The sequence below is a fragment of the Heptranchias perlo genome, chromosome X, assembly GCF_035084215.1.
Source record: "Heptranchias perlo isolate sHepPer1 chromosome X, sHepPer1.hap1, whole genome shotgun sequence".
Lineage (NCBI taxonomy): Eukaryota > Metazoa > Chordata > Chondrichthyes > Hexanchiformes > Hexanchidae > Heptranchias > Heptranchias perlo.
This window is the reverse complement of record NC_090370.1, coordinates 23,632,467-23,693,414: the sequence shown is the minus strand read 5'-3', so window position 1 is coordinate 23,693,414 and position 60,948 is coordinate 23,632,467. Positions and strand designations below refer to the sequence as shown.

The 60,948-nt window shown below is 45.2% G+C and overlaps 3 protein-coding genes, 1 long non-coding RNA gene, 2 other non-coding genes and 1 pseudogene across 6 annotated transcripts; 4 read left to right on the top strand and 3 right to left on the bottom strand.

Annotated features, from left to right (window-relative positions):
• Positions 1 to 2,484: 2,484 nt before the first annotated feature.
• trnar-ucu (transfer RNA arginine (anticodon UCU)) lies at positions 2,485 to 2,556 on the bottom strand. Its single transcript has one exon. It is a non-coding gene; the product is annotated as a tRNA-Arg (tRNA).
• A 3,219-nt stretch (positions 2,557 to 5,775) lies between these two features.
• On the top strand, positions 5,776 to 16,525 carry LOC137307078 (uncharacterized). Its single transcript, XR_010959019.1, has 4 exons — positions 5,776 to 6,234; positions 6,611 to 6,696; positions 12,757 to 12,847; positions 16,265 to 16,525. It is a non-coding gene; the product is annotated as an uncharacterized lncRNA (long non-coding RNA).
• Positions 16,526 to 18,813: 2,288 nt separating this feature from the next.
• LOC137307085 (histone H2A.J-like) lies at positions 18,814 to 19,414 on the top strand. The gene has a single exon (XM_067976418.1). It carries the CDS (start codon positions 18,814 to 18,816, stop codon positions 19,201 to 19,203), a length of 390 nt encoding a protein of 129 aa, XP_067832519.1. The 3' UTR covers positions 19,204 to 19,414.
• Positions 19,415 to 27,437: 8,023 nt separating this feature from the next.
• On the top strand, positions 27,438 to 28,117 carry LOC137306972 (histone H1-like). The gene has a single exon (XM_067976340.1). The coding sequence runs from the start codon at positions 27,438 to 27,440 to the stop codon at positions 28,080 to 28,082; it is 645 nt and encodes a 214-aa protein (XP_067832441.1). The 3' UTR covers positions 28,083 to 28,117.
• A 902-nt stretch (positions 28,118 to 29,019) lies between these two features.
• On the top strand, positions 29,020 to 29,361 carry LOC137307074 (histone H4). Its single transcript, XM_067976411.1, has one exon. The coding sequence runs from the start codon at positions 29,020 to 29,022 to the stop codon at positions 29,329 to 29,331; it is 312 nt and encodes a 103-aa protein (XP_067832512.1). The 3' UTR covers positions 29,332 to 29,361.
• Positions 29,362 to 32,063: 2,702 nt separating this feature from the next.
• On the bottom strand, positions 32,064 to 32,503 carry LOC137307073 (histone H2A.J-like; annotated as a pseudogene).
• A 23,730-nt stretch (positions 32,504 to 56,233) lies between these two features.
• On the bottom strand, positions 56,234 to 56,323 carry trnar-ucg (transfer RNA arginine (anticodon UCG)). Its single transcript is given in 2 exon segments — positions 56,234 to 56,269; positions 56,287 to 56,323. It is a non-coding gene; the product is annotated as a tRNA-Arg (tRNA).
• Between the last annotated feature and the right edge of the window lie 4,625 nt (positions 56,324 to 60,948).

Genomic DNA, 60,948 nt, shown 5'->3' with positions numbered 1-60,948 from the left:
GACCAATACGTCGGGGAACCAACCAGGGAACAGGCCATCTTGGATTTGGTAATGGGGAACGAAACAGGATTAATTAATGATCTCAAAGTGAAGGATCCCTTGGGAAGCTGTGATCATAACATGATCGAATTTCACATCCAGTTTGACAACGAGAATCTTGGGATTGAAACTACTGTATAAAAGTTAAATAAGGGCAATTATAAAGGAATGAGGGCGGAATTGGCTAAAGTGGATTGGTGAACAGATTAGATGGTATGATGATGGATAAGCAGTGGCAAACATTTAAAAATATATTTTATGACTCGCAACAAAAATGTATCCCTGTGAGGAGGAAAGACCCCACAAAAAGGGTGAACCAACCATGGCTAACGAAGGAAGTCAAGGATGGTATCAGGTTAAAAGAAAAAGCATACAACATGGCAAAGATTACTGGTAAGCCCGAAGATTGGGCACTGTTTCACATCCGGCCAACCTGTAACATGCAATATTAATGCACACTGGACCTCATCTGGTCAATGAGAAACATTTAATAATAATGAACAATTGACATTGGGCCACATTTGGTCCATCTGAAACATTTACTAATAATTCACATTGGAGACTTGCGCATAACTGGCCTCAGTGAAACATTTAGTAATAATGCACACTGGTCACTGGGGCATATCTGGTCAACGGAAACATTTAATAATAATGCACATTGAACACTGGGTCTGATATGGAAAACCTATAACATTTAATAATAATGCACACTGGGCACTGGGTTACATCTGGTTGACCTGTAACATTTAGTAATATTGTACACTGGACACTGGGTCACATCTTGTCAATGTGAAACATTTAATAATAATGCACAGTGGACAATGGGCCATATCTGGTCAATGAGAAACGTTTATTAATAATCTGCACTTGACTCTGGGCTACATATGGACAATCTGATGCACTCTGGAGACTGGGGCATATATCGCCATTGTAATACACTTAATAATAATGCACACTAGACACTGGGGTACAACGGGTCAATGTGAAACATGTAATTCTAATGTACACTGGAAATTGGGTCACATCTGGCCAATTTGAAACATTTAATAACAGTGCACACGGGACTCTCAACCACATCTGGTCAATGAGAAACATGTAATAATAATGCACACTGGCCGCTCGGTCACATCTGGTCACTGTCAATCATTTAACAACAATGTACAATGTACACTAGCCCACATCTGGTCAATGTGAAACATTCATTAATAATGCAGATTGGACACTGCCACATCTCGTCAACGTGTAACATTTAATAATAATGCACACTGGACCCTGGACCACATCTGGTCAATGAGATACATTTATTAATAATGATACACATTGGACACTGCAATGTCAATATGAAGCATTTAGTAATAATGCACATTAAACACTGGGCCAACTATGGTCAATGTGAAACATCGAATCTTAATGCACACCGGACACTGCATCACATCGTGTAACATTTAATAATGCACACTGGATACTGGGTCACATCTGAACAATGTGAAGCACTTAGGAGTAATGCACACTGGACAATGGGGCACATCATCGCAGACACGGACCAGCTTTCAGATGTACGCTGACAAAACCACCGCCTCCCTTGATCCTTCCAGGTCTTTGTTTTATCAGACCGACATCGTTTTTCAGATGAGCCACAATTTCCTCTGGTTACAATTGGAGAGTCTTTGGTCCCACAACTTCCACATCATTGCCACTGATTCCAACCCCATGCCTGGCTTTCGTCTGAGGCTGATCCTGACTGTTGATAACTGCGAAGCTTCTGACCCCATACCCGCTCCATACCAAAGACCGCCTACTTCTACATCCGTAACGTCCCACCTGCCGAGCCCATCTGCAACTAAAACCCTCAGCCATGGGTTTGAAACGTCTCTGGCCTTTGTTCTCCTCTCCGGCCTCTCCACAAACTTCAGCTCATCCAAAACTCTGCTGTCCGTATCCTATCCCGCACTAAGTCCCTCACCAATCACCCAAGTCCTCATTGACCTGCAATGGCTTCCTGTCTCCTGAGCCTGCAGTTTAATTTTTCTTTCTTGTATAAGAACACAAGTAATAGGAGCAGGAAGAGGCCATGAAGCCCCTCGAGCTGCTCCCGTATTCAATAAGATCATGGCTTATCGTCGTCCTTACCCTCCCTATCTCTGTAATCTCCTCCTGCTCCACAGCCCTTCCCTCTGCTCCTCCGCCTTTGGCCGCTGTTTGACCAATGTTTCCTTTAGCTGCCCTCTTCCTTTTTATATACTTGTGGAAGCTTTTACTGTCAGTTTTTATATTTCTTGCTAGTTTACTCTCATAATTTATTGTGTCTCTCTTTATTATTCTTTTAGTCATTCTATGCTGGTTTTTAAAGTTTTTCCAATCTTCGGGCTGACAGAGCTGAACTGCAACAAATTCGGCTGCAAACTTAGAGTTTCTGAAGAAAGCAGATGAATGTAAACATTGAATTGCGATGGCCGGGGATCAAACCCGGGTCAACTGCTTAGAAGGCAGCTATACTCACCACTATACCACCATCGCTGGAAATAATCATCAATAAAATAGTTTTTACCCATTAGATCCTGAACACACATTTTGTTCTTACTTTAAACTGGTTTCTGACGGATCCTTTCTCGCTCTGCTGCAGTTCCCGTTTCCGTCCAGTCGATGTTGCCAAGCCCCAATCAATGGAAATTACACAACAGCCAGTAATTGTTCACCTGATATCGGACTGAAGAGATCGTCGATCCCTGCAATACTTGACCAGTGGAAATACACTTTGCCGCAACACATATCAGCCATCGAGTAAAGTTAAATAATTCATGAAATCATTACTGAGACCTGACTACCAACTGGGCACAAATGGCAGCTTAATATTCAAGTCTATAAGATCTTTAGAAAGGACAGAGAAGCAGGGAAAGGAGGAGGAGTAGCAATATTGCTAAAGGACAATATTACAGCAGTTGAAAGATAGAATATCAGTGAGGGTGGGGGGGCAGTGTAAACACTTTGAGAGAGACCCATCAAAAGTGGCCCTCACTGCAATCCTCCAGAAGGTAGAAGGGCGAGCTCTGGAGGATTTCTTCATTCTTTGTGACAGTGTTTGTGAGATTGTGGAAATGTCTGGAAGAGGAAAATCCGGTGGTAAAACTCGGGCCAAGGCCAAGTCTCGCTCATCCCGGACCGGACTGCAGTTACCTGTGGGCCGTGTTCACAGGTCCTGAGAAAGGGGAACTCTGCTGAATGTGTGGGTTCCGGAGCTCCGGTCTGTCAGGCTGCTGTGCTCAAGTATCTGACGGCTGAAATCCTCGAACTGGTCGGTAATGCGGCCCGCGACAACAAGAAGACCCGCATCATTCCCAGACACCTGCAACTCGCCGTCCGCAACGACGAGGAGCTCAACAAACTGCTGGGAGGGGTGACCATCGCTCAGGGCGGGGTGCTGCCTAATATCCAGGCCGTGCTGCTCCCGAAGAAAAGCGCTGGGAGCATCAAGAACAAGTGAAGCGGCCAAGATTTAATCCAATAACAGGGCAAGGACACGAACAAACTTATTAAATCATTTGAGGAAGGAACAGAAAGACAAGGTTCATGTAGTAGATGTGATAGATTTGGATTTTCCGAAGGCCTTCGATAATGTACCGCATTGTAGACTCATGGCTGAGTTCAGAGCACGTGGAGTCAGTGGACAGGTGGTGGAATGGATCGGAAGCTGGCGACAAAACAGAAAACCGAGAATAGAGGTCCAGGGTCGGTACTCAGATTGGCAAAAGTTGGGAAGTGGAATTCCACAGGGATCGGTGCTGGGACCACTGTTTTTCACAATTTACAATAATGATTTGGATTCCGGAATCGGATGTACAATTTCAAAATTTGCCGATGACATCAAATTGGGGGATGTCTTTAATACAAAGGAAGAATGTGTCAAAATTCAAGAGGACATTAATAAACTTGCAGAATGAAGAATAAGGAGATCACATACTGTTTGGATAATAAGAGTCTAAACGGGATAGAGGAGCAAAGGCATCTCGTGGTGCAGATGAACAAATTACTGAAAGTAGCGACGCTGGTGAAAAGACAAGGCTGATTTTAAGATAATGATAGGGTTTCTTAGGATAGCTGAGGCCAATAGCATAGATGCATTTAAGGGGAAGATAGATCAGCACATGAGAGAGAAAGGAATGGAAGGATATGCCGATAGGGTTAGATGAAGTAAGGAAGGAGGAGGCGCGTGAGCAGCAGAAACGCCGGCATAGACCAATTGGGCCGAATGGCCTGTTTCTGTGCCGTAGTTTCGATGTAACTCGATGGAAAGGCTCTTTTCAGAGCCACCCACTGTATCTGTGAAAGGACTGGTTACTGTCTGAAGGGAGACGCTGATATCATGCTACCAGTGCTGCTTTGAGCTGCTTTTGTCTCGGTGTGGACGAGATGAGGTATTAATGGGACTGGATTCGGGGCACCGACCACAGTCCGGTACTTTAAACGGTAACTTATGGACCCCATGCTGGTCTCGTAAAGCATCACCAGAACTGCTCGACTAACCTTTCTACATCTGCGGGATTCAGCGCTTCACTCCGTTTCTGTTCTATTTTGTTGGATTATTTACATAACGCATCAAACTCACTGGGGAATCACTGAAATGTAACTCTGCACAGAAACAAATAACAGTGAACGGCCTGGTGCCCAGGAGATCAGAAATATTACTCGCCTTTCGCCTTGTTGACTGGTAAACCGTGTTTCGAGTCCACCAACCCGCGTTGGTTCCATATGGGGATCATGTCCAGCACTAGAGAGAGAGACAGAGCCTGTCAGTCTTACACTTCCTATCAGTGTGTTCATATCACGCTCAATATCTGTATCCAACCTTCATATCCAGCATCAGAGAGTGAGAGAGAAAGGAAGACAAATACGGTGACAGAGCGAGCGGCGAGGCACAGTGCCACAGTATCAGTTCCAGACTGACCTGTGAGCTTGCGCTTTATCCAGAAAATCCCGTTGGAGAGACAGAAGATGCATTCTTATCTCTCACTGATATACCAGAGACGGACACACTATTAATCCCACACTCAGAGACAGTGCAGAGAGTGACAAAAACAATGTGGGCCGAATTTAACCCTCTCTTGCCTGTTGTACTATATTCGGTTTTGCAGACCAGTTCCGTTCGCTATTACTCTCAGTGTCCGTGAGTTTCACTCTGATTACATTAATCTGGGACTGTTGCAGTCTGATGTTAATCCCACACGGTCCCAGCAAATACACCGACTCCCATTTTTCTCCCATGTTTCTCCAGGATTGGTTTGAGAAATCCTGCCTTCAGTTTCGGAGTCACACGTTACTAAATTAGTAAAGGGGCCAAGAATGAACAGAACCCATTGGCTCATTTCAAAACGTCGCACTTTATCTGTGAAAGCCCCTTTACCATCAAAATATACCGAGAGAAACAGCAGGGATGGAAACATCTCGTTTAACAGTTGGAGATTGTAAAGTCAGTCTGGATTCCAGCGTTAGGCACTGGTGGAATCCCATCTGTTTCCCATTCTGGTGCCTGTTCCTGCACTGCCTGTGGACCCCATTCCCTCTGACCTTTCCCCCACTTCCTTTGCTCAGACTCTGAAAAATTCCAATTGGGGAAAGTTTCCATCGATTTTTGGATTGGGAATTAAACCAGATATCTGCGCATGCGTGACTCAGCCCCGCCCCCAGCGCTGCTTGCTGGTGAGCAGAAGAGCGCATGCGCGCTCCCCCCCCCGCCCCCCAGCTCGGCCTGTGGGCGCCATTCCCTCAGTGAGCGGAAGAAGATGGTTTAAAACAGCCGGGAATGGAGAGATCACGGCCCCCGGGGGAAGGGAGCAAAGAGCAGCCTCGTTACAGCAGCTCATCGCTTCGGGACCGTGTCCGCAGATGGGCTCAGAGATCGGCATTGAGTCCGGGGGCTGTTTGTAAGAGGCGGAGTGGATCAGGAACTGGTCCCGGAACATGGAGTGAGAGGGGGAAGGGAGAGGTCATTCTCGGGCTGTGTGTGTCCAGGGTGGGTCCAGGGTGAGGGAGAGAGAATGGGAAGAACCTGCTATTAAAATCATTGCTGCTTTCTCTCCCCAAACCAGGAGTGAATGGATCTGGTTCAGTTCCAGTCTCACTCTGTTTATTGTTATTGGACAGTGAAGAGTGGAAACAGATGTGGGGAGTGAAACAAAGAGCATCAATTGCAGGCAACAGGTGAGAAGTGTGAAGGACACATTTTGAACAGCGGCTGTTTGCTTTCAGTTGAACGGTTTGTCCCATGGGAGAGGGGATTATAAACCTGACCTGTACAAAGCTCCCTGCCCCATCGGGTAGTCCCATTCATGCATCAGTGCAGGGGTTGGGTTGTGTCTGGATGTTACTAAATTATTTTAAAACCGCCCAACACACCTGGTGTACAGAAGCTGAGAGCTGCAGTACTGCAGTGGAGTTAGACACTGACACCCTTTCTATCACTGGAAATCATTTGTGAACATTAAAAATAATTATTAACAGAGATATTAAACTGATCACTTTTGCATTTTCTACCTCACTTGTTCTTGAGTTACAAGAGATACGTTTCTTTCTACAGGCAAATATTTGAAGGATCCAGAATGAATGTGAAGTTTCCTCCACCCGAGGCAAAGGAACAGTGCAGCCAGCTCCTTCTCACACACAGTAGGTATATTGTCACTCACAGAGCACAGAGACACAGACAGGTCATCAGGTCCACAGTCTCAGACAGCAGAAGCGGTCAGTCCCACACTGATCCCAGGTTCCAGAGACACATTTTCAATCCAACAGTCAAACAGAGCAGGTGAGGCAGACGCTGTTTCCATTTCCCCCGAACTCAGTCCTGCTGACAGGAAGATACAAAAATCCCAGTTCAAAGTCACGCTTTCAGGATGTCAATTTCACAAAAGGGCAACATTAGCCATGGATTAAATACCAGATACCCCGAGATTATCATCGAAGTTACAACATGGAAACAGGCCCTTCGGCCCAACATGTCCATGTCGCCCAGTTTATACCACTAAGCTAGACCCAATTGCCTGCACTTGGCCCATATCCCTCTATACCCATCTTACCCATGTAACTCTCCAAATGCTTTTTAAAAGACAAAATTGTACCCGCCTCTACTACTGCCTCTGGCAGCTCGTTCCAGACAATCACCACCCTTTGAGTGAAAAAATTGCCCCTCTGGACCCTTTTGTATCTCTCCCCTCTCACCTTAAATCTATGTCCTCTCGTTATAGACTCCCCTACCTTTGGGAAAAGATTTTGACTATCTACCTTATCTATGCCCCTCATTATTTTATGGACTTCTATAAGATCACCCCTAGAACTCCTACTCTCCAGGGAAAAAAGTCTCAGTCTATCTAACCTCTCCCTATAAGTCAAACCATCAAGTCCCGGTAGCATCCAAGTAAATCTTTTCTGCACTCTTTCTAGTTTAATAATATCCTTTCTATAATAGGGTGACCAGAACTGTACACAGTATTCCAAGTGTGGCCTTACTAATGTCTTGTACAACTTCAACAAGACATCCCAACTCCTGTATTCAATGTTCTGACCAATGAAACCAAGCATGCTGAATGCCGTCTTCACCACCCTATCCACCTGTGACTCCACTTTCAAGGAGCTATGAACCTGTACTCCTAGATCTCTTTGTTCTATAACTCTCCCCAACGCCCTACCATTAACGGAGTAGGTCCTGGCCCGATTCGATCCACCAAAATGTATCACCTCACATTTATCTAAATTAAACTCGATCTGCCTTTCATCGGCCCACTGGCCCAATTTATCAAGATCCCGTTGCAATCCTAGATAACCTTCTTCACTGTCCACAATGCCACCAATCTTGGTGTCATCTGCAAACTTACTAACCATGCCTCCTAAATTCTCATCCAAATCATTAATATAAATAACAAATAACAGCGGACCCAGCACCGATCCCTGAGGCACACCGCTGGTCACAGGCCTCCAGTTTGAAAAACAACCCTCCACAACCACCCTCTGTCTTCTGTCGCCAAGCCAATTTTGTATCCAATTGGCTACCTCACCTTGGATCCCGTGAAATTTAACTTTATTTAACAACCGACCAAATTGAATACCAGCCCAGAACTCTCACACACACGTGAGTTTAATTAATGCAGTATCCATTTGAATAGCGTATCAAGAGATACAAATTGCAAGTCAAAGCTCATGTACATTATCAGATTGAGAAATGCTGTGACAGTGTAACCTGAGAAACAAAATCGATACCAGTTTATAATACACTCATAGTATGAGATTTAAAGATACAGTATCAATTCTATTAGCACAGACTGAGATACACATTACAAATGAGTCCAAATATATTATCAAATAAAATTTAGAGATGCAGTATCAATTCCTTTCGTGCAGACAGATCTTCACATTATATACCAATTCCAAAATGTCACCATATCATTTTGAAAGATACATTATCATTCACAATATTACTCACAGAGATACAGGTTTAATAGTAGTTCAAAAAGCACACAAATTATCAGATTAAAAGCTCCAGCATCAAATTCTAAAGTGTGTCCATATTTACCAATTAAATAATGAGAAAAACTATTTAAGCATTAAGGTACTAATCCTACAATATTGAACACAATAATGTAATCTGAGAGAATAACTATATACAGATACAGAATGAATCTCTCACACAGATACAGTACAGAGACACACAGACACAGAATGAATCCCACACTCACATACCGTACCAGAGACAGACAGATTCAGAATGAATCCCAAAGTCACATACAGTACGAGAGGTTGCCAGACACAGAGTAAGTACCACACTCAAATATGGTACCAGACATGATAGGTACAGAATGAATCCCACACAGGCATACAGCACCAAGGACTGACAGGTACTGAGTTCATCCCACAATCTCATAAAGCACTAGAGACTGAGAGGTAAAGTATGAATCCCACACTCACACACAGCACCAGAGACAGACAGTTGCAGAATGAATCCCACACTCACACACAGTAACAGAGACGAACAGATACAGAATGAATCCCACACTCACACACAGTACCAGAGACTGACAGATACAGAATGAATCCCACACTCACAAACAGTACCAGAGACTGACAGATACAGAATGAATCCCACACTCACACACAGTAACAGAGACTAACAGATACAGAATGAATCCCACACTCACACACAGCACCAGAGACTGACAGATACAGAATGAATCCCACACTCACACACAGCACCAGAGACAGACAGATACAGGATGAATCCCACACTCACTCACAGTACCTGAGAATGACAGATACTGAATGAATCCCACACTCACACACAGTACCTGAGACTGACAGATACTGAATGAATCCCACGCTCACACACAGTACCAGAGACTGACAGATACAGAATGAATCCCATACTAACATACAGTATGAGAAACTGCATATATGGATGTAATTCAACACCCACACACAGTACTAGAGAATGTATATACTGAATGAATCCCACAGTTAAATAGAGTACCAGGGAGTGACAGATGCAGAATGAATCCCACACTCACACGCAGTACCAGAGACTGAGAGATACAAAGTGAATCTCATAGTCACCTCCATTAGTGCAGGCTGAGTTACAAATTACGTACCAGAGCAAAAATCTCATTGTGTCAGATTGAAAGATACAGTATCAAATCCATTAGTGCAGACTGAGCTACATATTAGATATATTGGTAAATACTCATAGAGTATTATACTGAAATAAACAGTATCAATACCATTGATACAGACTGAGCTACACATTACATACTCGTTCAAAAACCTCAAATGTTCAGACTGGAAGATACTGAATTAAAGAATGAATCCCACACTGAGATAAAGTACCAGAGACTGACAGACACAGAATGAATCCCACACTCACACACAGTATCAGAGACTGACAGATACAGAATGAATCCATCACTGATATATCGTACCCCTGAGACTGAGAGATGCAGAATATACCCCATGCTCACAGCCAGTACCAGAGACTGACAGATATAGAATGAATCCTACACTCACATACAGTACCAGGAACAGAATGAATCTCACTCATGCACAGTACCAGAGACTGACAGATACAGAATGAATCCCACACTCACAAACAGTACCAGAGTCTGACAGTTGTAGAATGAATCTCACACTCACACACGGCATCAGAGACTGACAGATACAGAATGAATCCCACACTCACACACAGTTCCAGAGTCTGACAGTTGTAGAATGAATCTCACACTCACGCAAAGTACCAGAGTCTGACAGATACAGAATGAATCTCACACTCGCATTACTGCGGACTGAGCTACACATTACATACCAGTCCAAAAATCTCATAGGGTCAGATTGAAAGATACAGTATCAATTCCATTGGTGCAGACTGAGCTACATATTCGATATATTGGTAAATACTCGTGTTATACTGAAATAAACATTATCAATACCATTGGTACAGACTGAGCTACACATTGCATACGAGTCCAAAAATCAAATAGATGATCAGACTGGAAGATATCGTTTAAATTCTATTAGCTTAACATTATATAACAGTCCAACAATCTCATAAACTTTTAGGCTGAAAGATACCGTATCGATTCTATTAGTGCAGACTGAGCCACACATTATAGAGCAGTCCAACAATCTCATACAATATCAGACTCAAAGATACAATATCGATTCCATTAGCACAGACTGAGCTATATGTTACTCACCAGTCCAAATATCTCATACAGTGTTTGACTCAGATGCAGAATTAATCCCATTATTGCAGTTTGAACAACACATTATATACCAGTCCAGTAATTTCAACATGAACAGATTGAAAGGTACATTATCATTCACAATAGAGTTCAGAGATTAAGATGTAACACTGAGCCAAAACTCACACATGGTGCTTGATTAAAGAAAATCGAAAAGTGTATCTATATTAACAAATTAAATACTCGACGAAGAACTGTATCTACTTTGAAGTGGTAAAGATACAGTTTCAAATACGATACTGTAAACTGAAATAAGAACCCAAAATGAATCCAGACTTGCACATTGTCTCAGAGACTGAATTACAGAATGAAACCCTCACTGAGATAAAGTAGCAGAGAATGGCAGATACAGAATGTATCCCCCCCACACACAGACAGTACCAGAGACTGACAGATACAGAATTATTCCCAAACTCACATAAAGCACTTGAGACTGACAGATACAGAACGAATCCATCACTTATATTTCGTACCTGAGAGTGACAGATGCAGAATATACCCCATGCTCACACTCAGCACCAGAGACTGACAGATACAGAAAGAATCCCAAACTCACGCACAGTACCAGAGACAGACAGATACACAATAAACCCCACTCTCATATACAGTACCTGAGACTGACCTCTAATGGACGTAAGCGAGAACTGTAAAAGAGCGGATCAAATTCACATTATCTGTCGTGGTGAGAGAAACAGGACAATGTGCATTGTGAGGAAAGTTTCTGTCTGTAACTTTTACTCTCGAATTTTTGCACTTTTTGACAGTGAAAAATGAAGACAATTTATTCATAATAAAGTTTTTGTTCCACTCGTTCAATAGTTGTGAATTTGCCACATTATATTTCACTGTACGTTGCGCAGTATTTCTCTCTGATTTCTCAGGACACGATTTACATTGTTCCTCTATCCCATTTAGACTGTAATTTTTCAAGCAGTATGTGGCCTCCTTATTCCCTCCAGCGAAATGCAGCACCGCAAACCTTTCGATATTGAAATTCACTGGCCATTTACACAGCCGTTCTGCAAGTTTATTTTGCCGCTGTCTTCCTCAGTATTGTAAACAATTTTACAACACCAAGTTATATTCCAGCAATTTTATTTTAAATTCACAAGCTTTCGGAGGCTTCCTCCTTCGTCAGGTGAAAGATGTGAAAACGATTCCTCAGTATTGACAATACCTCCTAAATCAATTACAAGAATTTAACACTGCGTTACAACTAATGTTTGGTCCAACAAAATGTACTTGCAGCTCGCCTCCATTCCCAATTTTTCTAAATCCCACTCGTGCAATATAATGTGAAGAATTAGTTTCTGTTCTGTCCCTCTCTCATCTTCAAACTTCACTGTCCCGGGGTTTGGGGACATCTACTGGCCGGAAGCAGAACTGGTCGGAACAAATTGCTGAAACCGGACAATGTGCAGTGTGAGCGTGTTTTTGATTGGTGGCAGGTACTAAATCTGATTTTTTAAACCTGCCCATTAACCTGTAGTGTTTGTTTCTGAAAAGTAAACAGAGCCGGACAGTAAGGATATGGGGAGTTATACAAAGAGCATCTATGGCAGACATCAGGTGAGAAGGTTGAAGGACACATTTTAAACAGCGTCTGTTTTGTTTCGGTTCAATGGTTTGTCCCAAGGGAGTGGGAAACAGAAATCTGATATGATCAAAGGTCCCCGCCCCATCGGGTAGTCCCATTCATGGATCAGTGCAGGGGTTGGGTTGTGTCTGGATGTCACTAAATTGTTGTAAAACTGCCCAACACACCTGGTGTGCAGAAGCTGAGAGCTGCAGTACTGCAGTGGAGTCAGACACTGACACTGTTTGTATCGCTGGTTTTCATTTGTGGTTATTACAATGATTATTAACAGAGAGATTCAATTGATCACTTTTGTATTTTCTCGTTCACCTGTTCTTGAATTACAAGAGATAATTTTTCTTCCGACAGTCAAATCCTTGAAGGACCCAGAATCAGTGTGATGTTTACTCCACCCGAGGCACAAGGAGCAGTCAGTGCAGCCAGCTCCTTCTCACACACAGTAAGTACATTATCACTCACAGAGCACAGAGACACAGACAGGTCATCAGTCCCACAGTCTCAGACAGCGGAAATAGTCAGTCCCACACTGATCCCAATCCAACAGTGAAACAGAGCAGGAGAGACAGATGTAATTTCCATTTCACAACGATTCATTACAGCTGACCGGCAGATAAATAATTCCCATTCCAAAATCACACCCAGTATCAGATTGAAAGGCACTCTGTCAGTCTCACATTAGTTCAGCCTTAGCTACAAATTAAATACCAGATAGAACTGACACATTGGACTGATTGATAGGTACAGAATGAATCACAATCATGCACCCCAAGATTCAAATTAAATACCAGCCCACAACTCACACTCATTATAAGTTTAAAGATGCAGTATTCATGCCACTATTGTACACTGAGATACAAATTAGATACCAGTTCAGATGTTACCCATATTTGACTCACATATATGTCCAAAAACCTCATAGTGTCAGAATGAAATGTACAGTTTCAATTCATTCACTGCAGACTGAGGTACACATTAGATACCAGTCCAAAATTCTCATACAGTATAAGACTGAAAGACACAGTATCAACCCCAATTGTGCAGACTGAGCAACACATCACATACCAGTCCAAAAATCACAGTGCCAAGTTGAATGATACAGTATAACTTCCATAAGTACAGATTGAGCTACACATTATATACAAGACCAATATTCACATAAATTATTGTACTGGAAGATACAGTATCAATCCCATTCATGCAGACTGAGGTACACATTAGTTACCTGTCCAAAAATCACATTGTGTCAAACTGAAAGTACAGTATCAATTCCTTTACTGCATACAGACGTTCACATCAGATACCTGTCCAAAAATCGGGTACAATATCAGACTGAAAGATATGGTATCGATGTGATTAGTACAGACTGACCTACATGTTACATACCAGTATAGAAATCTCACACAGTATCAGACTGTAAGATACAGTATCAATCCCATTAGTGCAGACTGAGGTATACATTAGATACCAGTCCAAAAGTCACATTCAGTAACAAATTGAAAGATACAGTATTAATTCCATTAGTGCAGACTGAACTACACCTTACTGTGTAATATATTTAGGCTGGTTTGTATCAGATTGAAAGGGACAGTATGAATTCCATTAGTGCAGACTGAGCTACACATTCTATACCGTCCAAAAATCTGATACTTTATCAAACTGAAACATGCAGCATCAATCCTATTAATGTAGGCTAAGCTACACATTACAAACGAGACCAAAAATCTCTTGCAGTGTCTGACTGAAAGTTGGAATGTCAATTCCATTCGTGCAGACTGAACCACACATTACACACCAGTCCAAAAATCTCATACAGTGTCAGACTGAAAGAAAGAGTGTCAATTCCATGAGTACAGAGTGAGCTGCACCTTACACACGAGTCCAAATATCTCATACCGTGTCAGACTGAAAGAAAGAGTGTCAATTCCATTAGTACTGACTGAGCTACACCATAAATACCAGTCCAATAATTTCACAGTAAAAGATTGAAGTGTACATTATCTTCACAGAGATTAAGATTTAATCCGACAAAAAAACTCCCACACGTTGTTTGATTGAAACAAAATCCAAAAGTGTATCCATATTTACAAATTAATGCTACACAAAAGATTTGCATAAATTAGTGAATTAAAGATACAGTTTCAAGCACCATACTGCAGCCTGAAATAAGAATACAGAACGAATCCAGACTTGCACTTTGCCCAGAGACTGAGGTACAGAATGAATCCTACACTGAGATAAAATACCAGAGATTGACAGAGACAGAATGAATCCCACACTCACAGACTGAACTGGCGACTGACGGATACAGAATGAATATCACGCTCACATACAGTATCAGAGACTGACAGACAGAGAATTAATCTCACACTCACATACAATCTGACACCTACTGGCCATAAGTGAGAACTGTAACAAAGTGGAATAAATTCACATTATCTGTCGTTGTTTCAGATTCAGGACAATGTGCAATGTGAGGAAATAGTTTCTCTCTGTAACTTCTACTCTCATATTTTTTCATATTTTGTCAGTGAAAAATGAGACAATTGATTCATAATAAAGTTTTGTTTTGCTCATTCGAAAGTTGCCCCATTATATTTCACTCTACATTGCGCAATATTTCTGTCTGATTTCTCAGGACACGATTTATATTAATTCAAATAAACCAAACTGAAGCACAAATAAAAACTGAGCGCAAATCTGGAAGGTTCAACGGCGACCGTCAAAAGTGAAAGGGACAAAATACAGAAAAAAATAAAACCGAAAATGCTGGAAAGACTCAGCAGGTCCGGCAGCACCTGTGGAGAAGGGAGGCTCGGGTTAACGGTTCAGGACGATGACCCTTCAATAGATCAGAAAGGTTAATCAGACATAATTTAAATAAGGAAAAGGAATCATCCGAGGAAAAACTTCCGAAAATCAATTAATTTCACTGAATCCGAGCAATTGTGTCTCGTATCCACCGTACAGATCAGGGCAAATAATAATACAAAGGAACAGAGTTAAATTCAACATTATGCGGGAAATAAATGAATTTTAAAAGTATTTTTAATATAAATTAAACCCGTTTGTGTTTTGTAAACACTGTCCCTCTGAACATCATCAAATTCAGTTCCAGTCTTGGTGTTTCTGAATTCAGCGTGCTGGGATTCAAACCTGTTGGAATTAACTGCTTGGAAGGCAGCTATACTCACCATTATAGCGCCTTATTTCACCAGGAGGGAGAAGTGGAGTGTTTCTGTGGAGTTTCGGACTGAATTGCTCCCTTTGGGTTTCTGGCACTTTAATCAGAGACAATAAATAGTTCCCAAACATCAGCCCCTGAACAGACACAACAAGCTGGTGGAATTTCTCATTTATAGATATTAAATAAGAGGATGGCAAAAGCGAATAGGAAGAGGTTCGGAAGAAGTCACAAAAACAATTAGGGAAGCAAACAGGAACCAGGAAATCAAATTATCAAGGAATATAAAAAGAAATAGTAAATTATTCCACTGACACAAAAATAACAAAAGGAAAATCAGAATTGATTGAGTGCCACTAAGTGATGCACAAGATAAACTCACAGGTAACGTCAGCGAAATGGCAGAAATGTTGAATTGTTACTTTGCCTCAGTATTTCCCCGGGAGATTAACAGGGTGAATATATTAGAGGAAGAGGTCAATAAAGATATCAAGGCATTTATGTTCGAAAGTGTGGTTAAACTCCTGGTCCAGATAGATTGCATCTGTGCAGATTAAATGAAGCAAGGGAAGAGATAGCAGAGGCATTGTTACATGCATCGGAAAAAATCATCAAAAAAGGAATAGTGCCAGAGGACTGGATGACAGCTAATGTGATTCTTATATTTTAAAACAGGATGTAGAACAAGTCCAGGGAACATAAGACCAGTTAACTAAAGGTCGGTGGTAGGATTGATCATGGAATCCTTTACCCAATGAAGCAACAGAAAAACATCAAGAAACCGAAAATATAATAAAGAATACTCAGCACAGATTTCAGAAAAGGAAAGCTCAACAGTTTGGCCAAAGGCTTGACAGTTTAAATTACAGTTCGACAGAACTTACCTGCTTTACAATTCTATTCCTCTGGAAATAAACCTCTGTGTTTGCTTTTTTATGGCCTTATCATCCTGTGCTGCTACTTTTAATCATTTATCAATCTGTACCCCGAAATCCCTTTGTTCTTCCACCCCATTTAGACTCTTATTTCCCAAGCAGTATGTGGCCTCCTTATTTCTCCGAGCAAAATGCACCACCTCACACCTTTTTATATGGAAATTCAATGGCCATTTAGACCGCCTTTCAGCAAGCTTATTAAAGTCTTCATGTATTTTGTTGCATTCTTCCTCAGTATCGGCTATAACCCCGAAATTAATTACAAGCATTTAATACAGCATTACAAACAATAATTTGTCTGACAAAATGTTCTCCATTCCCAGTTTTTCTAAATCCCACTCGTGCAATATAATGTGAAGAATTAGTTTCTGTTCTGTCCCTCTCTCATCTGCAAACTTCACTGTCCCGGGGTTTGGGGACATCTACTGGCCGGAAGCAGAACTGCAACAGTTCGGAACAAATTGCTGAAACCGGACAATGTGCAGTGTGAGCGTGTTTGTGATTGGTGGCAGATACTAAATCTGATTGGTTTCTTCAGATATCCAATCAGATAATGAAAATAATAGACGACGTTGCATCACTCCCAATGACCCAATCACAATCATTAGCTTCCCCCATCCCTCATTACCATAGGGCTGTGGGGCTGCCGATTTAATCCGAGCTCGGAGCGGATTTGGGTCATTTCTGGGTCTGAAATTGAGTTTGAAAATGCCTGAGGACAAGAAAGCAGCTCCCAAGAAGGGCGCCAAGAAAACCTTGAATAAAGCACCGGGCAAGGGCGGCAAGAAGCGGAGAAAGTCGAGGAAGGAGAGTTACTCCATCTACATCTACAAAGTGATGAAGCAGGTTCACCCCGACACCGGCATCTCCTCCAAGGCCATGAGCATCATGAACTCCTTTGTGAACGATATTTTCGAGCGCATCGCGGGAGAGGCTTCCCGCCTGGCCCATTACAACAAGCGGGCGACTATCAGCTCCCGGGAGATCCAGACCGCCGTGCGCCTGCTGCTGCCCGGGGAACTGGCCAAGCACGCCGTTTCAGAAGGGACAAAGGCAGTGACCAAATACACCAGCTCCAAGTAAAACTCCACAATGAACTGAAAAATTTTTAAACACAAAGGCTCTTTTAAGAGCCACCCACAGTCTCTCTGAAGACGCTGTACCGACACCTCTGTATGGAATCATTTTACTGTAGATAGTTTGATACTAACTGTCTCTATAACGGCAATTGATACCAGCTCAAATGCTAAATTTAAATCAGATAGATAGCTTTTTGGCAACGAAAGGTATGAAGGGATATGGGCCAATGGCAGGTGTATGGAGTTAGATCACAGATCAGCCATGATCTTATCAAATGGCGGAGCAGGAAAGAGGGGCTGAATGGCCGACTCCCTGTTCCTATGTTCTTGTGCTTTTGAAATTTCTCTTGAAATCTGTAAGATTCTCTCAATCACTGCCCGGAATAATCAGTGGATCGCTTTTTTAATCAGTCCCAATAACTAAAAACGTGTCCTTGATCCTCTCATTCCCGCTCATATTCCGCCCCTTCCCCCGCATCTGCCCCGTCAGAGCGGTTTTAAGGCGGTGGATTACACTTCAGTCATTTCTTTCTCCTTGTCACCTTTGTTTGCTCATTATTCGGGAATATCACTTACAGAACCGCAATCCTTTGTGAAGCAGCAATCCAGAAAGGGTGTTCACACCGAGTACAGAACAGTCTAAAGACTCTGTCACTGTTCGACTTCTTACACCAGGAGTCTCGGCTCCGGTTTCGATCGCGCTGCAGCTCCTGTGAACAGGGATCAATCCACAATCTGTGGTTTGTTACTTTTACAAAGATTGAGCTGGAATCTGTCCCGTTACAAAATGGGGCTTTATTCCCGCCCGATTGAAAGCGAAAGGTGAATGAAGCCGGATTTTAACCGGATTGTAAAAGATTCTGGAAGTTGTGACGGGAAATGTGGAATAACAGAGTAAAAGGAGAGAGATTTTTAAATCTTTGTCTTTACGCGACATTATTTACTAAATCCGCTTCTTGTGTTGGAAATATATTGGCGGGCTTTTCAAATTTCATAAACTGTTCAGTTCGGTATTTTCCGCCCTTTTCTCATTGCCGGCTATTGATTGGTGAATAAAGCAGCTCTCTGATTGGTTCAACGAACAGCCCAATGAGATTGCGAATAGTTGGACCAATCACAAGTGCCCCCACTGTATTCCTCCAGAAGATATAAAAAGGGCGAGTTCGGGAGGATTTCTTCATTCTTTGTGAAAGTGTTTGAGATTGTGAAAATGTCTGGAAGAGGAAAAACCGGCGGTAAAGCTCGGGCCAAGGCCAAGTCTCGCTCATCCCGGGCCGGACTGCAGTTCCCTGTGGGCCGTGTTCACAGGCACCTGCGAAAGGGGAACTACGCTGAACGTGTGGGTGCCGGAGCCCCGGTCTATCTGGCTGCTGTGCTCGAGTATCTGACGGCTGAAATCCTCGAGTTGGCCGGCAACGCGGCCCGGGACAACAAGAAGACCCGCATCATCCCCAGACACCTGCAACTCGCCATCCGCAACGACGAGGAGCTCAACAAGCTCCTGGGACGGGTGACCATCGCTCAGGGCGGGGTGCTGCCTAATATCCAGGCCGTGCTGCTGCCGAAGAAAACCAGCAATGTGAGCACCAAGAGCAAGTAAAGCGGCCAAGATTTAATCTGATAACCCAAAGGCTCTTTTAAGAGCCACCCACTGTATCTTTGAAAGGGCTGGTTACTGACTGAAGAGAGTCAGGGATCAATTTAATAAGGACTTGATTCCGATTCGAGAACTAACAATAACTTGTTGATTACAAATGATCCAGATCGGTCTGTTGAAGTACTCGCTTCCGGACAGCAGATGTCGCCAACCTCCAATAGATTGATATTTGCAGTTTGTGTGGTGAATGAGACAAAATATCAAAATTGTCATTAAACTGGGCGGGTGTGATACAGAAATACCAGGGACGTTTGATCATCGGCGTCAAGAGGCATTCTGTTGTGTTCCACCCAATATTATTCACAGTCTTATCCTCCGACAACACTTGCTCGGTCTGTATTATTTTACCCAGATTTGTATAGCAGAAGCTGACTGATGTGTTGATTATTGTGTCAGCGATTACTGAATCAGTGAATGACATTTGTCTGTTATTGGATGTGAGCGAGGGAATTATTCTGTTCCTGTGTCAGTTACGACTTCTTGCCGCCGTTGGCTGGTGCTTTCCTGAAGGATTTCTTGGTGCCTTTCTTGGGAGCTGTTTTCTTGTCCTCAGGCATGTTCAAACTCAATTTCTGACCCAGAAATGACCCAAATCCGCTCCGAGCTCGGATGAAATAGGAAGCCCCACAGCCCTATGCTAATGAGGGATGGGTGAAGGCAATGATTGTGATTGGACGGATGGGAGTGATGCCACCTGACATCGAAAATATGAGTCAGAGTCGGCCATTCCGGCCTTCGGGTCTGCTCTGCCATTCAAAATGATCATGGCTGATCGTCGAACTCAGTACCCTGTTCCCGCTTTTTCCCCATATAAAAACATAGGAACTGGAGTAGGCCATTCAGCCCCTCCTGCCTGCTCTGCCATTTGATAAGATCATGGCTGATCTGTGTTCCAACTCCATGTACTCGCCTTTGGCCCATATCCCTTAATACCTTTGGTTGCCAAAAAGCTATCCATCTCAGATTTAAATTTAGCAATTGAGCTAGTATCAATTGCCGTTTGCGGAAGAGAGTTCCAAACTTTTACCACCCTTTGTGTGGAGAAATGTTTTCTAATCTCGCTCCTGAAAGGTCTGGCTCTAATATCCCTTGATCCCTTTAGCAGTATGAAATATATCTATCTCATTCTTGAACACATCTAATGACTTGGCCTCCACTGCCTTCTGTGGTAGAGAATTCCACAGGTTCACCACACTCTGAGTGAAGAATTTTCTCCTCATCTCGGTTCCAAATTGCATACTCCGTATCCTGAGACTCTGACCCCTGGTTCTGGACTCCCCAGCCATCGGGAACATCCTCCCTGCATTTGGTCTGTCTAGTCCTGTTAGAATTTGATATGTTTTGAAGAGATCACCTCTCATTCTTTTAACTCGAGTGAATACTGGCCGAGTCGACCCAATCTCTCCTCATACGTCAGTTCTGCCATCCCAGGAATCAGTCTGGTAAACCTTCGTTGCACTCCCTCCATGGCAAGGACATCCTTCCTCAGATAAGGAGACTAAAACTGCACACAATACTCCAGATGTGGTCTCACCAAGACCTGTATAACAGCAGGAAGACATCCCCAAAGACATCCCTGTTTCTTTCACTCTCTGATTGATTTCTTGAGATATCCAATCAGATTTAGTACCTGCCACCAATCACAAACACGCTCACATGAACATTGTCCGGTTTCAGCAATTTGTTCCGAACTGTTGCAGTTCTGCTTCCGACCAGTAGATGTCCCCAAACCCCGGGACAGTGAAGTTTGCAGATGAGAGAGGGACAGAACAGAAACTAATTCTTCACATTATATTGCACGAGTGGGATTTAGAAAAACTGGGAATGGAGACGAGCTGCAAGTACATTTTGTTAGACCAAACATTAGTTGTAATGCTGTGTTACATTCTTATAATTGATTTAGGGGGTTATAGTCAATCCTGAGGAAGACTGCAACAAAGTAAGTTTGCAGAACGGCCGTGTTCATGACCATTGAATTTCAATATAGAAAGTGTGAGCTGGTGCATTTTGCAAGGGGAACAAGTTGGCCGCATACTGCTTGGAAAATAAGAGTCTAAACGGGGTAGAGGAGCAAAGTAAATCGACCTGAGAAATCAGAGAGAAATACTGCGCAATGTACAGTGAAATATAATGGGGAAAATTCACAACTATTGAATGAGTAAAACAAAACTTTAATGAATAAATTGTCCTCATTTTTCACGATCAAAATGTGCAAAAATACGAGAGTAGAAGTTACAGACAGAAACTTTCCTCACATTGCACATTGTCCTGTTTCTGCAACCACGACAGACAAAGTGAATTTGTTCCACTCGTATACAGTTCTCGCTATCGTCCATTGGAGGCCAGTTTCTGGTACTGAAGATGAGAGTGGGGTTTATTCTGTATCTGTCTGTCTCCGATACTGTACATGAGTTTGGGGTTTATTCTGTATCTGTCTGTCTCCGATACTGTACATGAGTTTGGGGTTTATTCTGTATTTGTTGTTATCTGGTACTGTACATGAGTGTGGGATTTATTCTTTATCTGTCTGTCTCATTTACTGTGTGTGAGTGTGGGTTTTATAATGTATCTGTCTGTCTCTGATACTGTACATGAGTTTGGGGTTTATTCTGTATCTGTCTGTCTCTGGCACTTAACATGATTGTGGGGTGTACTCTGCATCTGTCTGCATCTGGTACTGTGTGTGAGTGTGGGGTTTACTCTGTATCTGTCTGTCTCGGGTACTGCATATGAGTGTGGGGTTTATTCTGTCTCTCTCAGTCTCTAGTACTGTCTTTGAGTGTGGGATTCATTCTGTATCTGTCAGTCTCTGGTACTGTGTGTGAGTGTGGGATTCATTCTGTATCTGTCAGTCTCTGGTACTGTGTGTGAGTGTGGGATTAATTCTGTGCCTGTCAGTCTCTGGTACTGAAGATAAGTGTGGGGTTTATACTGTATCTGTCTGTCTCTGGTACTGTGTGTGATTGTGGGATTTATTCTGTATCTCCCTGTCTCTGGTACTGTATATGAGTGTGGGGCTTATTCTGTATCTGTCTGTCTCTGGTGCTGTGTGTGATTTATTCTGTATCTCATGTCTCTTGTACAGTATATGAGCGTGGGGTTTATTCTGTATTTGTCTGTCTCTGGTACTTTACATGAGTGTGGGATTTATTCTGTATCTGTCAGTCTCTGGTGCTGTCTATGAATGTGGGGTTTATTCTGTATCTGACAGTCTCTGGTACTGCATGCGAGTGTGAGGTTTATTCTGTGCCTGTCAGTCTCTGATACTATAAATGTGTGTGGGGTTTATTCTGTATCTGTCAGTCTCGGGTACTCTATGCGAATGTGGGATTTATTCTGTATCTATCTGTCTCTGGTACTGTGTGTGCGTGTGGGGTTTATTCTGTATCTCCCTGTCTCTGGTACTGTATATGAATGTGGGGTTTATTCTGTATCTGTCTGTCTCTGGTACTGTGTGTGAGTGTGGGATTCATTCTGTGCCTGTCAGTCTCTCGTACTGTACATGTTTGTGGGGTTTATTCTGTATCTTTCACTCTCTGGTACTGTAAGCCAGTGTGGGCTTTATTCTGAATCTGTCTGTCTCCGGTGCTGTGTGCGAGTGTGGGGTTTATTCTGTATTTGTCACTCTCTGATACTGTATATGAGTGTGGGTTTTATTCTGTATCTGTCAGTCTCTGATACGATATATGAGTGTGGGACTAATTCTGTAACTGACATTCTCTGGTACTGTCTGTGAGTATGGGATTCATTCTGTATCTGTCATTCTCTGGTTCTGGCTGTGAGTGTGGAATTCATTCTGTATCAGCCATTCTCTGCTGCTTTATCTCAGTGTGGCATTATTTCTGCAATTCAGTCTCTGAGGCAATGTGCAAGTCTGGATTCACTCTGTATTCTTATTTCAGTTTACATTATTGTATTTGAAACTATATCTTTAATACTTTAAAGTACATGCTTTTTTGTCGAGTGTTTAATTTGTAAATATTGAGACACTTATGGATTTTCTTCAATCAAACAATGTGTGAGAGTTTTGGAGTAGTGTTACATCTTAATCTCTGAACTTTATTGTGAATGACAATGTACCTTTCAATCTGTTCACGGTGAAATTATTGGACTGGAATATAATGTGTAACTCAGTCTATAATAATGGAATTAATTCTGTATCTCAGTCTGATACTGTATGAGATTTTTGGACTGGTGTGTAACATATAGCTCAGTGCATGCTAATGGAATTGATGTTGTATCTTTGAGTCTGATATGGTATGAAATTGTTCGACTGCTATGTAACGTTTTGCTCAGTCTGCACTAATCGAATTCAAACATTATCTTTCGATATGACACTAAGATTTTTGGACTGGCTTGTTATGTGTAACTCAGTCTGCAATAATGTGACTGTGAGATTCATTCTGTATCTGTCAACCTGTGGTACTGTGTGTGAGTGTGGGATTCATTCTATTTCGGTCAGTCCCTGGTACTGTATGCAAGTGAGATTCATTCTGTATCTGTCTGACTGTGGTCCTTGTGATTCTCTCTGTTCCTGTCAGTCTCTGGCACTGTGTGTGAATTTGGGATTCATTCCATATCTGTCAGTCTCTGATGCTGTATGTGATTGAGACATTCATTCTGTTTCCATCAATCTCTGATACTGTCTATGAGTGATATAAATTCTGTATCTGTCAGTCTGTGCTACTGTATGTGAGTGTGGGATTTGTTCTGTATCTATCAATCACTGGTACATTGTGTGAGTGTGAGAATCATTCCATATGTCAGTCTCTGGCACTGGATCTGAGTATGAGATTCATTCTTTATCTGTATCTAATTTGTATCTCAGTTCAGAATATGGCGTTCAAAACTGTATCTTTCATACCTAAATGTATAAATAATTTTTCCCAGTATTTAAGTGGGCCTGACCACTTCTGCAGTCTGAGACTGTGGACCTGATGACGTGTCTGTGTCTCTGTGCTCTGTGAATGATAATATACCTACTGTTTGTGAGAAGGAGCTGGCCGCACTGTTCCTTCTGACTCAGGTGGAGGAAACATCACATTTATTCTGGGTCCTTCAAGGATTTGCCTGTGGAAAGAAAATTATATCTTGTTGCTCAGGAACAGGTGAGGTAGAAAATACAAAAGTGATCAATTTAATATCTCTGTTAATGATCATTTTGAATATCCACAAATGAAAACCAGTGATACAAAGAGTGTCAGTGTCTGACTCCACTGCAGTACTGCAGCTCTCAGCTTCTGCATACCAGGTGTGTTGGGCGATTTTAAAACAATTTAGTGACATCCAGACACAACCCAACCCCTGCACTGATCCATGAATGGGACGACCCGATGTGGCAGGGACCTTTGCACCGGTCAGGTTTCTAATCCCCTCTCCAATGGGACTAACCGTTCAACCGAAACCAAACAGCCTCTTTTTAAATCGTGTCCTTCACACTTCTCACCTGGTGCCGGCAGTAGATGCTCTTTGTTTCACTCCCCACACCCTAACTGTCCGGCTCTGTTTCCACTGTTCACTGTCCAATCACAATAAACAGGGTGAGACTGAAACTAAACCAGGAACAATTCACGACTGGTTTGGGGAGAGAAAGCAGCAATGATTTTTAATAGCAGGTTCTTCCCATTCAGTCTCCCTTCCCCTGGACACACCCTGGACACACACAGTCCGAGAATGCCCTCTCCCTTCCCCCTCTCACTCCATGTTCCGGGACCAGTTCCTGATCCACTCCGCCTCTTACAAATAGCCCCCGGACTCAATGCCGATCTCTGAGCCCATCTGCGGACACGGTCCCGAAGCGATGAGCTGCTGTAACGAGGCTGCTCTTTGCTCCCTTCCCCCGGGGGCCGTGATCTCTCCATTCCCGGCTGTTTTAAACCATCTTCTTCCGCTCACTGAGGGAATGGCGCCCACAGGCCGAGCTGGCGGGGGGGGGGGGGGGGGGAGCGCGCATGCGCTCTTCTGCTCACCAGCGCTGAGGGCGGGGCTGAATCACGCATGCGCAGATATCTGGTTTAATTCCCAATACAAAAATCGGTGGAAATTTTTCCCAATTGGAATTTTTCAGAGTCTGAGCAAAGGAAGTGGGGGAAAGGTCAGAGGGAATGGGGTCCTCAGGCAGTGCAGGAACAGGCACCAGAATGGGAAACAGATGGGATTCCACCAGTGCCGAACGCTGGAATCCAGACTGACTTTACAATCTCCAACTGTTAAACTGGATGTTTCCATCCCTGCTGTTTCTCTCGGTATCTTTTGATGGTAAAGGGTCTAACAGAGATAACTTGGGCGGCTGTGGAATGAGCCAATGTGTTCTGTTCATTCTTGGTTCCTCGACTGATAAAGTAACGCGTTAACCCGAAACTGGAGGGAGGATTTCTCAAACCAATCATGGAGAAACATGGGAGGAAAGTGGGACTCGGTGTATTTGCTGGGACTGTGCAGGATGAATATCTGACGGCCACAGTCCCAGTTTATTTCAATCGGAGTGAAACTCTCGGTCACTGAGAGTAATACTGAACGGCCCTCTGCTGCAAGATTGCAGAGAGTACAATCTGCAAGAGAGGATTAAATGTGTGACACTGTCCCTGAGAGTGGGATTAATAACGTGTCTGTCTCTGGAATAAGATCAGTTACAGATGAGACTGCATCTTCTGTCATTCAACCTTGGAATAGCAATTGGAATGGAATGATTCCCTATTTGGTACTGGGTGAAAACCGCTCATTACAGCTCAGTTTCTCTGTCTCTCTTGTACTTTATATGGAGGTGCGATACTGTTATTGAGCATGATACAGACACATTGATGGGAAGTGTGAGACTGATACTGTGCCTGTCTGTATCTCTCTCTCTCGAGCGCTGTACATGAAGCTGCGATAATGTTTACTGAGCGTGAAACGGACACATTGATGGGATGTGTGAGACTGATTCTGCGTCTGTCTGACTGTGTCTCTGTGCGTTTATCAGCCGGTCCGTCTCTCTCTCTCTCTCGCTTAATTTCTGCACATGAATGCGGGACACTGTTACTGAGCGTAATATAGACCCACTGATGGAATGTGAAAGACTGATTCTGTGTCTGTGTGCTGTTGGTGAGACGATTACTCTCCCTTCTACTGTATATGAGCCGGTCTGACGGTGCATTTATCCGCCGAAAAGTAAAGGTGGCGAGAAACAGCCTGTAACAGTCTGACTCCGGACTGTCTGTGAGTGTTGAATTTATTCAGTAACGAGCCGTCTCTGTGTGTTGAGAATGGGATGGATCAGACACCAGTTACTATTGCCTGTCAGTCAGTTTAGCAGGAGAAGGAAACACAGAGAGACTGGAGGAGCCCAGAGCGGATAATTTGAATTTTCAACTAAACCAAACATATTTCTGTGTGCGAACAATACAATAATGTAAAAGCAGATATGGATTATCACAGCCAGAGCTGTGATTGGCTCCTGTCCCTGAATCTGGAGACCAGAGACTGTGAGGAGCGCCGGCCTCAGAGTGTTTAACAGTTCCTGAGCTGGGAAACGACAACCAACCCCCGAGAATCCGCAGCACAGGCCGAGCGGGGAGGAAAGCTTGTCCCGGGAATTGTCAATCTGGAGAACAGTTTGTCCTGTGAATGTACAGATGTGAACATTGTGTCAGAGAGAGTGTGTGAAATGGGCGGGCAGGTTACATTAATGCCACTGTGTTTGTGTGGCCGGTCTCATCGCCAGATGTCCCAGTCCCTTTTGAGTATTTTTTTAAAAATCCCTGTCAAAGGATCGCCCTCCTCCCCTGCCGAGACCCGAAGTGAAAATTAAAGGTACGGTTTTTGTCCAATTCAAGATTTCAGCCGAAAAACAGAAATCATGTCAGCGATCGGGTGAGAGAGCGCGATCAGTGCAGCAATGAAACGGGTTTAAATCGAAACTGGTGCTTTTAATTCCGGTGAAAGTTTTTCGACAGCAAACATTCCGGTGTTGGAGATGGGAAGGGGCTAGTCTGGGACTCTGGAGTGCCCGATTATAATTAGAATCGGGTAGTTTAAGAGGAGAGAGAAACACAGAGAGGCTGGAGGTGCCGAGAGCTGACAGCAGGTTGTCTCCGCCCCGTCCGCTCTGTGCCTTTAAGTTGCTCTGTGCCGCCGCCTCTCGTTTCATTTCTGACCCAGCTCTGACTGTCAGAGAGATTTTCTTCAGAGTCCCGGACATGACAGGTACTGCAGCCGCCGAAACGGCACCTCCCGCCGCCGCTCAAACCAATGCTCCGAAGAAGAAGAAGAAGGCGGTTCACCGACCCAAGACAGCCGGTCCCAAATTGGGCGAACAGATCCTCAAGATTGTGGCGGATTGCAAGGATCGCAAGGGGATATCCCTGGCCGCGATAAAGAAGATTCTGGCTACCAAAGGCCTGGATGTGGAGAAGCACCGGACCCAGATCAAATTAAGTATCAAGAGAAATGTGGAAAAAGGCTCCCTGGTGCAGATCAAGGGCACGGGCGCCTCGGGCTCCTTCAGAGTTGCTAAGAAGGAAGCCCAGGAAAAAGTGGGAAAGAAGGTGAAGAAACAAGGAAGCAAGAAATCTCCCGGAAAGAAACCAGCGGCCAAGAAACCAGCGGCCAGGAAATTAACGGCCAAGAAACCAGCGGCCAGGAAATTAACGGCCAAGAAACCAGCGGTCAAGAAAACAGCTGTCAAGAAATCGACCACAAAGAAGGCGGCGAAATCACCAATTAAGAAGAAAGCGGCTGTGAAGAAGCCCAAGACCCCCAAGCCAGTAAAGGCGAAGGCGAAGAAGGTACAAAAACCGAGCGCCAAGCCCAAACCGAAGAAAGCAGCAGGCAAAAAGAAGTAAAAAATCAAGTGCAACTTGTGAACATCTGAACCCAACGGCTCTTCTCAGAGCCACCCACGTCTCTCAGAAAAGAGCTGATCCCGGAATCAGATGATTCCTGTCCCGGGGCCGGGCTCAGATTTCAGATTGAACTCATTTACAATAAACCCAGGGTCCTGGTGACTCGCTGACATTCCCTACCCCCGCCCCACTCCCACTGTCTGATATAAAATAGAGAGAATGGGATACCCGGGCCGGGCCTCACTGTAACTGGGGGCGTGTTCACCTCCAGTCCCAGTTCATTCTTTTTCTCACAGATTCAGGGCCAGGGTCCGTGACAGGGGAAAACTGGCGGAGATCCGCCGCGATCACAATTCAAACCCCAACACATGAGATTCTCCAAATCAGCTGGAATAATGTGTTTGTGAACTGCTGAACCCGTCTGGGAGGGAATGTGTGGGAGATAGAATCGGGTCTGGGGCTGAAATGGAAGCCGGCGGGTTGACCAGTTATAGAAGGGACTGTATTTAGGCAGAAATATTACTGACTGATAATTGTAACGGGACTTATTTAAAAGCTCCGGGTTTCTGTAAATCCTTGAATATGAAGCCCGAGTCTGTAAGGGTTTGTGCGGAGCGCTGTGATTCGGTTCTATTATCGATGAACGGTTTGAAATTGGCGGGTGGAGAAAGCTGGAGTTGGAGCTGGAAGATCAGAGACCGCTCTCCGCTCTGTTCATCACTCTGACTCTCTCCTCCCCTCTCTGTTTAATATCTCACTCTGTCTCCTCCCCTCCCTGTTTAATTTCTCACTCTGTCTCCTCCCCCTCCCTGTTTAATTTCTCACTCTGTCTCCTCCCCTCCACTTTCACTCTGTGCATGTTTCAGTCAGGTCGGGGCAGTCTGCATAAAAAAGGGAACCAGCACGATTTAGCTGTTCATTTCAGTGAAGAATTATCATGTCTGGAAGAGGTAAAGGAGGCAAAGGACTGGGCAAAGGTGGCGCCAAGCGGCACCGAAAAGTTCTTCGTGATAACATCCAGGGTATCACCAAACCAGCCATCCGCCGCCTGGCTCGCCGTGGCGGTGTCAAGCGGATCTCGGGTCTGATCTACGAGGAAACCCGTGGGGTACTGAAGGTTTTCTTGGAGAATGTGATCAGGGACGCGGTCACTTACACTGAACACGCCAAGCGTAAGACGGTCACGGCCATGGATGTGGTGTACGCTCTGAAACGGCAGGGCCGCACCCTCTATGGATTCGGCGGCTGAACGACTCGACCCTTTCCAACCAAACACAAAACAAAGGCTCTTCTAAGAGCCACCCACCGCCTCACAGAGAGAGCAGTGACCTGGGAAGGGGGAGTGGGACGATCTCGGGGTGGGGAAGTAGTTTCCGATATTCTATTAATATGGGGAGATTTCTCCAGCACTCGTTACAGGGAGATCAGAAAAATGGCCGGGGTTCTCGGCCATCCCGAGAGAAGGAGCGGAATTCCCGGTTTCACGGTATAAATGAACAGGCGGGGATGCAGAGTCTTTCCACAGACATTACATTCTTCACTCAGAGTAAAATCCCTCCTCACTCCCTCTCCCGCTCTGTCCTCTCTGCTCGGTGTATATTTCTTGCCCTCATTCAATTATCAGTTCGATGTGAAGTTTCTGTTTGAGGAGCCGTTCACCGGGCCGGAACTGGCGGGATTTTTGAAATCGAAGCTGGACTTTGTCCCGCTTCCTACGGAAAGCAATGACCGGGACTTTATTCCCGCCCGTTTACAGACAGGTCAGAGAATGAACCGGAATGTGAATCAGCCTGAGATTTGAGCTGAGGAGTAGGAAATAATGGAGATTATAAAGAGAGAGATTCTTAAATTGCTCGAGGGAAATGAGATTTTCTTCAAACTGTTATTTGATGCTCTGAAATTGGCGGGCTTTTTGAAATTGGGGCTCATGACCTCCCGCCGTTTCGTTCTGACTGTCAGAGCTCGGTTCAAACCTGCCAATCACAGGCCAGGGGCGGTCCCTCCCTGACTGGGGGTCGGAATACAGCCAATCACAGTCCCGGGGCGGTTCCTCACGGACACTTTAAAATGCAGCCCCAGAGCCGGCTCGCTATTAACAGTTTCTGTGTCTCAGGTTGTGTTGAGATCTGTTCAGAAAATGGCCAGGACCAAACAGACAGCGCGTAAATCGACCGGCGGGAAAGCTCCTCGCAAACAGTTGGCGACCAAAGCGGCCCGGAAGAGCGCTCCAGCCACAGGCGGAGTGAAGAAGCCTCATCGCTACAGACCCGGCACTGTGGCTCTGAGGGAGATCCGCCGCTACCAGAAATCCACCGAGCTGCTCATCCGCAAACTGCCCTTCCAGCGCCTGGTGCGAGAGATCGCTCAGGACTTCAAGACAGACCTGCGCTTCCAGAGCTCGGCCGTCATGGCCCTGCAGGAGGCCAGCGAGGCTTACCTGGTGGGGCTGTTTGAGGACACCAACCTGTGCGCTATCCACGCCAAGCGAGTCACCATCATGCCCAAAGACATCCAGCTGGCCCGCCGCATCCGCGGGGAGCGCGCTTAAACCCGACCCGCCTTCAGCACCAAGTGCAACAAAGGCTCTTTTCAGAGCCACCAAATCAGCAAAGGAAAGAGCTGTGATCTCTGGGGTTGAAATCGCAGGGCCGTGCAGTTCACAGAAATTTGATTAAATGGGAAATGCATAAAGGGGAGGGAGCGGATGTCAGACGCAAGGCCTGACAATCTGTTGGCCCATCATAACAGCGGAGAGATGGGAACAGAGCCAATCTACGTTTTATGGCAGAAACAGCTGCTGTTCATTTTGGACGAAGATTCAGCACCAGAGAGGAGTGCCAATTCCAGACTGACCAACATGAGGAATTTGAAACGGAGACAGTTTCATTTTCACACACACGCAGGACTGGAGGGAGGTGAATTCCATCAGACTGACTCACATCACCACCAGTGCCTCATTCGGACAGAGAAAGTTCTGGCAAACAGCTGCAGAAAGTTCTGATTCCGACCCCACTCTTTCACATGAGGGACATACACCCCCAGTGTCAATCTTACTGGGGCATATGTACAGAGAGGGACTCGTGGAAAGCACGAGAGATACAAGTTCTCATTTCCAATGTCGTGTCAGCTTGGCTCGGTTGGAAACACTCGAATGTCGGAGTCAGGGGTTTCAAAGTTCAAGCCTCACTCCAACACTTTACTGGACATTTGAGTCCAGCACTGAAGTACAGGTGCAATCGGACGGGACCTGAAACCCATGCTGGATGTAAGGAATCAGACTCGGATCATATAACGTTTCAGTCTATTCTCCCCCTGCAGATATAGTGGCAGAGGCTGTTTCAATGCAACTCGCACTAATAGATCGAAAGGCAGTGTGTCTTGCTCTCTATCAGCGCTAGAATCAGAAGCAGTGTAAAACATTAGTGTTACATTCACTAACACTCGTAACTGATACAGGGACAGAATCAATCCCTCAATCACATCCAATAACACGGGCAAATTTCACTCACATTCTTGATTCAGCAATCGCTGACACAATATTCAACACATCAGTCAGCTTCTGTTCCACAAATCTGGGTAAAATAACACAGACCGAGCAAGTGTTGTCGGAGGATGAGACTGTAAATAATATTGTGTGGAACACAACAGAATGCCTCTTGATGCCGATGATCAAACGTCCCTGGTATTTCTGTATCCCACCCGCCCAGTTTAATGACAATTTTGATATTTTGTCTCATTCACCACACAAACTGCAAATATCAATCTATTGGAGGTTGGCGACATCTGCTGTCCGGAAGCGAGTACTTCAACAGACCGATCTGGATCATTTGTAATTAATAAGTTATTGTTAGTTCTAGAATCGGAATCAAGTCCTTATTAAATTGATTCCTGACTCTCTTCAGTTAGTAACCAGCCCTTTCATAGATACAGTGGGTGGCTCTGAAAAGAGCCTTTGGGATATCAGATTAAATCTTGGCCGCTTTACTTGCTCTTGGTGCTCACATTGCTGGTTTTCTTCGGCAGAAGCACGGCCTGAATATTAGGCAGCACCCCGCCCTGAGCGATGGTCACCCGTCCCAGGAGCTTGTTGAGCTCCTCGTCGTTGCGGATGGCCAGTTGCAGGTGTCTGGGGATGATGCGGGTTTTCTTGTTGTCCCGGGCCGCGTTGCCGGCCAGCTCGAGGATTTCAGCCGTCAGATACTCGAGCACAGCGGCAAGAAAGACCGGGGCTCCGGCTCCCGCACGTTCAGCGCAGTTCCCCTTTCGCAGGAGCCTGTGAACACGGCCCACGGGGAACTGCAGTCCGGCCCGGATGATCGAGACTTGGCCTTGGCCCGAGCTTTACCGCCGGTTTTTCCTCTTCCAGACATGTTCACAATCTCACAAACACTTTCACAAAGAATGAAGAATGACTTCTGCATTGACCCTTCTCAAAGACTGAAAGATCATCTGATTGGTTGTACCTTATTACACCTCATTTGCCTATTTCATTAACCAACCAGATAGCTGGAAATTAGAAGAGGGCGGGATTTACCGGCCTCAACGGTCAGACGAGGAATTTTATGAATTTCAAAAAGCCCGCCAATTTCAGTGCAGTGAAGGATCGGATTTCGATCAATGTCGCCCTGAGCACAAGATTTTAAACCCGTTCTTTTTATCTTGTCTTATTCAGCGCTCCCCGTCACTAATCGCTCGCTCTGTTTTAAAATCTGCTTTAAATTATGGCTCATTCGACCATCGCTTTCAAACTGCACCGGACCGGACTAAAGCCCCATTCACAGCATTCCGTGAAAGGACACATTTGACTTTAGTCTTTAGAAAAGTGAAACGTTACAGATTGTTCCCTTCTCAGAGCCGGGAGTGCTTCTGTGAAAAGAGGGACCAGGACAGAGCTCTCATTCTGCCCCGATTCCGCTGTTACTGCAAGGGGTGGGGTTACTGTTAATCTGGGGATTTTCACGTCAGTCCATAAATATTTCAGAAACTGCATTCATAGAACGGAATTGCTGAGGGGGCCATAAAGGGGATGAGAGGCCAGAATAGTGATGCTTTAAGATCAAAACAAATGGGAAGGAGCGGATCATAAACTCGTGTTCATTTTAGGGGCCAGGGATTTGAACGGGGTAGTTCGAGTCACTTTTCGATTGGAATAATAATATTGTTGCAATAAAATGATCCTAATTAAATATACAGGAAATGCAGCTCTTTCAGAGAGGTTGTGGGTGGCTCTTAAAAGAGCCGTTGTTTTTTTTTCAGTTCATTGTGGAGTTTTACTTGGAGCTGGTGTATTTGGTCACCGCCTTTGTCCCTTCTGAAACGGCGTGCTTGGCCAGTTCCCCGGGCAGCAGCAGGCGCACGGCGGTCTGGATCTCCCGGGAACTGATAGTCGCCCGCTTGTTGTAATGGGCCAGGCGGGAAGCCTCACCTGCGATGCGCTCGAAAATATCGGTCACAAAGGAGTTCATGATGCTCATGGCCTTGGAGGAGATGCCGGTGTCGGGGTGAACCTGCTTCATCACTTTGTATATGTAGATGGAGTAACTCTCCTTCCTCGACTTTCTCCGCTTCTTGCCGCCTTTGGCTGGTGCTTTACTCAAGGTTTTCTTGGCGCCCTTCTTGGGAGCTGCTTTCTTGTCCTCAGGCATTTTCAAACTCAATTTCAGACTGAGAAATGACACAAATTCCCTCCGAGCTCGGATTAAATAGGCAGCCCCACAGCCCTATGGTAATGAAGGATGGGGGAAGGCAATGATTGTGATTGGGTCATTCGGAGTGAGGTCTTAATAATTATTAACTGTAATCCAATCTGATTTAATAACTGCCACCAATCACAAACACGCTCACACTGCACATTGTCCGGTTTCAGCAATTTGTTCCGAACTGTTGCAGTTCTGCTTCCGGCCAGTAGATGTCCCCAAACCCCGGGACAGTGAAGTTTGCAGATGAGAGAGGGACAGAACAGAAACTAATTCTTCACATTATATTGCACGAGTGGGATTTAGAAAAACTGGGAATGGAGACGAGTTGCAAGTATATTTTGTTAGATCAAACATTAGTTGTAATGCTGTGTTAAATCCTTGTAATTAATTTAGGGGGTATAGCCGATACAAGAAGAATTAATAAGCTTGCCGAAAGGCGGTGCAAATGGCCATTGAATTTCCATATAGAAAGGTGTGAGGTGGTGCATTTGGCTAGGGGGAATAAGGAGGCCATATACTGCTTGGAAAATAAGAGTCTAAATGGGGTAAAAGAGCAAGGGATTTCGGGGTACAGATTGACAAATCATTAAAAGGAGCAACACAAGTTGATAAGGCCATAAAAAGCGAACAAAGCACTGGGGTTTATTTCTAGAGGAAGAGAATTGAAAAGCAAATAAGTTATGTTGAAATGTAATTTAAACTGTCAAACCATCTGTCAAACTGTTTTATTATATTTTCGGTTTCGAGATGTTTTTCTGTTGCATCATTGAGTAAAAGATTCCATGATCATTCCTGCCACCGACCTTTAGTTAACTGGTCTATCGTTCCCTGGACTTGTTCTATCACCTGATTTAAAATATAAGAATCACATTAGCTGTCATCCAGTCCTCTGGCACTGTTCCTTTTTGTGATGATTTTTTCCTATATATGTAACAGTGCCTCTGCTATCTCTACCCTTGCTTCATTTAATATGCACAGATGCAATCTATCTGGACCAGGAGTTTAACCACACTTTCTAACTTAAATGCCTTGATATCTTTATTGACCTCTTCCTCTAATATATTCACCCTGTTAATCTCCCGGGTAAATACTGAGACAAAGTCACAATTCAATATTTCTGCCATTTCGCTGACGTTATCTGTGAGTTTATCTTGTGCATCCCTTCGTGGCACTCAAGATATTCTGATTTTCCTTTTGATATTTTTGTGTCAGTGGAATAATTTACTATTTCTTTTTATATTCCTTGATAATTTGATTTCCTGGTTCCTGTTTGCTTCCCTAATTGTTTTGGTGACTTCTTCCGAACCTCTTCCTATTCGCTTTTGCCATCCTCTTATTTAATATCTATGAATGAGAAATTCCACCAGCTTCTTGTGTCTGTTCAGGGGCTGATGTTTGGGAACTATTTATTGTCTATGATTAAAGTGCCAGAAACCCAAAGGGAGCAATTCAGTCCGAAACTCCACAGAAACACTCGACTTCTCCCTCCTGGTGAAATAAGGCACTATAATGGTGAGTATAGCTGCCTTCCAAGCAGTTAATTCCAACAGATTTGAATCCCAGCACGCTGAATTCAGAAACACCAAGACTGGAACTGAATTTGACGATGTTCAGAGTGATCGTGTTTCCAAAACACAAACGGGTCTAATTCATGTAAAAATACTTCTAAAATTCATTTATTTCCCCCATAACGTTGAATTTAACTCTGTTCCTTTGTATTATTACTTGCCCTGATCTGAATGGTGGATACGGGACTCAATTGCTCGGATTCAGTGAAATTAATTGATTTTCTGAAGGTTTTCCGTCTGCTGATTCCCGTTCCGTATTTAAATTATGTCTGATTAACCTTTCTGATCGAGAGAAGGGTCATAGTCGTGAACCGTTAACCCGAGCTTCCCTTCTCCACAGATGCTGCCGGACCTGCTGAGCCTTTCCAGCATTTTCGGTTTTAATTTTTTTCTATATTTTGTCCCTTTCACTTTTGACGGTCGCCATTCAAACTTCCAGATTTGCGCTCAGTTTTTATTTGTGTTTCAGTTTGGTTTATTTGGATTAATATAAATCGTGTCCTGAGAAATCAGACAGAAATATTGCGCAATGTAGAGTGAAATACAATGGGGCAACTTTCGAATGAGCAAAACAAAAACTTTATTATGAATCAATTGTCCAATTTTTCACTGAAAAAATACGAGAGTAGAAGTTACAGAGAGAAACTATTTCCTCACATTGCACATTGTCCTGAATCTGTAACAACGACAGATAATGTGAATTTGTTCCACTCTGTTACAGTTCTCACTTATGGCCAGTAGATGTCAGATTGTATGAGAGTGTGAGATTAATTCTCTGTCTTGTCAGTCTCTGATACTGTATGTGAGTGTGATATTAATTCTGTATCAGTCAGTCTCCAGTACAGTCTGTGAGTGTGGGATTCATTCTGTATCTGTCAGTCTCTGATACTGTGTGTGAGTGTGGGATTCATTCTGTATCTGTCAATCTCTGGTGCTATCTGTGAGTGTGGGATTCATTCTGTTTCTGTCAATCTCTGGGAATGTGTGTGTGTGGGATTCATTCTGTATCTGTCAATCTCTGGTGCTATCTGTGAGTGTGGGATTCATTCTATATCTGTCAATCTCAGGGAATGTGTGTGAGTGTGGGATTCATTCTGTAACTGTCAATCTCAGGGAATGTGTGTGAGTGTGGGATTCATTCTGTATCTGTCAATCTCAGGGAATGTGTGTGAGTGTGGGATTCATTCTGTATCTGTCAATCTCTGGTGCTATCTGTGAGTGTGGGATTCATTCTGTTTCTGTCAATCTCTGGGAATGTGTGTGAGTGTGGGATTCATTCGGTATCTGTCAATCTCTGGTATTCTATCTCAGTGTGGGATTCATTCTGTAACTCAGTCTCTGGGCAAAGTGCAAGTCTGGATTCGTTCTGTATTCTTATTTCAGGTTGCAGTATGGTGCTTGAAACTGTGTCTTTAATTCACTAATGTATGCAAATCTTTTGTCCGGCATTAATGTGTAAATATGGATACGCTTTTGGATTTTGTTTTAATCAAACAACATGTGTGAGTTTTGTTGTATGATTGTATCTTAATCTCTGTGAAGATAATGTTCACTTCAACCTTTTACTGTGAAATTATTGGACTGGTATTTATTGTGTCGCTCAGTCTGGGCTAATGGAATTGATATTGTATCTTTCAGTCTGACACTGAATGAGATTTTTTGATTGGTGTGTTCGGTGTCGCTCAGTCTGTACGAATGGAATTGATACTGTACGTTTCAGTCTGTCACTGTATGAGATTTTTTGATTGGTGTGTTCGGTGTCGCTCAGTCTGTACTAATGGAATTGATACTGTACATTTCAGTCTGACACTGAATGAGATTTTTGGATTGGTGTGTTCGGTGTCGCTCAGTCTGTACTAATGGAATTGATACTGTATGTTTCAGTCTGACACTGTATGTGATTTTTGGACTGATATGTGATGTGTGGTTCTGTCTGTACCAATGGAATTGACACTCTAACTTTCAGTCAGACACAGCGAGGGATTTTTGGACAGCTTTGTTATGTTTAGCTTAGTCTACACTAAAATGATTCATACTGTATGTTTCAGTATGATAATGTATGAGATTTTTGGACGATATATAATGTGTAGCTCAGTCTGCACTAATGGAATTCATACTGTACCTTTCAGTCTGATACTGTGTAATATATTTAGACTGGTTTGTAAGGTGTAGTTCAGTCTACACTAATGGAATTGATACTGTATCTTTCAATTTGACACTGAATGTGACTTTTGGACTGGTATCTAATGTGTACCTCAGTCCGCACTAATGGGATTGATACTGTATCTTCCAGTCTAATACTGTGTGAGATTTTTATACTGGTATGTAACGTGTAGGTCATTCTGTACTAATCACATCGACACTATATCTTTCACTATAATACTGTACCAGATTTTTGGACAGTTATCTATTATGAACCTCTGTCTGCAATAAAGGAATTGACACTGTGCCTTTCATTTGACACAGTGTGATTTTTGGACAGGTAACTGATGTATACCTCAGTCTGCACTAATGGGATTGATACTGTATCTTCCAGTACGATACTTTATGCGAATTTTGGACTGGTATATAATGTGGAACTCAATCTGCACTTCTGGAATTGATACTGTATATTTCAACCTGACACTGAGATTTTTGGACTGGTATGTGATGTGTTGCTCAGTCTGCAAGAATGGGGTTGATACTCTCTCTTTCAGCCTTACACTGCATGAGAATTTTGGACTGGTATCTAATGTGTACCTCAGTCTGCAGTGAATGAATTGAAACTGTACATTTCATTCTGACACTATGAAGTTTTTGGACATATATGTGAGTCAAAAATGGGTAACATCTGAACTGGTATCTCATTTGTATCTCAGTGCACAATAGTGGCATGAATACTGCATCTTTAAACTCATAATGTGTGAGAGTTGTGGGCTGGTATTTAATTTGAATCTTGGAGCACACTATTCTGATTCATTCTGTACCTATCAATCAGTACCATGTGTCAGTTCTATCTGGTGTTTAATTTGTAGCTAAGGCTGAACTAATGTGAGATTGACACAGTGCCTTTCAATCTGATACTGGGTGTGATTTTGGACTGGGAATTATTTATCTGCCGGTCAGCAGTACTGAGTCGTTGTGAAATGGAAATTACGTCTGTCTCTCCTGCTCTGTTTGAGTGTTGGATTGGGGTCAGTGTGCGACTGACTATTTCTGCTGTCTGAGATTGTGGGACTGATGACCTGTCTGTGTCTCTGTGCTCTGTGAGTGATAATGTACTTACTGTGTGTGAGAAGGAGCTGGCTGCACTGACTGCTCCTTGTGCCTCGGGTGGAGTAAACATCACACTGATTCTGGGTCCTTCAAGGATTTGACTGTAGGAAGAAAAAGTATCTCTTGTAACTCAAGAACAGGTGAAGTGGAAAATACAAAAGTGATCAATTGAATCTCTCCGTTAATAATCATTATGTGGAGATGCCGGTGATGGACTGGGGTTGACAATTGTAAACAATTTTACAACACCAAGTTATAGTCCAACAAATTTATTTTAAATTCCACAAGCTTTCGGAGGCTTCCTCCTTCGTCAGGTGAACGGTGTGGAAATGAAATTTTCGAAACCTTCGCATTTTAAAATCACAGAACAATGCCTGGTGATTACTGCCCGTTGCCAAGGCAATCACAGTGAGCAGACAGAAAGGTGTCACCTAAAAAGGCCACCGAATATACAAACCCCCCCAAAAAAAGAGAGAGAGAGAGAAGGAACACAGTCAATGACCCGTTATATTAAAAACAGATAACATTTGTTCGCTGGTGGGGTTACGTGTAGTGTGACATGAACCCAAGACCCCGGTTGAGGCCGTCCTCATGGGTGCGGAACTTGGCTGTCAATTTCTGCTCAACGATTTTGCGTTGTCGTGTGTCTCGAAGGCCGCCTTGGAGTATGTTTACCCGAAGGTCGGTGGCTGAATGTCCATGACTGCTGAAGTGTTCCCCGACAGGGAGAGAACCCTCCTGTTTGGCGATTGTTGCGCGGTGTCCGTTCATCCGTTGTCGCAGTGTCTGCATGGTCTCGCCAATGTACCATGCTCTGGGGCATCCTTTCCTGCAACGTATGAGGGAGACAACGTTGGCCGAGGCGGCCTTCGAGACACACGACAACGCAAAATCGTTGAGCAGAAATTGATAGCCAAGTTCCGCACCCATGAGGACGGCCTCAACCGGGATCTTGGGTTCATGTCACACCACACGTCATCCCACCAGCGAACAAATGTTATCTGTTTTTAATATAACGGGTCATTGACTGTGTTCCTTCTCTCTCTCTCTCTTTTTTTTGGGGGGTTTGTATATTCGGTGGCCTTTTTAGGTGACACCTTTCTGTCTGCTCACTGTGATTGCCTTGGCAACAGGCAGTAATCACCAGGCATTGTTCTGTGATTTTAAAATGCGAAGGTTTCGAAAATTTCATTTCCACACCGTTCACCTGACGAAGGAGGAAGCCTCCAAAAGCTTGTGGAATTTAAAATAAATTTGTTGGACTATAACTTGGTGTTGTAAAATTGTTTACAATTAATAATCATTGTAACAACCACAAATGAAAACCAGCGATACAAACATACAAACAGTGTCAGTGTCTGATTCCACTGCAGTACTGCAGCTCTCAGCTTCTGCACACCAGGTGTGTTGGGCTGTTTGACAACAATTTGGTGACATCCAGACACAACACAACCCCTGCACTGATCTTTGAATGGCACTACCCGATGGGGCAGGGACCTTTGTACAGGTCAGGTTTCTAATACCCTCCACCATGGAACTAACCGTTCAACCGAAACATAACAGCCGCTGTTTAAAACGTGTTCACACTTGTCACCTGGTGCCTGCAATAGATGCTCTTTGTATCACTCCCCATATCCTTACTGTCCGGCTCTGTTTCCACTGTTCACTGTCCAACAACAATAAACAGGGTGAGACTGGAACTAAACCAGGAACATTTCACCACTGGTTTGGGGAGAGAAAGCAGCAATGATTTCAAACAACCTGCTCTTCCCATTCTGTCTCCCTCACCCTGGACACACCCTGTACACACCCAGCCCGAGAATGACCTCTTCCTTCCCCCGCTCACTCCATGTTCCGGGACGAGATCCTGATCCACTCCGCCTCTTACAAACAGCCCTCGGACACCCTGACCTTCCCCCGGACTCAATGCCGATCTCTGAGCCCATCTGCGGACACGGTCCCGAAGCGATGAGCTGCTGTAACGAGGCTGCTCTTTGCTCCCTTCCCCCGGGGGCCGTGATCTCTCCATTCCCGGCTGTTTTTAACCATCTTCTTCCGCTCACTGAGGGAATGTCGCCCACAGGCCGAGCTGGGGGAGGGGAGCGCGCATGCGCTCTTCTGCTCACCAGCAAGCAGCGCTGGGGGCGGGGCTGAATCGCGCATGCGCAGATATCTGGTTTAATTCGCAATACCAAAATCGATGGAAACTTTCCCCAGTTGGAATTTTTCAGAGTCTGAGCAAAGGAAGTGGGGGAAAGGTCAGAGGGAATGGGGTCCACAGGCAGTGCAGGAACAGGCACCAGAATGGAAAACAGATGGGATTCCACCAGTGCCGAACGCTGGAATCCAGACTGACTTTACAATCTCCAACTGTCAAACTGGATGTTTCCATCCCTGCTGTTTCTCTCGGTATCTTTTTATGGTAAAGGGTCAATCAGAGATAACGTGGACGGCTGTGAAATGAGCCAATGGGTTCTGTTTATTCTTGGTCCCTTTACTGATAAAGTAACGCGTGAACCCGAAACTGGAGGGAGGATTTCTCAAACCAATCCTGGAGGAACATGGGAGGAAAGCGGGAGTCGGTGTATTTGCTGGGACTGTGTAGGATTAATATCAGACAGCAACAGTCCCAGATTAATGTAATCAGAGTGAAACTCTCGGTCACTGAGAGTAATAACGAACGGACCTGATCTGCAAAACCGAATATAGTACAACAGGCAAGAGAGGGTTAAATTCGGCCCACATTGTTTTTGTCACTCTCTGTACTGTCCTTGAGTGTGGGATTAACAGTGTGTCCGTCTCTGGTATATCCATGAGAGATAAGAATGCATCTTCTGTCTCTCCAACGGGATTTTCTGCATAAAACGCAACTTTACAGGTCAGTCTGGAACTGATACTGTGGCACTGTGCCTCTCCGCTCGCTCTCTCAACGTATCTGTCTCCCTTTCTCTCTCACTCTCTGGTGCTGTATTTGAAGGTGGGATACAGTTATTGAGGGTGATATGAACACACTGATCGGAAGTGTAAGACTGAAAGTGTGTGTCTCTCTCAAGTGCTGGACATGAAGGTGGAATACTGTCTGATATAAAACAGAGAGAATGGGGTGTCCGAGCCTCACTGTAACTGGGGATGTGTTCGGCTCCACTCCCAGTTCATGGTCATTTTCTTTTCACAGATTCAGGACGAGAGTCTCTGTGAGACGGTAACACTGGCGGAGAAACTCCGCGTCATAACTCAAACCCCAACATATGAGATTCTCCAAATCAGCTGGAATAAGGTGTTTGTAAAACGCTGAACCCGTCTGGGAGGGGATATGTGGGGAGATAGAATCGGGTGTGGGACTGAAATGGAAGGAGACGGTTTGACTTGTTGTCGAAGGGACTGTATTTAGGCAGGAATATTACTGTCTGTTAATTGTAACGGGGCTTATTTGAAAGCTCCGGGTTCCTGGGAATCCTTGAATATGAAGCCCGAGCCTGTCAGGGTTTGTGCGGAGCGCTGTGTTTCGGTTCTATTATCAATAAACGGTTTGAAATTGGCGAGTGGAGAAAGCTGGAGGTGGAGCTGGAAGATCAGAGGCCGCTCTCTGCTCTGTCCGTCACTCTGTCTCCTCCCCTCCCGCCCTCTCTATTTGATTCCCATGTGGAACCAACGCGGGTAGGTGGACTCGAAACACGGTTTACTGGTCAACAAGGCGAAAGGCGAATAATATTTCTGATCTCCTGGGCACCAGGCCGTTCACTGTCATTTGTTTCTGTACAGAATTGCATTTCAGTGATTCCCCAGTGAGTTTGATGAGTTATTTGAATAATCCAACAAAATAGAACAGAAACGGAGCGAAGCGCTGAATCCCACTGATGTGGAAAGTTTAGTCGAGCAGTTCTGGTGATGCTTTACGAGCCCAGCATGAGAAGTAGTTTAAATAAGTACAACAAATCTGGTGATGTGTGGACTGGGGTCCATAAGTTACGGTTTAAAGTCTCGGAATGTGGTCGGTGCCCCGACTCCAGTCCCATTAATACCTCATCTCGTCCACAACGAGAAAAAAGCAGCTCAAAGCAACACTGGTAGCATGATATCAGCGTCTCCCTTCAGACAGTAACCAGCCCTTTCACAGATACAGTGGGTGGCTCTGAAAAGAGCATTTACATCGAGTTACATCGAAATTACATCACAGAAACAGGCCTGGATATTAGGCAGCACCCCATCCTGAGCGATGGTCACATCTCACAGCAGCTTGTTGAGCTCCTCGTCGTTGCGGACGGCCAGTTGCAGGTGTCTGGGGATGATGCGCGTCATCTTGTTGTCGCGGGCCGCATTACCAACCAGCTCGAGGATTTCAGCCGTCAGGTGCTCGAGCACAGCAGCCAGATAGACCGGAGCTCCGGCACCTTCACATTCAGCATTGTTCCCCTTTCACAGGACCTGTGAACACGGCCCACATGGAACTGCAGTCCTGCCCAGGATGAGCGAGACTTGGCCTTGGCCCGAGTTTTTCCACCGGATTTTCCTCATTCAGACATTTCCACAATCTCACAAACACTTTCACAAAGAATGAAGAAATCCTCCCCAACTCGCCCTTCTTATACCTTCTGGAGTTGTGCAGTGGGGCCACTTTTGATCAGTCTCTCTCAGAGTGTTTACACTGCCCCCTCACGCTCACTGATATTCTATCTTTCAACTACTGTAATATTTTCCATTAGCAATATTGCTGTTCCTCCTCCTTTCCCTACTTCTCTGTCCTTTCTACAGATCTTTTCGACTTGAATATTAAGTTGCCATTTGTGCCCAGTTCGTACTCAGGTCTCCAGAATGATTTAATGAAATTACTTAATGTTACACAATGGCTGATGTGAGTTGCGGCAATGTGTATTTCCAGCTGGTCAAGTATTGCAGGGATCGACTATCTCTTCAGTCCGATATCAGGTGAACAATTACTGGCTGTTGTGTAATTTCCATTGATTGGGGCTTGGCGTCATCTACTGGGCGGAAACGGGAACTGCAACAGAGCGAGAAAGGATCCGTCAGAAACCAGTTCAACTGAAGAAAAAAATGCAACAGCCTGCAGTGGATGTTCAGGATCTGATGGTGGGGAACCATTTTATTGATAACTTTTTTCGGCGATGGTGGTATGGTGGTGAGTATAGTTGCCTTCCAGCAGTTGATCCGGGTTCGATTCCCGGCCATCGCAATTCAACGTTCACATTAATCCGCTTTCATCAGAAACTCTAAGTTTGCAGTTCAGCTGCATTTTGTTCCCCAAACAGAAACTGGTATAATTGGAGTGAAATGTTTTCAACAATGATTTATTTTCCCAACAGAAGGAATAGAGGAAAAACATACTGGAAATAGTGAGTTACCAAGGGTCTAATGAGAGTGAGGAAGGCAAATAAAATATTCGTCTTCATTGCAAGGGTGTTGGAATATAAGAGTAAGGAGGATTTGCTGCAATTTTACTGTGAGGAGATATTGTGTAAAATTGGTCTACATTCGCTGGAGTTTAGAAGAAAGAGAGGTGATCACATTGCAATGTATAAAATTCTTCGACGGCTTGACAGTGTAGTTGCTGAGAGGCTGATTCCCCTGGCTGGAGAGTCAAGAACTAGAGGTCATAGTCTCAAGATAAGGGGTCGGCCATTTAGGACCAATATGAGGAAAAAAATCTTCACTCAAAGGGTTGTGAATCTTCGGAATTCTCTCACCCAGAGGACTTTGGACGCTCAGCCGTTGAGTATATTGAAGTCTGTGATCGATCGACTTTTGGATTTTAGGGGAATCAAGGTATATGGTGATCGGGCGGGAAAGTGGAGTTGAGGTCGAAGATCAGCCATGGTCTGATTGAATGGCGTAACAGGCTCAACGGGTCGTAGGGCCTACTCCTGCTCCTATTTGTTCTGTTCTTATGCAGAGAACCTTATATCCCAGTGTGCTGACGAAACTAAGTTAGGTGGCACAGTAAGCATTATAGATGGGAGCAGAAAGTTGCAAAGGGACATTGATAGATTAAGTGAGTGGGCAAGACAGTGGCAGATGGAGTTCAACGTGGGAAAGTGTGAGGTCATCCACTTTGAAACTTAAAAAGATAGATCAGAGTATTTTCTAAATGGCAAAAAGCAAGGGACTGTGGGGGAGGATAGAGATTTATGGGTCCAAGTACAGAATTCACAAAAAATATAAGGTAAAATGGAGATTAAATTTTGATCTTTATCTCAAGGGAACTGGAATAAAAAGGAGTGGAAGTTATGTCACAGTTATACAGAGCTCTGGTTAGACCTCATTTCGAGAACTGTGTTCAGTTCTGGGCACCGCACTCTCATTAATGCTTGGACTGTGAAGGGTTTTTTCTCTTTGGGATTCTCTGCAATGGGAGGGAATAGGAAAGGGTTTGGTCCGTTCGGATTTTTTTCCAGTGGCAGTGAATGAGAAGGGGTTTGGTCCATTGGGATTCCTTCTGCGTGCTCTTGCGTTGATTGGGAGACCTGCATGTTGCCAAATTGCTTTGTGTTTAACTTTGTGCCCCCTCGTTTGAACCCTAAAAATAAAAGCATAAATGTAATGGAACATGGAAAGGAAATTCGTCAGATATCAGGTTATCAGCGGAGCTTATAGGGCAGGTAACTGCTTGCCAGAGAATGCTGAGCCCGATTGGCAATATCAGCTCACTGCCATTAAATGGGTACGGTCGAGAAAATCAAATGAACCACAACTGGACATTAAATAAGAAAAGGGCAAACAATTATTTCATAAAGAGATGAAATGTCACAGGCAGTTTTGTCGTCAGAACTTGTGATTGCGTGACATTGATTGGTTGAATGTTGGACTGAAGTTCACATTCACGTTTTTATCAGGTAATTTCGGTTGGGCAGATGACAGACAGTCATTTCATTCTGTGGAGCGATGACCTTGTTCCAGTGGAATAGTCATTCTGTTAGCTTTCGTGTTTCCGAGCATCAACCAGGACGCGCCCTTCCTCGCCGCCAAAGCCACGGTGAGTGGTGCTGGTCTGGGCCCAGTATCACGGGGAAATGAGTCAGGGGCGGCTTAATCACCAAACCTTAATTCCCAAAATTTGATCATTTTATAATAAAACAAAGAAGTTCAAAAACACAGTTCTCAAACCCATCTCCATCCGACAATAAAACCAACATGTGTGAGTACGTCGTCTGCAACAGGAAGTTCGAGAAATGACGGACAAACTTCTGCCATGTGGACCAGGCCTGATCCGTCCACTCAGAAGAAAACCAAATCGTAGACGAGGCAGTATAGTGAGGCTTTTTTGAAATGTGGTTTCATCAATTGTGCAAACTCAAACCATGATCCAAAGCCCCAGTGTTTTATTTGTAGCGAGGTGCTTGTAACCGAGAGTTTAAAACCGTCAAAATTAAAAAGACATTTTGAAACAAAACTTGGGGAACTCTTTGATCACCCGCTTGAATATTTTCAAAGGAAGCAACGGGGATTAAATTTATCAGCACCAGTTCTTAATCGGTCAACTGCTCTGAATGATAAGGCACAACTGGTGTCATATTTGGTCGCAGACAGTGTGGCAAAAGAGAAAATGGCCCTTACAGTTGCCGAAAAACTTATTCAGAGATGCTGGAAGAATTTCAGCATCTCTGGATATGGTGCGGAAATCTTCGACGAGAAGCCTGCTGAAAAATTGAGAAGCGTTCCTCTCAGTGACAGCACAATGTCTCGGCGAATATGTTCTATTGCTGAGGATTCAGAAGCCAAGATTATTACTCGGTTACAGTCAGCCGGGGATTTTGCGATCCAACTTGACGAGAGTGCTGATATTTCAAATTGTGCAACACTGTTCTTCTCTGTGAGATATGTCGGGCAAGATGACTTTATAGAAGGTTGGCTGTGTTGTCTAACTTTACCAACAAATGCAACAGGAGCACAAATATTCGAAGCACTGCACGTGAGTGCAAAAGACAAGGCTGAAGCGTTTGCAACTATCTTCAGGCAGAAGTGCCGAGTGGATGATCCATCTCAGCCTCCTCCCGATATCCCCACCATCACGGAAGCCAGTCTTCAGCCAATTCGATTCACTCCATGTGATATCAAGAAACGGCTGAGTGCACTGGATACAGCAAAGGCTATGGGCCCCGACAACATCCCAGCTGTCGTGCTGAAGGCTTGTGCTCCAGAACGAGCTGCGCCTCTAGCCAAGCTGTTCCAGTACAGTTACAACACTGGCATCTAACTGACAATGTGGAAAATTGCCCAGGTATGTCCTGTCCACAAAAAGCAGGACAAATCTAATCCGACCAATTACCGCCCCATCAGTCTACTCTCAATCATCAGCAAAGTGATGGAAGGTGTCATCGACAGTGCTATCAAGCGGCACTGACTCACCAATAACCTGTTCACCGATGCTCAGTTTGGGTTCCGCCAGGACCACTCGGCTCCAGACGTCATTACAGCCTTGGTCCAAACATGGACAAAAGAGCTGAATTCCAGAGGTGAGGTGAGAGTGACTGCCCTTGACATCAAGGCAGCATTTGACCGAGTGTGGCACCAAGGAGCCCGAGTAAAATTGAAGACAATGGGAATCAGGGGGAAAACTCTCCAGTGGCTGGAGTCATACCTAGCACAAAGGAAGATGGTAGTGGTTGTTGGAGGCCAATCTTCTCAGCCGCAGGACATTGCTGCAGGAGTTCCTCAGGGTAGTGTCCTAGGCCCAACCATCTTCAGCTGCTTCATCAATGACCTTCCCTCCATCATAAGGTCAGAAATGGGGATGTTCGCTGATGACTGCACAGTGTTCAGTTCCATTCGCAACCCCTCAGATAATGAAGCAGTCCGAGCCCGCATGCAGCAAGACCTGGACAACATCCAGGCTTGGGCTCATAAGTGGCTCGTAACATTCGCGCCAGATAAGTGCCAGGCAATGATCATCTCCAACAAGAGAGAGTCTAACCACCTCCTCTTGACATTCAACGGCATTACCATCGCCGAATCCCCCACCATCAACATCCTGGGGGTCACCATTGACCAGAAACTTAACTGGACCAGCCATATAAATACTGTGGCGACGAGAGCAGTTCAGAAGCTGGGTATTCTGCGGCGAGTGACTCATCTCCTGACTCCCCAAAGCCTTTCCACCATCTAGAAGGCACAAGTCAGGAGTGTGATGGAATACTCTCCACTTGCTTGGATGAGTGCAGCTCCAACAACACTCATGAAGCTCGACACCATCCAAGATAAAGCAGCCCGCTTGATTGGCACCCCATCCACCACCATAAACATTCACTCCCTTCACCACCGGCGCACTGTGGCTGCAGTGTGTACCATCCACAGGATGCACTGCAGCAACTCGCCAAGGCTTCTTCGACAGCACCTCCCAAACCCGCGACCTCTACCACCTGGAAGGACAAGGGCAGCAGGCACATGGGAACAAGACCACCTGCACGTTCCCCTCCAAGTCACACACCATCCCGACTTGGAAATATATCGCCGTTCCTTCATTGTCGCTGGGTCAAAATCCTGGAACTCCCTTCCTAACAGCACTGTGGGAGAACCGTCACCACACGGACTGCAGCGGTTCAAGATGGCGGCTCACCACCACCTTCTCGAGGGCAATTAGGGATGGGCAATAAATGCTGGCCTCGCCAGCGACGCCCACATCCCGTGAACGAATAAAAAAAAACATGACTGTATAGATGGAAAATACAAATTGGACTGGGCTAATTGCAAAGGAATTCCAAGTGATGGAGCAGCAAATATGACAGGTAGAAATAGTGGAGTCATGAGAAGAATATCTGAGGCAGCTGATCATGATGTTTGGAATCACTGTTTCATTCACCACGAAGATTTGACGTCCAAGGGTATTCCCCCTGATCTTTTGGCAGGAATGAAGGAAGTAGTGAAAATTGTTAATTTCATTCAAGGAAGCTCACTGAAGTAAAAGCTTTTTTGAAGCGTTATCCTGAGAAAAGGGAGCTGTGCTCACTCATTTACTGTTTCACATTGAAGTACGATGGCTGTCACGGGGCAGGGTGCTTACAAGGGTGTAAGAACTCAGGAAGAGATTCACATTTTTCTGGTAGAGAAACAGTCTAACATGACAAATTTGTTTTCCGATGACAGTTGGTTAATGAAGTTGTCATACCTGGCTGACAGGTTCTCAATTTTAAACGATCTGAATTTGAAATTACAAGGAAGAGGCAATGATTTGTTTCGACATTGTGAACAGATACAATCTTTCAAAAATCATTAGAACTGTGGCAAGCCGGAGTGAAAAGTAATCGCCCGAGCTATTCCATGTTCCCAACATTGTTACAACACACTGAGGAGAACAGCATCAATGAAGAAAAAGGGAATGAAATGAAATGTGTCATACAGTTCCATCTCGCTGCTCTGTCTGATCATTTTAGTCGCTACTTCCCTGCAGAGAGGTTTGAAAATTTGAAGGCAAAGTGTTGGGTGAAAGGTCATTTTGTTTTCGAAAACCCTGAATCAATAATGAAGCGAAACTTGATGCCTGGGCAAGAAAACGAGCTGGTGCGACTCACCTGTGATTGCACACTGAAAACACGCCACAAGTGATTCAGTTTGTCATCTTTTTGGATCAGTATTTTCAAAGAATATCCTCTGTTAAGTCAGATTAGTGTTCTGTTTTTGCTGCCCTTCACAACAACCTACATGTGCGAACTTGGATTTTCGACTTTGACAAGGTTAAAAACAAGAGAAAGAAACCGACTCAACAGCGCTCCTGATATGCGTGTGGAGCTTTCATCGTGTGATCCAGATTGGAACGAGATCATGAACAAGCGACAGTCCAACCCTTCACATTAAGAACGTGAAACTCAACCTGACATTTTTTTACTTTATTAATACTGTATTTAAAATATTTTTCAAGTGACGTCGATGTCTAATTTTAGTTATTACTTGAAGTGAAGTGAAGTGAAGAGCGAGCATGGATTGTCCTCTATTGGGATTTGATGAAAACTGCAGTCAGAAGATATTATTGTTTTGGGTCCCTGGGGGAAGTGTTTTTCTTTCACTGGGTCACGAGAAAAATAGTTTGAAAAACACTGTTCTACATTGTACGGTCAGTGTCTGTTCAGCAAACCGGCTCTGAACTCCTCAGTCTGCATTTCGAGAAACGGTTCTGTGCGCGACGCCGGCAATAAAACACTGAACGACGCCCGGCGACTAATGGCGGACACCGGCCCCACATTCCCCGCGCCCCAGAAACCCCTCTATCTCTCCAAGGCGCTGCATTTCCGCTCAGACGGCGCAAGCTCCCCAGGCCCGCCCCGCATTCTGGGAGCGCCTCTGCCCTGTCTCTTGTCTCGAGTCGGACTCGGTGGAAACGGGAGAAGAAATCGGGAAGCGGCGGGTTGGACGTGGGAGGCGCTGGGTGATCGGTTTAATACATGTCCGGGGCCCCCGCCCGCCAGTCCGCCGGGTCCCCCGGCTCTGATTCAGGGCCTGAGCAGCACTCGGTGTTGCTGAGACTTCGCTCAGTGTGAATGCAGGTTATTGTTGATCTGCCACCGTTGGCCTCAGATTTGCCGGAGAGAATCAGCCAGAGACGGCGGCTACCGATGGTCGAAATACCGGCAGGTCGCTGTTTCGGCTCTCAACTGCAGAATTACCACTTGGCCGGGTACTGGAGGGCAGACAGTGACTGGGGCCGAACCCCACCATCACGCTGCACCTTCAGGAGAGAAAGGGAGAAAATTAGAGCCTGCAATGAATTTGGATTTCAAACAGTGAGGACGTGTCAAGGAGATAGTGTGTGTGTGGGGGGGATTTACAGATTAATAGGAACAAGGAGGGAGAGTGTGGGACGGGGGATTTACAGCTGAACAGGAACAAGGAAAGAGTGTGTGGGACGGGGGATTTACAGCTGAATAGGAACGAGGAGGGAGAGTGTGGGACGGGGGATTTTCAGCTCAATCGGCACAAGGAGGGAGAGTGTGTGGTACGGGGATTTACAGCTGAATGGGGACAATGAGGGAGAGTGCGAGACGGGGAATTACAGCTGAATGGGAACAAGGAAGGAGAGTGTGTGGGACGGGGGATTTACAGATTAATAGGAGCAAGGAGGGAGAGTGTGGGACGGGGGATTTACTGCCTCATTGGAACAAGGAGGGAGAGTGTGGGACGGGGGATTTGCAGCTTAATCGGAACGAGGAGGGAGAGTGTGGGACGGGGGATTTTCAGCTTAATAGGCACAAGGAGGGAGAGTGTGTGGTACGGGGATTAACAGCTGAATGGGGACAATGAGGGAGAGTGCGAGACGGGGAATTACAGCTGAATGGGAACAAGGAAGGAGAGTGTGTGGGACGGGTGATTTACAGATTAATAGGAGCAAGGAGGGAGAGTGTGGGACGGGGGATTTACAGCTTAATAGGAACAAGGAGGGAGAGTGCGAGACGGGGGATTTACAGCTTAATAGGAACAAAGAGGGAGAGTGTGGGACGGGAGGTTTACAGCTTAATCGGAACGAGGAGGGAGAGTGTGGGACTGGGGATTTACAGCTTAATAGGAACAAGGAGGTAGATTGTTGTGGTACGGGGATTTACAGCTGAATGGGGACAAGGACGGAGAGTGCGAGACGCGGGACTTACAGCTGAATGGGAACAAGGAGTTAGAGTGTGGGACGGGGGATTCACAGCTTAATAGGTATAAAGAGGGAGAGTGTGGGACGGGGGATTTGCATCTTCTTGGGACTATGGAGAAAATAATGTTCCACACAAACTGAAACTGTCTGTTCTGAATTTCTATCCTGTACTTACAGTGATCACTTATATAATTTATGAGGATCGATGCATAGACTAGGCTTGTCTTTCCTTGAATATACAAGATTAAGGGGTGATCGAATTGAGGTGTTTCAGATGATTAAAGGACTTGATAGGGTCGATACAGAGAAACCGTTTCCTCTGTTGGGAGAGTCTAGAACAAGGGGGAATCACCATAAAATTAGAGCTGGGCCGTTGAGGGGTGATGTCAGAAGCAATTCTTCACACAAAGGGTAGTGGAAATCTGGAACTCTCCTCACTCCAAAATGCTGTTGAGGCTGGGGGTCAATTGAAAATTTGAAAATTGAGATTGATAGATTTTTGTTTGGCCAGGGTATTAAGGGTTATGATACCAAGCTGTGGCGGAATGGTTCACTCCTGTTCCTATGTTTCCAGATGCAGCCACCCGCAATAAGGTTGTGGATGGCAAGGTCCTTGTTCACAAGTGAACGGACATCTGGTGGGAGATGCGGAGAGAGGAGAGAACTGGTTAGGGTGTGTCTGTAAATGAAGGAGAAATGTTGACGGGTCAGGTCGTGACTGTAAATGAAGGAGAAATGGTGACTGGTCAGGGAGAGCCTTTCAATGAAGGAGAAATGGTGACAGGTCAGGGAGAGTCTTTCAATGAAGGAGAAATGGTGACGGGTCAGGGAGTGTCTGTAAATGAAGGAGAAATAGTGACAGATTAGGGACCGTCTTTAAATGAAGGAGAAATGGTGACTGGTCAGAGAGAGTTCGTCGCCAAAAGTGGGAGATACCACAGATGGACAGCTTACCGGCAGCAATCGGGAGGGACGGAATGTCGAAATGAGGGGGAGAGCATAAACACCCAGCCAGTGTCAGCATCTTCAGGAGAGGAGAGGGAGGGGAACCACTGAGTGTGGAACTGAACCCAGTCAGAGCCTTGACCATCGTGCTTGGGGGGAGAGGGGTGAGAGAGGGAGAGGAACCAATGAGTGCAGAACTGAACCCAGTCAGAGCCTGGTCATTCGTGGTGGGGGAGGGGGAGAGGTGAGAGTGGGAAGTGAAACAATGAGTGCAGAACTAAACCCAGTCAGATTCAGGACTTTCAGGGGAGGAGAGGGAGGGGAACCAGTGAGTGTAGAACTGAATCCAGTCAGAGTCAGCACCGTCAGGGGAGGAGAGATAGGGGAACCAGTGAGTGTAGAACTGAACCCAGTCAGAGTCAGCACCTTCAGGGGAGTAGAGGGAGGGGAACCAGTGAGTGTAGAACTGAACCTAGTCAGAGTCAGCACCTTCAGGGGAGGAGAGAGAGAGAGAGATGGGAACCTTCACCGTGTCGAGCTTCTTGAGTGTTGTTGGAGCTGCACTCATCCAGGCAAGTGGAGAGTATTCCATCACACTCCTGACTTGTGCCTTGTAGATGGTGGAAAGGCTTTGTGGAGTCAGGAGGTGAGTCACCCGCGAATAATGAATAAAATTAAAACTAAAGAAAAAGGCGTACGCTGAGTACATCGACAATAAAGGAAAGGATGGGAAAGGGGAATGTGAGAAGATTGGGATGTCTTACTGCAGTTATACAGTGCCTTGGTGAGACCACATCTGGAGTATTGTGTGCAGTTTTGTTCTCCTTATCTGAGGAAGGATGTCCTTGCCACGGAGGGAGTGCAACGAAGGTTTACCAGACTGATTCATGGGATGGCAGGACTGACGTGTGAGGAGAGATTGGGTCGATTAGGCCTATATTCAATAGAGTTTAGAAGAATGAGAGGTGATCTCATCGAAACATATAAAATTCTAACAGGACCAGACAGACTGGATGCAGGGTGGATATTCCCGATGGCTGGGGAGTACAGAACCAAGGGTCACAGTCTTCGGATACGGGGTATGCCATTTAGAACAGAGACGAGGAGAAATTTCTCCACTCAGAGGGTGGTGAACCTGTGGATTTCTCTCGCACAGAAGGCAGTTGAGGCCAAGCCATTAGATGTATTCACGAAGGAGATAGATATATTTCTCAATGCTAAAGGGATCAAGGGATATGGGGATAAAGCGGGAACAGGGTACTGAGTTGGACGATCAGCCATGATAATTTTGAATGGTGGAGCAGGCCCGAAGGGCCGAATGGCCTACTCTTGCTCCTATTTTCGAAGTTTCTATTGATCACAGAGACCAGCAAGGTGGGCAGGACATTGGAAGGAGAGATCGAAGAAGATATGAAGACATTTAAGACATGAAGGGAATTCAGGAGAAACTTCTTCACCCAGAGAGTGGTGAGAATGTGGAACTCACTCCCACAAGGAGTGGTTGGGGCGAACAGCAGATAAAGACATGAGGGAGAAAGGAATAGAAGAATAGGGGGAGATGAAGTTGGGAGGGAGGAGGCTCGTGTGGAGCTTAAACACCGGCATGGCCTTGATGGGCCGAATGGCCTGTCCCTGTTCTGTACTCTCAAAGTGATTCCATGTAATTAACCTTCACTGCTCTCGGGGGAACAACCCCAGCTTCTTCAGTCTTTCCCCGGAACTGGAGTCCCTCACCCCTGGCACCATTCTAGTCAATTTCCTCGTCACCCACTCCTCAGTTTAAAGAGCTGCCAGGCACACTCTCCTCCTCACATGTTGTCCCCGCAAACCCCCGCCCCCTACCAAGCCCGAGGGCACTGAGCCCATGTCGAGCCGAGGTCAAAGGCAAGAAGTCGAACCTCAGCAGCAGGCCCGAGCTCGAGCCTGGGATTTTCCTAATCTCTGGGGATCAGCGCTGGACGGTGCATTAGCCGAGCCGTCTGAGGGAGCTGTCCCCCGGCTCTCTGAGTGGGGACCCAGGGGAGAATATTGGCAGGAGGGAAATATTGACGTTTTTTCTTAAACTTTGATTGGTGACTGACCCGTCTCACCCACCCCCAGTGTGAGGCAAGGCAGCCACGTGACCAAAGAGGCGCAAAGACCCAAAGGAGCCGAACAATAACCCAAAGAAAGCGCGTGGGCCGTGATCGTGACGAGCGCGGTCACACAAACTGGCCAACCTTGAAAAACAACCTTGATGAAGGGGCCTCGTGGTTCGACGAGTGATGTTAAAACAAGCTGACCATCTGGAATTCTTTGAAAAACAACTCTGTTAATCTAGAAGGGTCTCATTAATATTGTTCCGTTTGCAGATTGAGGTTCCTGCACATAAAGACCCCATCAGAAGGCTGGTCAGCCTCACCCTCCCCAGCGAAGTGGGCGGCCTGAGGAGGCGAGGTCTGATTCCCCCATTCAATACTCTCGCCCAGTCTGTCAGCCATCTGCGCACACCCATCCATAGTTACGCCGGTTACCTCAGACACAGGCGGTCCATGCTCTCCCACCCGCTCATTACCTCCAACATACACTCTCCCCCCCCACAACCCGAGCCTCCCAGACCCTCCCCTCTCACACACACACAGATTGTCTGTCTCTCTCTCTCTCTCTCTCCCCCCCGCCTCCCATTGGCTGTCTTTCTCTCCCTTCCCCATGTTTGACCTGACGCCATGATGTGGTCCTGAGTTAATGTTGAGGACTCCCAGGGACACTCGCTTCGAGATATTTATGACTGTGCTGCCATCGCTGGTTGGTCTGTGCTGCCGGAGGGACAGGAGCTCCCCAGGGATGGTGATGGAAGAGTCGGGGACTTTGGCTGAAAGCTCTGATTCGATGAACATGGCTGTGTCAGGCTGTTACTTGACTTGTCTGTCGGACAACTCTGGCCAATTTTTGGCACAAGTCCCGAGATGTTGGTGAGGAGGACTTTGCGAAAGGAACCGCTGGGATTTAACATGAGCGAAATGCACTAGCTGTGATTTGAACTCAGAAATACTTCGGTTGATAAGACAGGTGTTTTAACCACCAAGCCACGGCACCCACATAAATTTAATTATTTCCGAACGTTATGTTATTGATACATTTGCCAAGCCACTTTGTTGCGCCTTCTCCCTCAATACGTCTGCGCAATAACATCTATCTTTTGTTCGTCGGTCTCTGCAAGGGAAACCATGGGTATCAGTCATGATCTTCCCTTCCTTATCCCCTGTCAGTACATCTTATATCTCGCTCTATTCATCGTGTTGTATTCCCACACTCTCTCCAGACTATCTGGTCTTATCCTATTGCATTTCTCATCTCTTCCCACAAAATGTTCGTGAGTAATGTCTGTGATGCACCAGGCCCTGACCTCCTCCTGTGGGTGACCTCCGACAAATACTGCACAAGAGTTTAATGTGTGTGTGTTTTGTATTAGGAAATGTGTATTAGCGCTAGTCTACTTGGTGCATCTATTCTCACACAAACGGCAATGCAGCTTCAGAGCATTTAAATTTTAGAAAGTCTTACTTGATAAGACAAGTGTAAGGAATCTTACAACACCAGGTTACAGTCCAACAGTTTTATTTTCAAATAGAACTGTTGGACTATAACCTGGTGTTGTAAGATTCCTTACATTTGTCCACCCCAGTCCATCACCGGCATCTCCACATCATGGTTTATAAGACAAGTTGTCCCTCTCCATTTCAACAAAATATAAACAATCCTGGGATACAGACTTAAAACACCGGTGTCGGATTGGTATTAATAGCTTTCAAGCCCATTTTGATTGTACAAAACTTATGGTGGGCCATAACAAAAGTTCAATACAATAACGACACGGATGGGCTTCGGACCCATACCGACAGAGCACAATGGATTCGCCGAACATTTCTGAATCCAAACAGTAGAAATAAAGTCACTTTGACACTATGTCCTGCCCGTGCACCCAGATCTACAATTTTGAAAATGTGGAGTCAATTTCTGAAAGCAAAGTAATTTAGGGATTTCTGTTCCATCCGACTGTTCGAAACGGTCGGGTGCAAAACATTTCGGGCGCACGTCGGACAAATTTTCACCCAGCGAGTAAAACGACCGCGGCAGGACTCGAACCTGCAATCTTCTGATAACCTCTTGAGTTAATACCGAAGTCAGACGCCTTATCCATTAGGCCACGCGACCGATGACGAATTAATTCACCAAATGATCCTAAACGCTGGGCAGAGATGGTTCATACACTGCTTGTCTCTTTCTCTTCCTTTTGCTTTGTTGACGTTGTTCATTTATTGCAGCAAGTTGGCTCGACTGTTTCCGACTGATCCGGAAAGTGACAACTGAACTCCCGCTGGGTCTCCGAGAAACCTACAATCAGAATAAACAATGTTCAAATCTTTGATCAAAACGTTTTGCCTTTAAAGCAATCGCTTTCGCACTCAGTCTGCAAAATAAAGAGACGGGAAATAAAACAAAGTCAAATCGGGAAACTGAAAATGTACACGGAGAACAACACCGAGCGGAGAATGTGAACAGAATATACTCTCCAAGCCTGAGGGGCCCAGTGGCCTCATCCTTTCCTGTAAAATACGAACAATCCCCAATTCCGCCGGGTGAGATTATTATTTTCTGGTTTTCTTTTTTTTTGGTAAATATAAACGCGGACGGGGTCCCGCACCACGGGGTAAAGCGCTCAGTGTTAATGTTAATATTGAGCACGGTATTCTATCCGTGTAATAATAAATTCGCGGGTTTCTTGCGATATATTCGACTGTGTCTTTAATCAGGGCAGGGAATATTTTTCTGGTTTAGTGATATTCATTTTTCAGGAAATTCGTGAACTCGTCTCGAAACATGAATTTTCCAGTTTCTGTTTCGCTAAATAGAGTTGAGGTGCAGATCAGCGATGAGCTGCTGTGACTGCGCCGCGCCGGTTTAACCGGAATTCGACGTTTCAGTGAAGTGAAGTGAACCGTCTCAATCCGGTTTATTTCTTTATTTCGAACATTGTTTATTTTGAGTGACAGATTTATCGAAAATTCATTGAGAATTCAGTTGTCAGTTTTCTGATCAGTTGGAATCTGAAGAAGATAAAAATAAGGAAAGAAAAACATTACAAAGGTCCAAACTCGAACTGATACAATCACCTTGTCTTCACCTTTAATGGTAATTAGTTCTCCCTGCTACCCTGTTCAATATTTATCCCTCCAGTAACATCACTACAACACATTATCTGGTCATTGTCACATCGCTGTGTTTGGGATCTTGCTGTGTGCAAATTGGCTGCCTCGTTTCCAACATATCAGCAGTGACTGCACTTCAACGAGTGGTTTGTTGTCTGTAAAGCGCTTTGGGACGTCCGAGTTGTGAAGAGGGCAATCTAAGTGGAATCGTTCTTCCTGTGGCCCCATGTGTCAGGTACCATATCCGAATCCTGTCGACTGGCACACACAGGAAACGTTGGTGGGGGGGGGGGGGGGGGGAGGGAAATTGGATCAGTGCCGTTTTTGGGCGCAGGTAGCGTGATGCGCTGTTACTCCGCGCCCAATGACCCTTGGGCACGCAGGACGCAAGATCCGGCTGGCCCGATGACTCACCTGAAATCAGTGTTCCATTCCGGGCCTTGCACGTGGAATCTTTGCAATTCACACTTTCCACCGCCCGGGGGAGCTCAATCTCTTTAAGGGAGGATTTTTCTTCGAAATCGCTTGAAGGCAGCTGGGACCTGTTATTTGCTTAAAATAACAGTCTACTGTCTAAACGGAGTCTGAACAGAGATTAGACGTTGTTCACGTAAAACATAGATGCAGGTACATCCCTATGTTTGCACACTGATGAGTTATGTTCAAACATTGAATAAAAGTTATACACTACCAAATCCCACATCCTCCGATCTGCACGCCAGGCTTCGCCAATCTGCGGATCTGAGTTGGTACCAGGCCTGGAGGGTGCATGCACCAAGGTTCTCTGCTGATGCTCAGAGTCGGTGGTGCAGGAGTTGAACAGAAGGAGGAGCATGATGTATCCGCAGGGGTGGGTGAGGGCAAGAGGTCCTCCAGACAGATATCCAAAAGGCAGTTGGAGGCAGCGGGGGACGAATTCAATGCCAGGCGCACATCATCATGAACATGGATGCAGTGCAGGAAGAAGTTCATTGCTTTGACATGAGTGGTCAAGCTGAGTGAGGGCAATTCTCAAGTTTCATCTCCGACCAACTGCACCATGCAATACACCCCCCATCCCCCAAATACCAACAAACTCTTTCCATCAGTACTCAACTCTTGTAACCAGACGCTTCCTCTCACTCTTACACATTACCACTGTTGCAAGCCGCCCACCCACAACTCATAGGTGACACACACTGGCAGCTATTTAACCATGACAGGAACATCACCCAGACATACGTCCCGCTTTCTTGCCGGTGAAGGTGGCTCAAATCAGGAGGCAGCAAGTGGCAGTGACATTTAGATATGGACCTGTGATTTAACTCCATACACCCGGCTTAGCCCAATATCCCTTAATACCCTTGGTTCACAGAAATCTATCAATCTCAGATTTAACATTCACAAGTGAGCTACCGTCAACTACCATCTGCAGAAGTGCGTTTCAAACGTCTCCCACCCTTTGCGTATAGAAGCCGAGGTTAAGTGAACGCAACACACCTGGAGAAAAGAAAAAGTCTCAAGATGTTTTGCAGATTGAAGCTAAATATGAATTTATCCCAATTCACGCGATGTCATGAATGCAGAAAATGTTCCTGCTTTTGGCGGCAATGAACTCCCGCTTCCCGTGTGGCAGGCAAGAATTGGACCACGAAAACACCAATAGCCGAACGGCAATTGGCTGCATGTATCCACTTGGAAACCTGTCTGAAAAAACATACAACCTTACAGGCCAAAAATGAGGGTGTTTAATGAGAGTATTAATAGCATGCGGCCTTAGCAGCGTAATCTGTCAGCACGCGGTATTACATAATAGTTTCATAGAGTCATAGAGTCATAGAGTTACACAGCACGGATAGAGGCCCTTCGGCCCATCGTGTCCGCGCCGGCCATCAAGCCCAGTCTAATCTAATCCCATATTCCAGCATTTGGTCCGTAGCTTTTTATGCTATGGCATTTCAAGTGCTCATCCAAATGCTTCTTGAATGTTGTGAGGGTTCCTGCCTCCACAACCCTCTCAGGCAGTGAGTTCCAGACTCCAACCACCCTCTGGGTGAAAAAGTTCTTTCTCAAATCCCCTCTAAACCTCCCGCCATATCCATATCAGGCTCGAGGAATGCCGAAGTGTTGAGTTCGATCCTCCCCGGGAGCATTTTAACCTTTTGCTTCTGAACATTTCCACCGGAGTTCAAGGTACAGCTAGTCTGTTCCATTAAGCTTCTCCTTCTTACTGTTCTCATGTGGGCACTTTGGGTCCTCTGGCCGGCCGTATTGAAATAGCAGGTGTGAGTTTAGTTGTTAATAGGCCGGAGAGAGGGGCGATTTGCGACAGCATGAAATGGCAAAGGAGGCGGCCCGAGATCTTTAAATCTGAAGTACCGAACAGGCAAAGCTTCTTTTCATGAAACAGGCATTCTTCTGTTTGAAATGTCGTGTAAAGAATATGGGGATCGGGCGGGAGAATAGAGTTGAGGTCGAAGATCAGCCATGATCTTATTGAATGGCGGAGCAGGCTCGAGGGGCCGTGAGGCCGACTCCTGCTCCTATTTCTTATGTTCTGATGTAACAGCTGACCTGCTCCTCGTGGCTTCGCTGTTTGTTTTGCAATATCCCGCCCCACCTATCCGCTTGATCCAGTTTGTTGCTCCCACTTTCACATTCAACTCGTTTCCAGTCCCTGGTCATGTGATAAAAATAGCGGAGTGCAGAAGGTTCATCGCCCGCAGGAAGACCAGCGGTGGAAGGAATGAAAGCAGCGATTTTGCTTCGCCACCAATGAGGAAACGCTCACTTTTCCTTTATTTTTCGTTGTTCTCTCTCAGACCAAACTTTGGGGAAAGTGAAGCGAACTTCAGTGACTGTAAAATCACCAAGGGTTCTGGCTGCACAAGATGAAATTGGAAACATCGGCATATGAGAGGCTGAAATGGTTCACATTGTTCCCGAGTTTCGGTAAGAGGCGGCACGGATTGATTTGAAGCGCTGAATGTCTCTGCATTCTACCGCCCACGTCGATGATGCTGGAAGTGTCTCCAAGGAGTGGGTGGGATGAAAAAGAGCGGAGCTGCAGGCGGGAGCGGACCTGGGAGAGAGCGCAGGACTCGGAGACTGCTCAAGGCCCAGGCTCGAAGGCCGACCCGCACTCCGAGCGGCACAGAGGCAATCGGTGAAAAAAACAAGTCACAGGACAGCAGGTCGGTGATTGGCTGGTGAGTCTTCGTTTTTTTCTCTGAGTTCGGGAATTGGGTAAAATTGAATTAAAAGCTTGAAGTGTAAAACTCCTGGAAGCTCATTAAAATTAAAGCTTAAACTACTTAACTAGAGTAATATAACCAAAAATAACCGTAATTTGTTTTTGCTATATTTAAGTTAATCAAACAAATTAAGGCATGGCAGGGCAGCTCAATCCTGTCGAATGCACGACCTGTGCCATGTGGGAACTCCAGGACTCTTCCCGTGTCCTGCACAAGCACATGTGCAGGAAGTGTCGTCAGCTGGTGGAGCTCGAGCTCCGGGTTCGTGCAGAATTCCCCTGAGGGCATCTCAATCTTCAGCCAGTATTCAGATCTGGGTCATGGTGGGGGAAAGGGTTCCTCTGGGGAGTGCAGACAGAGCCAAGTCCAAAGCATCATGGGTGGCTCAGCTGTAAAG

Excerpts from the sequence above, each read along its gene's own strand:
- LOC137307085 (XM_067976418.1), top strand. The coding sequence starts at position 18,814 with ATGTCTGGAAGAGGAAAAACCGGCGGTAAAGCTCGGGCCAAGGCCAAG.
- LOC137306972 (XM_067976340.1), top strand. The coding sequence starts at position 27,438 with ATGACAGGTACTGCAGCCGCCGAAACGGCACCTCCCGCCGCCGCTCAA.
- LOC137307074 (XM_067976411.1), top strand. The coding sequence starts at position 29,020 with ATGTCTGGAAGAGGTAAAGGAGGCAAAGGACTGGGCAAAGGTGGCGCC.